This window comes from Carassius auratus, chromosome 21 (assembly GCF_003368295.1).
Source record: "Carassius auratus strain Wakin chromosome 21, ASM336829v1, whole genome shotgun sequence".
NCBI classification, from domain to species: domain Eukaryota; kingdom Metazoa; phylum Chordata; class Actinopteri; order Cypriniformes; family Cyprinidae; genus Carassius; species Carassius auratus.
Window position 1 is genome coordinate 21,618,661 of NC_039263.1, and position 51,838 is coordinate 21,670,498.

General features: G+C 36.0%; 1 protein-coding gene across 1 annotated transcript; it reads right to left on the reverse strand.

The window, feature by feature from the left end:
- Positions 1-14,011: 14,011 nt before the first annotated feature.
- Positions 14,012-48,211, reverse strand: LOC113038898 (lipoxygenase homology domain-containing protein 1-like). The gene is made up of 43 exons (XM_026196688.1): positions 46,520-48,211; positions 43,908-44,022; positions 41,561-41,572; positions 39,988-40,068; positions 39,417-39,601; positions 38,575-38,673; positions 38,105-38,256; positions 37,879-38,002; positions 37,537-37,787; positions 37,313-37,448; positions 35,742-35,902; positions 35,472-35,558; positions 34,569-34,704; positions 33,619-33,773; positions 33,244-33,404; positions 32,878-32,954; positions 32,535-32,731; positions 30,530-30,722; positions 30,287-30,447; positions 29,998-30,174; positions 29,681-29,822; positions 28,519-28,670; positions 28,316-28,449; positions 27,179-27,330; positions 26,992-27,096; positions 26,783-26,911; positions 25,650-25,814; positions 25,297-25,478; positions 24,188-24,304; positions 21,908-22,070; positions 21,561-21,712; positions 20,855-21,064; positions 20,610-20,730; positions 19,773-19,978; positions 19,481-19,666; positions 19,077-19,204; positions 18,440-18,557; positions 18,186-18,363; positions 17,891-18,076; positions 17,621-17,791; positions 16,988-17,126; positions 16,752-16,907; positions 14,012-16,491 (listed from the first exon to the last, which is right to left on the reverse strand). The coding sequence occupies exons 1-43, from the start codon at positions 47,172-47,174 to the stop codon at positions 16,011-16,013; spliced, it is 7,188 nt and encodes a 2,395-aa protein (XP_026052473.1). The 5' UTR covers positions 47,175-48,211; the 3' UTR covers positions 14,012-16,010.
- Between the last annotated feature and the right edge of the window lie 3,627 nt (positions 48,212-51,838).

The following is a 51,838-nucleotide window of genomic DNA, read 5'->3' on the forward strand; positions in this document are numbered from 1 at the left end:
ATGATATTAATATAATATAATAAAACGTATTATTATATAATAAATATAATAAAACTGTAAAGGGCTAGCTATTTTGAATGGTAAACAAAGCAACATTCGTTCAGGTAAAATAGATTTTTTTTGTGGCACCAAAAAACTAATTTCACAAAAAAAGTTTTTCAGAGCACAGTGATATTTGGATTGGATTGTATTGGATAAAATCAATTTATGTTCATTTACTCTAATTGTTTTAAAAAATGCAACATGAAAATGAACAGAATTAATCGGTATGCAATTTGCATAATAAAAAAGCATTTTCTGAATTTAACTAAATTGTAAAGGCAAGGGGTACATAATTTGTAACTTTTGGATAAAATTATACGAACTGTAATTAGAAAAAAAATAAGTGAACAAATAGATGGTGTCAATTTAAGTACATTTATTATGATTCTTTTTTTTTTAAATATACACTATAAACTATAAAATAAAAATCACTTGTTCATGTATTTGAACTTCACATTGTTGCAGATGATGCTAAAATTTACATAGATCATACTATCTGTTCTTCTACAAATAAAGTATAATAAATATTTCTTATTCTAAAAATTTAAATTTGTTTATATTTGAGTTAGGTTAAAGGCTATATGCTTAGCTTTATCTGAAACAATAAATGTGTTACTTTCTTATTTAGAAAAGTGAGGTATTTATGTATGTAAGTAGTTTGGACATGCTCAGGCTGACTTCCTCCATCACTCCTTATTTCCTCTACATCTCCCATCTCTCTCTCTGTCTCTGTTTTATGTCATTCTGCATGTTCTTATTCTATTCTGAATGTCAGACATTCCACGATTGTCTCTCGCTGTCTCCAGTGCTGTTTCTGCTGTGTGATTGTGGCTGCTGTAGTCTGTAAAAAGCAACAGCAAACCATTAGCTGTGCCTCAGAAATCTCTTAAGTACAGACTGAGATGAGCAGAGAGAGAGAGAATGAGCTGAGTGGGGGGTGAAGACAGAGAGAAAGTCGACCTCGTATACATTTAAGAGCCTGCACTCCTCCTTTGGCTGTTTGTCATAAAAAAGCAACGATTGTCATTCACACAGTGGAATGGGAATGAGGCAAACACACACACACACACACACACACAAACACACACATCACATAAAAGATAATGATGGAATCTGACCTTTAGCAGTACTAAACTAGTGCTGAACAAATTCTGATTTCTCACACACACACACACACACATGCTGAAATACTTTTAGAAAGTGCTTAAAATAATAATTCATCAAAAAAAAAAAAGAAAAAAAGAAAGAAAGAAAATCCCTAAAGGTCAACAAGTAAATAAATAAATACATAAACCACACAATTAAACCTGGTGTGTCACATAAACCATTGTTCATTAAATGTAACTAAATAACAAATAAGTACAATAAAATAACTTAAAAATAGAAATAATAAAGATTTTGGTAAATAATAAACATAAAAAAATTGATTCTGCACACTACTTAAATATAAATTAATAAATAAATAATGGCACCATTTTCATTTCTGGGTGATTTATTTCTTTTTAAGTACAATTAGGCTAAATGCAGACTAATGTGCATTTGTTTCCTTAAAATTGCACTAATAGGGCAGAATCTGTTTTGTGGTTGTATAGTTTTAAATGAATATGGTTTGGTTATGTAAGTGAACATGAGCTGTGATTGACAATGACACCTACATGAACTCTGTAATGAATAACATCGAGGCATGACTTCTGTGACTGATGCATGATGTTAATTGGTTACAGACATTTGATGCCATAAGAAACAATAGACAATCACACAAAAGCTCACTGCATTTTTTGTTTTTACTAAATCTGTGCACCAGATTCACTATTCTTCATCCTTCACTGCCGAGTGCCACTAACACCATTAAAGCTAATCATGAAAAGCTTTCTTTGCTAAATCTCTGCATTCCCAAACCCTACAGGTCATCATTTACTCACCTTCATTTCAGTTTAATCAACTCGCACACTATATTCAAAGACATTTAGTTATCATGAAGTGAAAATGTATAATCAAGTCTGAGACATCAATTTAGCAGACACTTTTATCCAAAGTGACCTACAAATAAGGAATGTCAAACACATGGCTACACTAAGGTCACAGTTTGCATGAAATTATAAAGATGTACACCTTCAGTGCAAAGTAAGTCATTTTAAATAAAGTCGTTTGAGAATATCAGTGAACTATCATGGTTAGAATGACTTTAAAGGGTTACTCCACCCCAAAATGAAAATGTTGTCATTAATCACTTAACCCCATGTCGTTCCAAACCTGTAAAAACTTTGTTCGTCTTCTGAACACAATTGATATTTTGGATGAAAACCGGGAGACTTGTGACTGTCCCTTAGACTGTCAAGTAACTTACACTGTGAAGGTGCAGAAAAGTATGAAAACCATCAGCAGACTAGTCCATCTGCCAACAGTGGTTGAGCCGTAATGTTATGAAGTGGTGAGAATACTGTTTGTAAGCGAAGAAAACAAAAATAACGACTTTATTCAACAATTCTTTTGTCAACAGTCTCCTGTCACTCCATATCACTCAAACTATGTATGCTCTTCTGTGTCAGCCATGCCACAAGGATATCTTAAACTGTGTTTAAAGACAAACTAAGCTTTTACAGTTTTGGAACGACATGGGGGGTAAGTGATTAATGACAACATTTTCATTTCGGGGTGGAGTAACCCTTTAATTGTGAACATTTTGTCCCGTTTCTCTCACAAAGGTATCATACAGGCTCAGAAGACTTGGGACAAAGCACACAAGCTGAATGGACTGCTTCTAAGGTGCATTTTTGGACCCTGGTCATTATATGCTTTTGTTGAATAAAGCAGCATAAATAGTCTTCAGAATTTAAAAGCCATTCTTCCAGGTTTAGGACAACATTAGAGTGTGTAAATTATTATTTTTGGCTTAGGTATATTAAATTATTGGTGAATGCACTTATAAAACTAGTCAAAACAGCAACTACATTATTCATACTGTAATGTAAATATATAAATTATATATGATAATTGCACATTTAAATGTGGCGTAAAAATTTTTTTATGTTGTTATCTCTTCATACCTGCATGTATCCACTTCTCTCTCCTCTGATATGTTCAGTTCAGTTTCTCTCTCTCTCTCTCTCTCTCTCTCTTTCTTTCTCTCAGGTGGATGAAGACTCTGTGGTTTGCCACAGTTTGTCCACAGATCCACAATCTCTGAAATCTTCTGGCGCAGAGAAAAAAATATGGGATGTGTTATGTCTGCGAGGATTCATTCAGCCTCAGTCAACACGATGACAGTCGATCTAACACACCTGGCTGCTGTTGCCCCCTCTGGCCAAAATGTGCCACTGCAGTCTGTGAGTGTTTTATATGAAGGTGAATGAGTTCAGTTCTGTTGAAATATGGCCAATGCCATTCACATAATAATAAGAAAACACAGTTTTAGCCTTGTCAAACCCCACATAAACACTCTTTCTTCATCACTCAAGTACTTTGGCAGTAACATGGTGCAGAGATATTAAAATATTAAATGGTACACATCCAAAAGCAATTTACCAAAGCAATTTACAAAAAGAGCACGAATATTACTATGATACATGTAATAATACATGGCCAATAAACTCTAAATATAATATTACTATGGAACATATACAAAAAAGAAAAATCATGGTATTACAAAAAAGAATGATTTACATTATATATATATATATATATATATATATATATATATATATATATATATATATATATATATATATATATATATATATATATATATATATATAAGTGAGTGAAGTGACATTCAGCCAAGTATGGTGACCCATACTCAGAATTTGTGCTCTGCATTTAACCCATCCGAAATGCACACACACAGAGCAGTGAACACACACACACACACTGTGAGCACACACCCGGAGCAGTGGGCAGCCATTTATGCTGCGGCGCCCGGGGAGCAGTTGGGGGTTCGATGCCTTGCTCAAGGGCACCTAAGTCGTGGTATTGAAGGTGGAGAGAGAGCTGTTCGTGCACTACCCCCACCCACAATTCCGTCCGGCCCGAGACTAGAACTCACAACCCTTCGATTGGGAGTCCAACCCTCTAACCATTAGGCCACGACTTCCCTGTGAAATAAACGGAACTTCCATCGGATTGACGTTACCCACCCCGGATTCGATCCCACGACCTCTCGGGTTTGGGACGAGTGCCTTAGCTAAGTGCGCCACATTAGTTGACACTAATATATATATATATATATGACATTTGATGGATGTAAAAAAATATTTATGCATTATATAGAAATTATCATAGTATAGCTTATTCTTACATTTTCAGCTTTCATTTTAATTATAGTTTACGTTTTAGTAATTTAGTAAAGTGCTTTTGTTTTATTTTGTTTTATTTTTTTGAATTTCTTATAATTATTTTGTATTATTTCTTTTTTTCAGTTTTAGTAATTTTAGTACTTCAACTTATTTTCATTTAGTTGCAACATTGTTAACGTTTTTTATTTTATTTAAGTTTTCAAGTGTGATATTTATGTTGGTTTAAAAAAAGCTTTAGTAACTGTAACAGTAACTGCATTACTGTATTTTTATCTGTGGTCTTTGGGCCGAACCGAATCAGGTGTTACGAAGAAAAATAATCTCCGCAAAATAAGCTAGTCCTCCCACAAATCCACAAATACTGGATCAGCTTTCACAAATTAAATCAAACCTCAAAAATATCCCTCCTGTTACGCTCTGGCAGCTGCACTGAGAGAGAAACAGAGGAGCAGAGCTGGAGAGGAGGAGGCAGGGAGGCGTAATTGTAGGCTGTGAGATGTATATTTTGCTGGGTGCGCATGTAGTAATTATGTGTATATATAACCATGTCTCCTCTGTACTCCTGCTATATTACTGACCACTCAGTCCCGCCTCCAGATGACCATCGCTACGGAAACAACCACACGCTTCCCTTTAAAACCCTAATGACAGACTACAGCCACAGAGAGTGAGAGAGAGAGAGAGAGAGAGAGAGAGAGAGAGAGAGAGAGAGAAAGAGAGAGAGAGAGAGAGACAGAGAGAGAGAGGAAGCAGCGCCCTAACGAAAGAAATCCCATGGCCAGGAGCAGATTAACGCACAGGCTTGCATAGGCTGTAGCCTAGGGTCCCCATGTGTGCAGGGGCCTCGAATTGGCCAGACTATTTATTTATTTTATTTTATTTTTTTTACTTCAGCCTCATTGGCCCGAAAGAAACATTAAAGGAGAATTTGTTGCAGCGTGTTAATATCTTGTGTTGTAGAATGCACGCTCAGCTCAGTTTGTGCAATCGTTAAATCGAAAACGAAAGTAAAATGCGCCCGTGCATTCAAAAGCAATTTTAATACCCCACGTTTTAAGAGCAATGCCTTACTCCCTAGTTGTATAGTAGTTGTATATAGCATTGTATAAAGCTTGAAAAAACTGTCTCTATTTGCACTTTGAATATTGAAAGAGTAGCATACTTTGATTATGGCTGCACTTATTGTTTGCACGTAAAGGTACAGGTTGTAGGACCTGCCACTAGAGGGCGCACTATCAAAACAATAACAATTGTGTGGTTTGATGACGCTAAGAAGAAGCATGGAATGATGGGATTTGTTGTCTTCAACCCAACCACTGACGGCCATCAAATCAGACGAAAACATAAATCATGGATTTAACGTGAGTACAATGATTTGCACGAGTAAATTACATACAAAGTCAATGCAAAGACGTGATCAGACGCATCCTCGCGCGGGTCTAGAGACGTGATACCCTGCATTTGGCGTGTATGCCCCATAATACTAATCTTGTTGATCGTTATAATAGCATACGTTTTCTGTAAAGATATGAATCAAAATAACTCACCTGTCGAGTGAAACACAAGTGAAATCGGCATCTCTTTCTAGTTTCTACATCAGTAAAGGTGGTAACAAAGGGTAACTAACGTCATTAGATTCATAGCCATGCTACATACTCCAATACAGAAGGTGGCGGTATGCACCTGATAAGCCATGGTTGCAATCTGCCATAAAACTAAGAAGAAGAAGAAGAACTAACGCCATTGACAGGTGACTTCACTGTTTAGAATGGGAATTTTCTCATGATTTACAAGGAGTTGAAAACATTAGAGATATTGTTAGTAATCAGCTGGACAAAATATATAACACTAGCCTAGTAATTTTTGGATATTGTACTGCAAATATCTTCAATTTTGTACCTTTAATAAGACTAAGAAAGAATTATTTCTATTTTTTATTTATACTGTCTTTATTTCTATTTTCAATCTGTGAAAAGGAGCTCAGTTAGGAGGTCGAACGTTCAGCTCATAATTCATGTAGAGTTCTAAGGTCTGAAGAGACTGAAATGATACAGGAGAGAAGCCAGTCAGTTGAGTTTGTGGCATAACCTTTTACAGCGCTTGACTGTTTTTGTCTTTTACTGCATATGATAATTCATACTCAGAAAGTAGAACTGAAATGACATTTTTTTTTACAAGATGATAAGTTAAAACAATTCGAAATGCGCTTGCAGACTATTTGTCCAGTCATGTATTTGATCATAACAATGTATAAAAATCTTGCAAAACCCAATCTCGTGTCTCGTCTCGTCTCTTGAGTTTAGTGGCAGCGTGAATGATAATCAAACAACAAAAGATGAGGAGAAAATCACACTTGACAGAATAGCATTTGTAGCTTTTAGAATAATTTATATAGTGAAAATTGTGCCCTATCGTCACATTCACATCAATGCAACGACTAAATAAATTACTATAAGAACACAAAATAGCCTACAAGAGGACATATTTCTATACTGATCTTGATTCTACTCTCATTTAATTTTAAAATGAACAACATTTTCTTGGGGCGAGGCCTCAGCCCCCTACAGGAACCGATGTGCACCCACCACAGTCTCATGTATGTCACTAAACACATTTCTCCAGTAAAACATAATGATTAGGGTCCCTGACCACCTCAATCCACCCCTGACCATGGCATTACTACAGCTTTTTGGATGTGGTACTATGGTAATACCATGTTTTTGGACACTACTTTGATACTAATACCATAGTATTTTTCTTCTACACGCAATTAAATGCCATGATATCACCATGTTTTTTGACAAGGTGCCATGGTAATTGCTCAGAATTATGGTATAGTCTATATCAAAGTACCATGGTATTACCAGAGTATTCTTTGAAGTAACTTACGGTGCCAATTAAGTGATTTAGATTTGTACTCCACAAAGTGCAACTGCAGTGCCTTATAATACAGTCTAAACACTACCAGATTAGGGTTCCTCCGCTTGTAGCAACAGCAGAACCTTTATGGATATAAAAAGAAGGTTCTATAAAGAATCATGATTCAGATGTGCTATATCGATTCATAATGGTCTTAATATTGAGAAGAAGAAAAATAAAAGTTATGGCATTTGGTAGATGATGTTACAATTTCAAAGTTAAAATGTATAGCCAATTTCTGAAGGATATCAAGAAATGTTTGTGAATGTGCAGATGGATGGTTGAGCTCCAGAAAATCAATAATGAGGTGATTTGAAAATATTTTTTATACAGTTACAGATTTAATAAAAAAAAAAAGCAGAAATAAATAATCCTAAGTGAACTAATTTAGTAAAAACAGTTCTTCAGGGTTATACGGTTCTAAATAGAACTGTTTCTGCAAAGAACCATCCTTTTTAAAGATAACATGGTATATAAATATGTAAATCAAACTGCACTATGGTATAAAAGGTCTTAAATACAGCCAGTTTCTAAAGCAGCATTGCATGTAGAGTTGCTCTTTTCAGTAAACTCATTGAATGAAGCTTTTCATGTGGATCTAAAGTGAGATCTATAGTCTTTCCTCTCTGTGACCCAACACACATGAAAAACTGAGTGTGTCCCTTATTCTTAACACTTGTTCACTTCATACATGTGTATGTGTGTGTGTGTGTGTGTGTGGTTTACCGACGGGAAACTCTGCTGCAGCTCTTCGCAGAGAAAAGTGCCACTGTGCTCCCTTACATAACACTGTGTGTGTGTGTGTGTGTGTGTGTGTGTGTGTGTGCGTTTGAAGACTCAATGTTTCTTCCCAAATGGAGACTACTGATGAATGCAAAATATTTTCCAAATTTGTAGTACTATGGATATATTTATTGGTGTATAAATTGTGTTTATTTGTACGGACATCTGCTCAGCTAGTCCAAAATGCAGCAGCAAGAGTTCTTACTAGAACCAGGAAGTATGACCATATTAGCCCGGTCCTGTCCACACTGCACTGACTCCCTATCAAACATCGTATAGATTTTAAAATATTGCTTATTACTTATAAAGCCCTGAATGGTTTGGCACCTCAGTATTTGAATGAGCTCCTTTTACATTATACTCCTCTACGTCCGCTACGTTCTCAAAACTCAGGCAATTTGATAATACCTAGAATATCAAAATCAACTGCGGGCGGCAGATCCTTTTCCTATTTGGCGCCTAAACTCTGGAATAACCTACCTAACATTGTTCGGGAGACAGACACACTCTTGCAGTTTAAATCTAGATTAAAGACCCATCTCTTTAACCTGGCATACACATAACATACTAATATGCTTTTAATATCCAAATCCGCTGCATTAATTAGGTAAACCGGAACCGGAAATAGAAGAATGGAAATAGAAGAATGGCAAATGGCATCATTAGAAGAATGGCATCTACGCTAATATTAGTCTGTTTCTCTCTTGTTCCGAGGTCACCGTAGCCACCAGATCCAGTCTATATCCAGATCAGAGGGTCACTGCAGTCGCCCGGATCCAGTACATATCCAGACCAGATGGTGGATCAGCACCTAGAAAGGACCTCTACATCCCTGAAAGACGAGACCACAGGAAACAGATGATTCTTCTGCACAATCTGACTTTGCTGGAGCCTGGAATTGAACTACTGGTTTCGTCTGGTCAGAGGAGAACTGGCCCCCCAACTGAGCCTGGTTTCTCCCAAGGTTTTTTCTCCATTCTGTCACCGATGGAGTTTCGGTTCCTTGCCGCTGTCGCCTCTGGCTTGCTTAGTTGGGGTCACTTCATCTACAGCGATATCGTTGACTTGATTGCAAATAAATGCACAGACACTATTTAAACTGAACAGAGATGACATAACTGAATTCAATGATGAACTGCCTTTAACTATCATTTTGCATTATTGACACACTGTTTTCCAAATGAATGTTGTTCAGTTGCTTTGACGCAATGGATTTTGTTTAAAGCGCTATATAAATAAAGGTGATTGATTGATTGATGTAACAAATGTTCAAAATGAACCAAAGAAATCATCCACAGTTTCTGACCTCACTACATTCACACAATTACATCAGAACACACGCGTGATGGTCTCAGTGTGTTTGCATGACGTCACGATAACAGATTGACTGTGATTTATATTGGAAACAAAACAGCAGAAAAGACAAATCTGTCTGTCACTGTCTCGATCATCCATCAAAATCTATTTTCTCATTTTCCAAAAAATCAGGTTCAAAGAATAGATTCACAGATTCATTGAGCCACTTGTTCATCATAATTAGTTATTTTCTTGTAGTGACAATACAGTATATCATACCTTGTATTGATCTACTTCACCTATATTGGTCTACTTATCTGAAAATGAAATCTGATTCATTTTAGTGAATTGGATTATTTCAAAAAACTGAATTACAGATTCACTATTGAGTCACGCAAAAGTGTTCACTATTCAAAAAAAGCACTTCAGCGTGAATGGCTTTTTCTTTTTGTAGTGAAAATAACTTGTATTGATCTACTTTATCGAAATTAAGGCATTTATTTGACTGAAACTTGAAATGAAATGATAACATGCTTCTCTCTATTTTTGCATTTTTATTCCTGCAAAAATAAAACACACCTCATATAGCATTTAAGCAGTTTGGGTTGGATATGCCCTGTAAGAGGTGTGTTTTGTGTTTTTGCAATACTCCTGTTTTTAGGAAAGTTTTTTTGGTGAGAAAAGAGGGGAGTGTTAGCATTTAATCATAGATGCATATATCATTTATGCACATAGACATTTTTAGAGGATGATTGACACACCTTGACATTATCCTTGCTAACTCATTTGTTTCATGCAAGAAATAACAACATGACGGTAAATAACTGATAACAGAATTGACATTTTGCATGAAAAATCCCTTAAATATTTTATTTCAGCTCATTTAAGTCTTCCCATCTCCTCATTTTTCCTCATTTTGTGTCTTTTGTTTGATCGGCTCACTCTGAAACTTACACAGTGAGCGCTTGATCAATCTAACTTCACAAACGAACATTCATGAAACTAATTTAGGATTGAAGAGTAATTGCCTTTTAAACCAAAAAAGCTCTTTTTCTCTTCGCCGTATAGCAGGAAACACAAATCAAGCTAACAGAACATGCCAAAACACAACACAAAAACACAGCCGGTCGAGCATCGACAAATAAAACTGACCAGTGAGAGAAACACAAATAAAAAGGGCCAATCGGAAAAGCGTAAATACAGATTCGAGGCAGTGACACAGTACGCCTCAGTCTGTGAGCCCAAAATAACTGCCGACCCAGAGCAAGAAATGAATCCACCCAGAAGAGACCGACACACACACACACACACACACACACACACACACACACACACAGGCTCTTAGAGGTTCACAACGACTGACTATGAGTCCACAGAGAGGAAAGGGAAGAGGGGAAACCGGTGGCCCCTAAAGATGCTTTAACATGTCAGGACATGCATGTGAAAGAAATGCCAAAAATTAAATCTCATTCATTGTTTCTTCTTGACAAGAATGAGACAAAAAGGATAAAAAATGGGGCTTAAAGTCTGCTGCTTTTCAGAAATATCTCCAATTCTTTCAGAACTGGTCTCAACTATGTCTAACTCTTTCTTAAACTCAGGTTTTGCCAAGAAACCAAAGTCACAGATCTCTATATAAACTCAAACATTTCTCAACAAATCCATAAATGTATAGCTCAGTAATAGATTGCCTCTTTTGTATCTGTTTACACTACCATTCAAAAGTTTAAAAGTGTTTGAAAGAAGTCTCTTGTGCACACTAAGGCTGTTTGATCAAAAATACAGTCAAAATAGTATTGTGAAACAATATTGCAGTTTAAAATGACTTTTCTATTTGAATATATTTTTTTATGTATTAACTGAGTTATTACTTTAGCCTTCAGTGTCACATGACCTTTCAGAAATCATTCTAATGTGCTGATTTGCTGCTCAAGGACAATTTCTGGTTATTATCAATGTTGAAAACAGCTTCATATTTTTGTGAAGACTGCCAGGAATGATCTGATGAAGCGAAAGTTCGAAACAACGCCATTTATTTGAAATAACATTATGTCTTTACCGTCACTTTTAAACAATTTAATGCACCCTTGCTGAAAAATGTTAACAAAATATAACGGACAATTCCATCATGTACGTGCTATAAAAGAGAAACTGCTGAGCAATTGTTATTGTCATAAAATGATACTATTACTATTTGGTTTGATTATTATTTTGACCTGTAGAAAACTTAGTGTGCGTTTATTGAAGCAGATCTGGAGACTGTTAGAACGAATCAGTGAATACCCTAATCGTTTCATTACAGTAATGACAGTATGAGTGCACCCAAAAAATTACACTACAGCTGTAATCCAAAAAGAAATGGGACGTGAACAACTCCAACTATTTTAGTTCTATTACCATAATGTGTGTGAAGGCACTGGGACTGTAATGCCTTTCAGAAAAAAGGGTGGGTCTTTGCCTTTTTATTTTTGCTCTTGGATTGAGGTTAAACTGGTGTGTATCTGTGTGTGTGTGTGTGTGTGTGTGTGTGTGTGTGTGTGTGTGTGTCTATGGTGGGGGGGTGATCTCAGTTTACCTCAGAGGAACAGGGAGGCTATTGATGACCTGCTCTGAAAAACAAAAAGACACACACACTCAGAAGCAAAGGTCTATTTAGGCAGAACTCTCTCTCTCTCAGTGTGTGTGTGTGTGTGTGTGTGTGTGTGTGTTTATATGGGTGTGTATGTGTACTTTCTTCTCTCTGTTCCTAAACAGATACTGCGACTTTGTCTCTGATAGTGAAATTTAGTTTACATTCCTTATTCCCATTACACACACTCACACCGTGGAACTGAAGGAGCTTAAAAGTGAACACAATAGCATTAAAAGAAAAAAATGATGCTATTCTACAAGAGTATATGAGGACAGAAAAAGACTGTTGATTGTGGACATACAGACGCTTTGTAAAGGCTGAGACGATGTTCATCAGTAAAGCCATTGAGTTCAGTCTCTTCCACAAACACGGTTGAGATGGTTTGATCCGCGTGTGGGCAAACAGGAGTATCCCACCCATAATTAAAGCCACAGTCAATGAAAGTCACATGTAGATGCACAAATATGCTTATATATAATACTAAATAAAAGTAGAAATGAATACTTCTATTCATCAAGGATGCATTAAATTGATCAAAAGTGACAGTAAAAATGTTTCTAATGTTACAAAACATGTTTCAAATAAATGCTGCTCTTTTGAACCCTCTGTTCTTTGATCAAGTAAATGCAGCCTTGGAGAGCATAAGAGACTGATAATTGTTTTTAGTTTGTTATATGTACAACCACACAGACAGACAGATAGATAGACAGATGTGGCATCCTAAGACATTTACGGATGGGCACTTGTGCGGATGGCATTAAATGTAGCTGCCCGTGTGGAATAATCCGGAATGATCCTGGCGTTATCCACTGGAACTTTGCCAACATTCCCACCGTCTAACAGGGATTACTGCTAAACACCCGGCAATAGGTCGGCACACACCACACACACTCACAGCGTCCACAAACACTGATGTGAAGAGACAGACACACACAAATACACACGTCTAAGGAGAAACACACACACGCATATTCACACACACTCCAGGTTTGATGATGTTCGACTAGATAAATCTTTACTACAGCCTTCACTACCAAAAGTACTGTGGTATTACTGTGATAGTACCAAATTATACAACTTTTCAACATGATTTATGGCAATGCCAGGGTTTTCTGGTATAAAAATATGGAAATCAATCATTGCGATGGTATATATGAAAGTAGCATAAGATGACGATATGATACAATCACAGTAAGGGAAACTTCCTTTACACAAATGTTAATTAACAGTGGCAAATAATGATTAATTAATGAAAATAAAGGAGAGACAAGCCCCAATGGCGTCATCTAGTGGACGGTTGATGGAAGTACAGACTCTCTCCTCACAATCAAATCCCTAATAAGTGCTGGAGATATCGGTGTTTATCTTAATTGTATCTAATTAAGATTTGGTTGATGTACGAACACAACTGTACAATAATAAATAAAGAGCGTTACCTGAACGCTCACCTGCAGCAAAATGGCGCTTGACTCCTCAAATACTTGTCAAAACTTAATTAATAATAAATAATAATAATAATGGCCTAATTATTATTATTATTGTTATATAAATTGATAACATCTGTATTTTATTTTTTTATGACAATGATAGTAAAATACAAGTTACCACAGTTTTATCAGTATTAACAATAACCATGTATTTTGGCGAACATTGTGGTTTTTATGATAATTTTTGTAACGATTTATCTCTTTTTGTTCAGTTTACCAGTTACCAAAGTTACGTAGTACTATTAAAATGTGAAATGCATAACGTTAAATAAATTCCGGTGATCATTAACACTGAATAATAATAATAATTGTTGTTGTTGTTGTTGATTATGATTACATTTGTGTTTTACTTGGCAAAATACAGGTTACCACAGTTTAACTGTATTAACAATAACTATATATTTTGGGTAACATTATGGTTATCATGGTAATTTTTGTAAGCATTTATTTATAATTTTTCATCACAGTTTTATAATTCTGCAAACAGTTATGCAAATTAGCACAATCACGTTTCCCGCCCCTCGGTCACGTGACGAAAACATTTGCGCATGATGGCGGCGCCCATAGAGAGTCTGCTGAAAAAAATCTGTGAATCCGAGGATTCGATCGAGGAGCTCAGGAGACTCCGGACGGCTTTTTAGCGACGCCCGTGAGCGGGTTGAGGCAGGCGGTGTCTGGAGCCCGACTGGAGATCATATTCGGCCTTTTAAACACAAATGACAAGGGAGTGTTGATACTCCTGAGTCAAGAGACAGTAAACACTACAGACTGCACACTGACGCATGAGAAGTTTGATTTACAATGCTACAATGTCCTTCCGCAACACGCAAGCAGTTCTGTTTATTAACCGCTAGAGCGTCAAAAGCTACCGACTGCAGCTTTAATTCTCTGTATTATGTATAGCATTATCTTAGAGAGAATCCCGTTCATATGTAAGCACAAGGGACATTAAAACTGAAATATTCCAAAATGGATCAAAATTGAATCAATAGACTTAGGAATTGTTCAATATATATTGTTTATATTTAAATAGCTGAAAGTGTTTTAATAATAATAATTAGAGAGAATTTCATTCATATGCAAGCGAAAGGGACACTAAAATCAAAATATTTCCAAATGAATCAGAATTTGATCAAACCATGTTAGAATCTGATTTGAATCAAATGAATAGCTTGTGAATTTAAATCTAACCTGAATGAATCAGTATTAAACCTACTTTAGTTTACTTCTCACTCAGCCACCGTCTGTTACAGAAGAGAAGTTCATGTCTGTGCTGAAGAGAATGAGTCGCTGATGGAGCCACTGAACACTGAACATCTGGGCAGATGTTTGGAGGCTCTGGCTCAGCTGCTCAGGTTACCTGTGAGTGTGTGGGTGTGTTTTTTCAGAGGAATTGTGAGCAGATAATGAGTTTTGCTTTGAGATGTGTGTTTGTGTAGGTGGAGCAGCAGACGGATGACCTGCTACTGTTGACCGAGTCGTGGTTTAACTGTCTGAGCTCTCACCCCATGCTGATGATCCGAAACATAAGCACACAACCCTTCCCAGAGCTTCACTGCAGCGCGCTACCAATCTTCACTTTAAGTGAGAGTGTGTGTGTTTAGATGTGTTCGACTTCATGCAGTACTGTTCAAACAGGTTACAAATTTTGTCTTGAAATGCCACCAACAAATATTGTGACCAAATAAAACTACATAACGTATTAAATGAAAAACATCCAACTTGACACCTCTGTTTTACTGCGATGTGGAAAAAAGACAGAATTGACATCAGCAGCTGATGATGGACACTCCTGGATTCGTGGAGTGGGTGATGGATCGCTCAGTGGGGACGGAAAAAGAAGCCAAGGATTGTAAGTTTGAGCTGGTGGAAGCACTCAAGAGATCTTTGGAGCACACAATGACTTAAAGCTGAAGACCTACCTGAATGTGGGACCCTGTTACATCAACGCTGTGTCTTTATATATACACACTACCATTCAAACATTTGGAGTCGGTAAGGTTTTTAAATACTATTATTCTTAAATACTTAAATATATTAAAAGACAGACAAACGTGAAGCAGTGGATTCAGAGTTGAGTTTTACTCCACGAACCTTGTTGCACACACATGCACTCCTCACAGAGGTAACAATATGTACGAAATAATAATGTTTAAAAATACAAATAAAACAACTTTCACACATCTGTCAAATCATACAAACTCTTTTAGAGGCACGCTGGTGAGGTGGCACTCTGGAAGATGGAGAAACACTGGACTCTTCCATTTCAACCATCAGCTTAGTCATGGTTTACTTATAGCTGTGGCTGGAAAACATCAAAGAGGTTACCTCATCTCTAAAATGGACAACCAAACCTGTATGGCTTTCTTTCTGTTGTTGAACACAAAAGAAGATCATGTTTGGAACCAAACAACATCGGATCCCATTGATTGTCAAACCGAGATCTTTGAAAGCCAAACAAGTTTGGTACAACATACAACAAGATCGTTGATATGAACATGTCATATAATGAATATTCATTAGTAATACTGACCGGACCATTGACTGGTTGAATAAATGTCAATACTTTGGATAGATCACGCGTTTTATCCTGCCGTCCGCTTTGTTTTTATCCAGCCATTTCCCACAAATGAAGACTGTGGTCACGGCGTTGGCCGTGTTTGTAATCTCGATCCTGCTCAGGAGCCATCCAGGACTGAGTCCGGAGTTATCGTGTTCCACGTGCATGCGGAGCAGATCACCCAGGTCCAGCAGTTCCAGAATAAACCGGTTGGTCTTGCCGCGCTCAAACAGGTTCTGGAACTTTTTGGTAAGCTGCCTCTGGCCGGAGTCACCGTTGGAGCCGAAGATGGTGATGAAGACGTTGGCGTCGGTGCCTGCGCCCTTCTCGTCACCAGTGATTACGATGAGCTCGTATTTTACAGGTACGAGGCTTTGGGCCTTGCTGGTGAAGCTCTCGATGAACTTGCTGCACTCGAAAGTCTGGAACTCATCCCGTTTTGAGGAGAGAGGGATGGCGGCCTCACAACGGAAGATATACCTGAGTGAAATAGGACAGATTATGGATAATACGGAGCATGCATTTACTAGCCTCAGAAGCCCAGATCGTGAGGTTAAACCATAATTTAAAGGCTGGTAGCCATTGACTTCCATTGTATTGGTCAATGGCTACCACACCAGTAACTGTGTAGTTACCAGCATTCTTAAAAATATATTTTGTGTTCAGTAGAAGAAAAAAAAAGCTCATACAGGTTTAGAAAAGTTTTCTAGTTTTCTAAGAGTCTCTCTAAGATCACTCACTTATTGCCCAGCTCCTTCTCGGTGACAACGACCTGCTCCACAAACCAGGAGGCTTCCACTTTGACTTTCTTGCCATCTTTAGGGATGTGTCCCAGACAGATGCTAGCGATGTCTCCCAGCTCCTTGGAGGAGAACTCAAAGCGGTCCGAAGCACCTCTGAAATCACACATGGAGCAGTTTAACACATGCTCACCAATAAGAAATGAACACCAGCTGAGAAACAAATGTACAGCTACCGTAAAAAACGCTTCTTTTTAGTCGAGTTCTCCATCACAAACTCTTTGGAACGTCCTTTCTTCCCTTCTAGAACGATCCAGGCATTCTCTTTGGTTTCAGCATCGTCCATATCTGCTGTCGTGACCAAGATTTCATATTCTGTATGAGGTGAAACACATGCTGTTATATTATCCCAAATCTAATTTACAAATGCAAATAATTAAGATTTGTTTCGTTTTGTTTGGCAAGACTTTCCAGTTCACCAAGGTTCTATTTAATTTGTTTAAAACAATAAAAAAAAAGTAATATTGTAAAATATCATTACTATTAAAAATAACAGTTTTCTATTGTAATATATTTTAAAATGTAATTAATTCCTGTGATGGCAAAGCTGAATTTTCAGCAGCAATTACTACAGTGTCATTAATTAATAATTAAGTAGTAATTCTAATTAATAATGGCTCTTTTTATTATCAAAGTTGAATACAGATTCTCAGTCTTATATTTATATCTTTACCAACACTGTTTCACTTGGAAATGTGTCACATTATGGAAGTAAAATGGGTTGCAAATGGGAAAGTTATGAACTCCAACTGAATTCTGTTTTTACTTCACTCCATTTGTGTGTGTGTGTGAACTCTTGTGTGTCTCACTGGTTTTTTCATCAAAATCCACTGCGTCATTGTTGGCACATGCCAGCTCTCTCATTATCTGTCCATCATCCTCGTTCTTGGCGAGCCAGCGGTCACACTGGAAACGAAACTTCTTCCCCAAGATGTCATCATGCACGTCTACATACTCCAGGTGCCAACCTGCAGCCAGGCCTGTCAACACAAACACACTTGTTTAGCGCAAACACACACATACAGGTTTGATGACAGATGACATCACAAGTGTTGTTCTGAGCGCTCTGATTGGCTCACCTGCGTTGTCGTGCCAAATGCGCACTTTCGAGAGCTCGCCCAAGCTGAGGATGTCAGGGAAACGGAACGTGTCCATCTGTTTGCGCTCAAACTTGTTGGTGTTGTTGCTTTCTTTCAGAGTCAGCGTTCCAGTGTCGCCGTTCTCCCCAAAAATAACCATCCACACATTAGCATCGGTTCCAGCCGCTAAAAAGCAACCAATCATAGGTTACAACCTGCTGTATCTGTGACCACAAACACAAGCAGTCAAAGAATTGTTTCTAAGCAGAAGTAGACACTACAAAGAAGTGTGCACCAGTTACATCGCTGGTCTTCACAGAAACGGTGTAGGTGGTGAGCTCCACCATCTCCTCCTCATCTATTACTGCAGGCATCTCGCACAGAAGCGTCCGCTTGGGCCCGTATGAGCGAGACAGCCACTCCTCGTACATAAATAACGCCACTTCATCCGTCTGCAGGTTATGAAGTTCAATCTACATACAATCACCTATTAATATTTTTGAAGGCTTGTGGAATTAAAGTAAACGTTTGTCACTTTCTCTTACAAACCTTATCCAGGAACCAGTCGGGTCTGCTTCCAGAACCATCTATACGCACTCTCATCTTTCTCAAAGGAGCGATATCCTCAATCTCCAGATTGAATGTGTCCGTCTGCCCCCGTTCAAACCTACACACATATTAAACACAAAAATGACATATTATTAATGCATAATCACTTTTGAGAGACTGTGGTCCACGGTAATCAGGTAACTAAAACCATATAAAAATTATTTACTTGAAATAAAATATTTACTGAAATAAATTTAAAATTAAAAAAAAATATTTATCTTATTTTATTTCAGCTATTTACTGAAAGTTTAGATGTACAAAAAAAAAGAATAAAAATAAGCAACAAAATTACTAAACCTAACTAAACTTTAAATGAAAACAGAAAATACAAATAAAGCCCAATTAGAAATATTAACAAAATCTATAGCAGTATATGATTGTCAATAAAAGAACACTGTAGGTAAACCTAGTTACATTCTAATTGTATTCTTTTTTCTTAGATTGTTATATTTTTCAACTCAAATTAATATTTTTGCAAAATAAACTGCATGAAAACATTACATTTATCTTGCAATAATCGCCAGCTGACTGTACATTATCCTTGTGTTTTTGTGTGTGTGTGTGTGTGTGTATGCACCTGTCCTCTAACTTTGGCAGCAGCATTTCCTCAGATGTGCCGTAGACTCCAAACACAGTCATGTAGATCTGTGTGTCTGTACCTGCGTGCTGGACATCTCCTGTTATCACCGTTACCTCATAGATCACCTAGAAGAAAAATATCTTTCATGAAGTACACTTACTGTAGTATACAGCAGCAAATCAGCATATCTGAATGATTTCTGAAGGATCATGTGACACTGAAGACTGGAGGAATTTTCAAATAAATGCAGCCTTGGTGAGCAGAAAAGGTTTATTTCAAAAACATTTAAAAAAAAAAAAATCATACAACCCTTAACTTTTGAATAGTACGGTATATACCGTAATAAAATATAATATAAAGCTATTTCTATTTGTAAGGCTGAATGAAAGGAAATGGTGTACCTTCTGTGGGATGTTGACAGGTTCTGCATCCTGTACATCAAAGAAACGGGCAGTGAGTCCGTCTCCTCTGTCTTTGGCCAACCAGCATTTACAGGGAAACACGTAGCGCACTGCTTTAGTCGGCACATCAACCGTCAGCTCCTCCACTAACCAGCAGCTCTCTGGAGTCGCCCCATCATGACCCAACTACACACGACACAAACCGACAATCTGACACCTGCAGTATCTGTACTTACTGCACACTGAGCTTACGAATACAAACTACTGAATCTGTGTGTGCGCTTTCACTCACTTCCACTTTCTTGATGTCGCCAACATCAGTTCCATAGCAGGTGAAGTAATCCAAGGATCCAGGCAGGAATCTGTTTTTCCCATCCGAGTCGAGCCAGAGGCGATCTGTCTTTTTGTTCTTCTTTCCTATGATGATGACATACACTCGGCTACTCGTCCCAGCATCCCGATCCCAACCCGTCGTCACCGAGAAGTGGTAGGGAATCACTATACACACACACATACACACCATTTCATTTTTTTCCTCATATTAAATTCAACTAGAGAATAGTGGTCTTTACTCATGAATAAACTTTAACTATGCAAGGACGTGGTGGGTGTTTTACATTAAATTAAATTAAATTAAATTAAATTACAAAATATTTTAATAATATTATAAGTTAATATGTTTAATGAGTAATATAAAAAAAATTAAATGTTGTGCGGAATTTCTTTTTAAAAATAAAATAAAATAATAAATAAATACATTTTTAACACTGATAATATATCTGGTAACACTTACAATAAGGTTTCATAACAGAAACCAACAATGAACATTATTCCTTAAGCATTTATTATAGTAAATGTAAACATTTACTAATACATTTTTAAAATCAAGTATCTGTTAACATTATTTAAAGGTCTGTAAACTAACATGAACAAGCAATAAATGGATACTATTTTCACAAAGATGAGTAGATTTGAGAAATGTGACCTTATTGTAAATTGTGTGTTCGTACCATTGAATTTTTTAATGAAAATATTATATATAAAAATCCAAACTTGAACAATTTATGGTCTCAGACCTTTGAAGCCCACTGTATGTTGTGGAGACAAGACTGTTTACACTTATACATACACGATCCTTCCTCGTCTTCTTCTTCTGAATGCCGTTTCTTGTTTTTCTTGTTCATGTTGCTGTCCAGATTTGTCACTTTTTTAATTGGACAGAAGGCAGTCTCTCGCTCTCCCTCATACCCCTACACACACACACACACACACACACAGTATGTACATCTGGATGTGCTCTGGACTAGTCTGTAACACTGTAACATTGTTAACGCATGCATGCACAGGTGCACACTTGCACGCATGCAGGCAGACCTTAACATAGAACACCCTGTCGATCCGTCTGTCCTCCTTCTTTCTCGAAAGCCATCGCTCACACAAAAACAGAAACACTTCCTCCGTATCTTGGTCTGCCACTTCCACCTGTTCCAGGTACCAATCAGCACTCAGCATGCTGTTGTCATGGCGAACGCGGATCTTGAACACCTGGCCCAGATCCACGGCCTCCAGGGTGAATGTGTCCACCTGACCAATCAGAAGCAGTCATTGTCAGCAGCCAATCAGAAGGCAGCTACACTACTACTGAAATGTTTGGTGTCAGTAAAAATGTTATTCCGCGAAGATGCATTAAAAAATGATGATCAGTAAAGACATTTATGGTGACAAAAAGAATAATAATTAGCATTAGCGCAACAAGAAATGTTTGTTGAGCAGCAAATCAACACTAGAATGAGTAATGAATCAAAAGAAATGATGCTGAATTTATAATATATATTAAAATAAAAAAACTTAATTTAAATTGTAATAATGTCTCATAATTTCTAGTGCGCCCAAACTGTTTTAAATGATGTCTTTCTAATGGTGAAAAATATCTGAAGACACAGGATATTCAAACCTGACAAGCCTTATTAGGACATTGCCACAAGATATTCATATTGGTTCAATTTCCACCTAAAATTTATCCAAAATTACGAAGCATAAGGATGATGTCCTCACAAAGACGTGTATTTGTGAGCCTCACCGATCCTCTCTCAAACTTGTTGCTGTTCTCAGACTTGCTGAGTTTACGTTCTCCAGTGTCGCCCATGTCTCCGTAAAGAGTGATGAACACATTGGCATCGGTTCCTGCTCCGTACACATCCCCCGTGGTCACCATCACTGTATATGTGTGTACTGCAACACACACAAATATGCAATTGCTCAAATAGTAGTGCATTGTACTTGCAACACCAAGGTCATGGGTTTGATTCCCTGGTAATGCATGAATCAAAAAATGTATAGTTTGAAAGCATAAAACTAGGAATCTCTCGAATGCATTAATATAGTACATCAAGGTACGTATATACGGAAAACTGTCCACACACGTACTCTCCAGTGCGTCGTCCACCTCTGTCTCTATGACTTTGAGGGTCCCGTCTCGTGAAAGTTTCTCCACGATGATGTCAGACGGCACCAGCTCTCGAATCGTCTCACCGTCCTCCTCCGAACGAGCCAACCATCCCTCACACGGGAATATTGTGGTCTCAGAGCCCTGCATGAACACACATTTTTGAGTCTCTTGGCATGCTGAATACTAGGCCTTTACATTTTATTAAAGGAAATTTGTTTAATAATACCATGAAATGTTCATTTAAAGATTAAAGGGAAAGTTCACCCAAAAATGAACATACTCACCCTCATGTCGTTCCAAACCCATAAGACCTTCTTCATTCATCTTCGGAACACAAATTAAGATATTCTGATGAAATCCGAGAGCTTTCTGACCCTCCATAGACAGCCAGGATCCTTACAAGATCAAGGCTCAGAAAATTAGTAAATAATCCATGTGACATCAGTGGGTCAGCCATGATTTTACGAAGCTATGAGAATACTTTTCGTGCACAAAGAATACAAAAATAACGACTTTATTCAGCAATTTGTCTCCTCCGTGTCACCCTATAGCCCCATTTTGGAGAGTATTACATACGTAAACATTGTATGTACGTTGTGTTTATGTTCAGATCAAGGGGTAAACAATGTAAACAACGTATGCATGTATGGTGCTGCTGACACAGAACAGTTTAGGTATGTTATACTCTCTAAGATGGCACTATAGGGTTGAGACAAGTTGTTGACTAAAGTCGTTATTTTTGTGCACAAAAAGTATTTTTGTAGCTTCGTAAAATTATGGTTGAACCACTGATGTCACATGGATTACTACCTTACTCTGGACCTTGATCATGATAGGTTTGGAACGACTTGAGAGTGAGTAATTAATGACAGAATTTTCATTTTTGGGTGAATATCCCTTTAAATGTGTCATTTATTCACTGTTGCAGTACTTTTTCCCTACAGGGCTACCTGTTTAGTGGTAAACTGGCCAGTTTGGGTAGAAACATGGGGTAGCAGAGGCTAGTTTTAATATTTAGTCAAATGATCATCTAATAATCAGCCAATTCATGAAATAATCCATCAAATATCAAAATCTGTCACACGGGCCGTGTCAAGGCTGAAAGTATGTAATATACTATACCATTCAGAAGTTTGAGATCGATACGATTTCACACCAAACAGTTTTGCTGAAAACAGTTTTCCTGCTTCGTATTTTTTTTCAAGATTCATTGATGAATTGAAATTTCGAAATAACATCTTTTTGAAATAGGAATCTTCTGTACCATTATAAATGTCTTTACTGTCACTATTGATCAATTGAATGCATCCTTAATGAGTTAAAGTATTAATTTGTTTTCAAAAAAGGGTAGTTTCTGCTGGTAAACGGTGGACGTGTATGTTGACACCCGAGTGTCACGCTGGTGTGATGTGCTTGACGGAGCTACAGCTGAGGCAGTGTTTCACTCCTCTACTGTACACAGATAGCACTGGAGTGAAGCGACAGGTCAGAGAAGATTAGTCACTGGAACTAATTATACAAACGGCAACAGAGAGAAGATGTGGGTCAATGAAATGGGTGTACGACAGACAGTGGAGAGGAAAAGAAGGTTTCCCACAGCCAGACGGGAACATTCTAGACCCAACCAAGTTTCACATTGCCAGAATTAAAGGGATAGTCCAGAAAATAAATACTGTGGAAGTCAGCGGGAACCACCAACTGTTTGATTACCAGCAATCTTTAAAATATCTTATTTTATGTTCAAAATAAGAAAGAAACTCTTACAGGTTTGGAACGATGAAGGGTGAGTAGATTATGACAGAACTTAAATTTTTGAGTGAACTATCCCTTAGACCAATATTTCTAGTCCAAAGCGTAGCTTAGTCTTGCCAAAACGGGCACTTATGCAGAAAAGTCAGTCTGACCAACACGTGAAAGGATCAGCCACAGTTTGCTGTTTTAAGTGACATTTTAGGGGCTATGAATTTCTGGACAACTTGAGAGTTTTCCAAAAATTATACAAACCCAACTGCATTGCAAGAAGTCTGTCATGTTTACCTGTACAGTGCATGCAGATTTGTACACAAGCAGTTGATCTCTTTCTAACAGAGATAAAGTTCAGTAATTTAAATTAAATGTATGCACTTTACAGACGCTTTTATCCAAAGCGACTTAAAGTGCATTCAGGCTAGCAATCTATCATGTGTTCCCGGAGAATCGAAATGCTCTACCACTTGAGCTACAGGAACAGAAAAGTACTGTAAGATAAAGCTCAATACCTTCCCTTTCCGGAGAAGTCGGCGAATTTCCACACGGTCTAAATGCCAGCCAGGATTCACCCCTCGATTATCGTGACCGATACGGATTTTCTCAATGATATCACCAATGTCCTCCAACTGCAGAAGCCCAAAATCAACATTAACATAAACCTATTAATAGAAATGCTAAATTCTATTAATTCAGGTTGGTTTTAGGGTTATTTTAGTTAACAAAAAAACAGAACTGAAAGTAAAATTAAAACCATTAAAAAATGTTACTTGAAATAAAATAAATATTAAATTAGAGCTGCACAATTAGTCAAATTTCTTATCACTATTACAGTTAAAGAAGGCACAATTACACAATCATTCAAAAGCGGCAATTAATCGTTCACAGTCCACTTATGTTATTCCATGTGCTTAAGATGTGTTTTTTTCTTTCTACATGTTTTCTTAAGGGTTTTCCCATTATTTACATTTTAGTTTTAGTATAACATTACAATACCATTCATATTTTTACTTTTTTATCATTTAAAGAAGAAACCAATCCGATGTATATTTGACATTTGAGGCTTAATACTATAGAAAAGCATTAAAAGTTTTTCAGTAAGAGTGTTTTCAGCTTGTTTATTTTTCAAATAAATATATGGCATGCAGTTGCATCAAACAATGGTATAAACATCACTTAATTTAAATTGTGATAATCGTAATTAATAATCACAACAACGATTTCAAGGGAATAATCGACAGTTATCATTTTTGTCATAATCGTGCAGCCCTACATTACATGAAATCAAACTTTATTTTAACTAGTTAGCAAGGCAACATTTCTCATTTTAGTTTCACTTGAAGTACTAAAAACTATATAAGCATTACTAGTACTACTACTACTAACAATGACAAAAACACACAACAAAATTACTCAAACTTGAAGTAAACCTAAAGTGAAAGCAGGTTTCTCAGTGATACTAAAATAACTCCGGCTGGTTTATGGTTTACTAGTCTGTTGTTGGTCCAGCAACAAAACTTCATCAGCAAAACTCAGCCCATAAAGCAGAACAAATGGCATCATTTTACAACCCTAGTTTTATCTTTATGTTGCGCAGCACAGAAACGATCAGCTCATTTACCTCCACAATGAACATGTCCTCCGCCCCTCGTTCAAAGTACATCCTCCTCTCTCTCTTATTGACGCAGAGAGACTTCTGAGACGTACTCACTCCGTTCTGCCCGTACAGGACGATGAAGACGTCTGCGTCCGTTCCCGCAGCAAATATATCACTGGTGAAGATTTTGATCTCATAGGGAACAACTGCAACACAAAAGAAGAAACCCCATGTATCACCAACAGCCTGTGTTGGTCTGTCTATGAGTGTTATGGCACAAATTTTCATCTGTTTGTATTTATTATGACACATGAAGTAAATAAGGTTTAGTAGTAGTCTGTAATCATTATAGTTAGCTACATAAACCTGTATCATACAGGGTGTGTATAGTACTGTCTGCAGTTCATTAGGGTACAGGTCTCTGACAATGGCACCATCGTCTTTTCCTTTATCCAGCCAGCGGCCACATGGAAAGCGCAGCAGCTGACCCAGAGACGGAGCATCGATCTCTACCCAGTCCAGAAACCAGCCTGGAGAAACACCTGAAAAAACAGGACAAACACACCCATACACACACAGAGACACGTGCAACATCCACATACACACATGTACACTGTAAGTAATTGTCTGTAGGATTTACACCAATGCTGGATTCAGAAAGCCAGTGAAATTAAATGATCACAAATTAAGTGACAAATTAATGCAAAAAAAGATGCAGACACAGATTCATATGGATATTAATAAACCTTCATTTTCGGTATGCATGCACATTGCTTAAATGTAAAATTTATACAACTTTTATGTTTTGTAGGAGAACATGTCTTACAATGAAAGTGAACTTTTTGTGTCGTGTTTTTGAGAGAAGTCATCAAAGACTGCATTTATCAGAAACCGGTCAAAAATACAGTAAAAAAATATTATTATAATGTAAAATGAATGTTTTCCATGTTCAAAATACTGTAAAATGTCATTTAGTCTCACGATCATTACTCCAGTCTTCAGAGTAACATGATCCTTCTTAGCATTTATTTGAAATAGACATCTTTTGTAACATTATAAATGTCTTTTCTGTCACTTTTGATCAATTTAAAGCATCCTTGCTAAATGAAAGTATTCATTTGTTTTCAACCAACCGCAAATGAACAATAGTGTTTTTTTTATGCATAACAGATGATTTTCACTTTATAATTAAGTGTTTTTAAAATAACCAAAAATAAGTAGGAGCAGAAACATCATTACGACTATGTTTTAGAGTAAAAATACGATTTATAACACGTCTTTATGCTATCTGTAAATAACAACACGGTATCATTAATAGGAACGGATGCACATTACTTTTGTTTTTTGCTGTAAAAAGAACAGCGATTCGTTACAGTGTAAACACACAGACGAGCACACACACACACGTCACTCATCAATGCAGAGATTTGAACTACAACTACAGAACGCAGATTCAGCATATTTGCATAAAGATTTGAAACATTACGATCTCTGGTGTGAATGTGTGTACCTGCGTTGTCGTGACCGATACACATTCTCTTGAGTTTTCCGATGTCCACTGCCTCTATGGTGAACTCGTCAATCAGTCCCAACTCATACTTGTTCCTATGGTTCTTAGACGCCTTTAGATTAATGATACCTGACACACACAAACACACTTTTCGGAAGCGGCTGGGTGAATAGTATTAACAGTACAGTCTGAATTCTTGTCACAGTTACCAGTGTCATCTTTGGTTCCATAGAGAATAGCATAAACGTTTGCATCTGTGCCGGCGTTCTTCTTCTCCCCTGTTTTTACTCTCATTGTGAACGTGGTTGACATGGCTACACAGACATAATCAATGCAATATCAATGCAATGAGAAAATGCCATTAGGTTAAAGCAGATCACGGGTAACATTTAAAACCTTTTTGCTCTAGTCCGAGTTGAGCAGGTGATGACTCCTCTTCTTCGTCTTCATCTCTTCTCATGAAAGCCTCATCTACAGGCACTAATTCACGGCCCAGCTGCCCGTCATCTTCATCAACCGCCAACCACCGCTGACAGGGGAAAAAATACCTGAACAATACACAAAAATACGGTCAACAGAGTCCATAGAAAAGAGAACTCACTTTAATATGTCACATGTCAGTTGCTTCTCTATAGACAGTGATTCGATTAAATTGGGCAAGTTGAGACTTTAGCCTCACATTTTTCATCTGAGGAACTAGAAACTGAAACTAAATTTACTATCAATATTTGAAATAGAATAAATATTAACTGTAATAGAAAAAAAAAAAAAAAAAAATATATATATATATATATATATATATATATATATATATATATATATATATATATATGTATATATATATATATATATATATATATATATATATATATATATATATTATTTTTATATTTCAAACTTAAACTAAATGAAAATAAGAAATGTTGCCCTTGCTGAAACAACATTTCTTATTTTCATTTAGTTTAAGTTTGAAATATAAAAATAATTGAAACATTCTAAACTAAAATCTAACATATTTGGGGGAGGGGGACTAATAAAATAAATTATTAAAATGAAATAAAATAAAAATGAAAATCTAAAAATATTAAGTATATATAAATAATAATAAAAAAAACAAATTCAAAATAAATAGATAAAAACTAAAATATATACATTGTAGTATATGTAATAATACATTAATAATACTAAAATAACGGCTCAGTAACCTTACATCTCCTCTTAAACATCTCAAATTCTTAGATTTGCTAGATATTTGTAAAAAAAAATGTTTTTATAAATTTCAATGTATTCATTAATTTATACACTGTAAATAAATTATTTATTTCCTTAAAATGTATTTATTTAAAACTAAGGTTTAAGCAATTTCTGCAATCAAAAGTCAGAGATATAGCGTTCCCATTATTAAAGATCTAAACGGCAAACCATATTTATTGTATGGCTCTCAACTCTTACTGTAAATCAACATTTTACACATTTGCATCTATTTTTATTTCTCCAGAGAATTGTTAAGGGAAACAAAGCTGGTAAGCTCACATGGTTTCATCTTTCGCATCAAAGATCTCGACGCGGTCCAGATACCAGGCAGCATTGGCCTGCTTGTTGTCATGACGTATCCTCAGTTTCTTCAAGGACCCCAGATCCATCCCAGTGATGGTGAACACATCCTCCTGGAAGTGATCCGCAGTCAGGTGCATTCTCTGTACAGTGTGAATGTGTGTGTGTTATGTTCCACTCACCTGTCCGCGCTCAAACTTGTTTAGGTGGTTTGACTTGCGTAGTTTTCTCTCGCCCGTGTCGCCCATTTCTCCGTAGATGTTGATGAAAACACTCGCATCGGTGCCGGCCCCCAGCATATCCCCAGTGAACACGTGAACCTCGTATGAATTCTCTAAAATACAGGAACACACACACACACACACACACACACGTCTTCTCAAAATTCACTTCTGTTGAAGGTATCAGGTTGTACATTGCTACCGTGATTTTTTTTTTTTTACTTCAGAAACATGTGGGATGTCTGAATCTCATTGTATTAGGTAACAAAACAGCAAACAATTTCTTTTCATTCATTATCAAATTTATTTTAAAGCAAATGAGCACAAGCACAATTGTGACCATGGAACACAAAACCATCATAAGGATCAATTTTTCAACATATATCATCTGAAAGCTCAATAAACAAGCTTTCCACTGATGTATGGTTAGGATAGGACAATATTTGGCTGAGAGAAAAACTGGAATCTGAGGGTCAGAAGAGAAAATCTCGAAATACTGAGAAAGTTGCCTTTATAAAGTTGTCCAAATTAATTCTTAGTTATGCATATTACTGATCAAAAATGTAGTTTTGATATATTTACGGTAGGGAATTTAATATCTTCATGGAACATGATGTTTACTTAATACCCTAATGATTTTTTATTTTCATGGTCTCAATTTATAATAACATTGTCATGAAAAGAACTTTGTTACACTACCTTTTTGTCTTTAATTAAATTAATAATTAAATAAAATATGTGTAGTATTTCAAATTAATTAAAACATTCAAAAATGTATTTATGAAAAATGTATAAAAAATTAATTAATGAATTCATTTAAAATGAATAAATGTATTAATTATATTACAAATATTAATTTACAACATACACATAATTTTTCATATACATATAATTTTTATCAGTACATATTTATTAATACATTTCTTTAAAAAATATTTTAGAAATAAATATATATATATATATATATATATATAAATTAATAATAAATAATAAAATAAATGTACATTTATTACTTTGTACATTTTAAATAAATTATTCAATTTCCTAAAAAAGTATTTATTTAAAATTCATAGTTTTTTTTTATATACTTTTTGGTTGTGAAGGATTGAATCTGGTTCTATACCCTCCAGATCTTCGTAATCTTCAGCACGCAGCTCCACGAGTATCTCTCCATCCTCTTCATCACGAGCGAGCCATCGGCCACATGGGAAGCTGAAAGTTCGAACAACCTCCTTTAGTTCACCTGGCGATTCTTCTTCTTCCTCCTAGAGATGATTAGATGGGTGTAAAAAAATAAATATTTAAATAGTGGTCAATCAATATTAGTTTTTCAATTGCTCATTCTGAAAATGTAACCCTAACCCTAACATTTAGTTCCTGGCTTAGAGTACATCAATTCTAAATTAAAGTTTAAATCAAGAAAACACCAAATGGTCAAACCTTTTTCTTCTTTTTCTTCTTTTTGTCTTTCTTGTCCTCCTCTTTCTTCTCTGGTTTCACCATCGCCATGACCAGCCGTTTAATGTCCACTTTCTCCAGGAACCATCCAGCTCCAATTCCTGAGCCGTCATGGCCGATTCGGATCTTATAGACCCGTCCCACATCTAGGCCCTCGATCTTAAATCAACCAATGAAAATGCATCTCTTCAGAAAAAAACAACATGATTCCAGAATCGTCACAGCTTTTAAAATATGGAGTAGGTTTTCATATACAACTCCATTAACTCACCCTAAAGATCTCAGTGGTTCCTCTCTCAAAGTTGTTGGATCGGCTCTTCAGCTGAATTAGTTCGGTTTTCCCCTCCTCACCGTAAATCTGCAGGAAGACGTTTGCATTCGTTCCTCCGGCCCACACGTCTCCTGTCACCACAGTAACTTCATAATTGATCACTGTCGAGAAGAAAAACAATGACTGATCATTTTTAGTTCACAGTAGCTGTATTTCAACATGAAGTAACTGTGAAACACATACATTTCTCTATCTCCAGCGTCTCACTTGGATAGATTTCCACCTCCACCTTCCCATCAGCCTCGTCCTTACAGAGCCAGCGGTGACTGGGGAACATGTACTGCACCCCGTGCACCGGCACCCAGATCTGAACGCTGTCCAGGAACCAACCGGCTCGCAGACCCTCGTTAGTGTGACCAATCAGCATCCGGTTTATCTACAGGACCCTCCCAGAGAGCGGAGGGGAGTCACAGTAAATACACACATTCGGCACATTTCTTTCATTTGAGATGAATGTGAGTATAAATTTTATGCGCAAATGTATGAATGATGTTTACAGTATATATGTATTATATAAATCATATTTTATCATGTGAGCATTAATAAAAATTATTTGACAGGATTTCTTGGGACATTTGATAGAAGTTGCATTTTTGACATTTGCCATTTCTAGTATGTAACTGTCCTGATGAAATAGAATAGAACAGAACAGAATGAATTTATCAGACGTTAATTTGAACAACGCAATACAAGAGAACAAATGTGAGCAACAAAACAAAACTTAACATTAGAATAGAATAGAATAGAATACAATGAATTGAACTAAACATAACAGAAATTCAAAAAAAACTAAATAGAACGAATTTAAACATTAGAAAGAATAGAATAGAACAGAACAAAACTAAACAGAATGGGTTTAACAAAATATTATGAACAACAGAACAGAACATAATAGTACAAACATTTAATAAACAAAAGAACAAAGTAGAAAAAAATAACAGTAGTGTAGAATACAATAGAATAGAACAGAATGAGTTTAACAGAATATAATGAATTTGAACAACAAAACACAAGAGAACATATCTACCAACATTACAATATATATATATATTTATTTATTTATTTATTTATTTATTTAACATTATAAAGAACAAAACAGAACAGAATGTGTTTAACATGATAGATTTAATTTCAACAACAGAATAGAATTAATTAGAACAAATGTAAACAATATACCAAATATACCATTACAAAGAATATAACAGAACACAAAAGAATAGAATTTGTTCAACAGAAGAGTGAATTTGAACAAACAGAACAAACACAATAGAACAAATGTAAACAACAAAATTTAAGAAGATGAATAGAACAGAACAAAATAAAATAGAACAGAATAGAATAGAATGAGTTTAACAGAAAACAGTGAATTTGAACAACATAACACAATAGGACAAATCTACCAACAGTACTAAACTGAACAAATTTTAACATGATAAAGAACAGAATAGAATTGAATGGAACTGGTTAAACAGAATAGAATGGAATGTAATAGAATGGGTTAAACAGAATAGAGTTAATTTGAACAACAGGATATAATTCAATAGAACATATTTAAACTACAGAAAACAGTATAATAAAATATACATTGGAAAGAATAGAACAGAACACAAGAGAATAGAATTGGTTCAACAGAATAGAGTGAATTTCAACAACAGATCAAACACAATAGAACAAATGTAAATAGAACAAATTTGATGAAAAAGAATAGAACAGAACAAAATAGAATAGAACAGAATAGAACAGAAAAAAATGAATAGAACAGAATATAATAGAATCAGTTTAACAGAAAACAGTGAATTTGAACAACAGTACTAAATTGAACAAATTTGAACATGATAAAGGATAGAATAGAATTGAATAGAACGGGTTAAACAGAATAGAATAGAATGGAATGGAATAGAATGGGTTAAACAGAATAGAGTTAATTTGAATAACAGAATATAATTCAATAGAACATATTTAAACTACAGAAAACAGAATAATAAAAATATACATTGGAAAGAATAGAACAGAACACAAGAGAATAGAATTAGTTCAACAGAATAGAGTGAATTTCAACAACAGATCAAACACAATAGAACAAATGTGAATAGAACAAATTTGATGAAAAAGAATAGAACAGAACAGAATAGAATAGAATTGTAACTTTAGACTGGGTAAATGTGCTGAACATGAACAGGTAGCATACCTTGCCAATGTCAAAGGTCTCTATGGTGAAGATGTCCGTCTGTGCCGTCTCGAAATAGTTGCCCAGGTCGTTATCGGAGACGACCAGCAGCATCTTGTTGGTGTCACCTTTCTCTCCGTACAGCTTTACGAACACCTTCGAATCGGAGCTGGCACCATTAATGCTGCCCGTCTTTATCGCAATGTGATAACCAACAGCTGGAACAAACACACACACGTCAAAGCATACTGCATCTAGCTTATATTTCTATATTACACAGAAATACAAAGTACGTTTTGTTTCATCACTGCATACAGTCTACTTGTTTCTAAGTGATAATGTTTGTATGTGTGTGTCCACTCACTGAACAAACGCTGACCATCATCAGTAGGGACTAACTCTCTTACAATCTGCCCGTCGTCTTCATTACGATCCAGCCACCTGAGAGGAGACAGAGAGAGATACACTGCAGGATGAGTGTGTGTATTTGTGTGTTATAGGCGTGTGTGTAGCTGAGCTCTCTCGTTGATGTAGTTAGGGTTTCCTCAGCACTCATTAGTGTCCACTAGTAACCAGAGTCAATTTTCTCAACTACATAACTGACTTAAACACCACTTTTGCATGTTCTTTACCCGGCCAGACAAGCGCACATATGCATATGTACTTATACTGACAAGTGAGTTTGAAACATGATGTAGACCACAAGCTAATGTTTGTTAGATTGTCTTGCCTGTAACATGGGAACTCGATGGATGACGCCTCAGGTTGTCCCTCCTCTCTGACCATAACTTTATCCAGGAACCAACCACATCCTCCGCCTCGTCCGTCATGACCAATCCGAACCCTCCTGATCTGTCCCAGTGTGACCGCCTCTACCAGGAACTCATCATGCTGAGAAAAGTGTTAACACATACTACCTCTGCAGTATAAAGTATGTATGCTATGCACATAAATTTATACAGGGTGCTGTATCCCACAATGCAATGTGTTCATCTTTAGATTTCATTTTCAGAATGAACTGGATATAATATCTCCAGCCAGTCGATATTTAATCGCATTACCAAAAGTTAAGACATTATATTAGAGATTTTATGTCATTACTCACGTTTCCTTTCTCAAACTTGTTGGCGTTGTTTTTGCTCATGAACATCAGACGCTCTCCGGTGTCTCCCAAGTCACCAATGATGTTTAAATACACACTGGCATCTGTCCCACTTCCGCTGATGTTTCCCGTGCAAATCGTCACACGATATTTAATAACTATTAAACAGTAATAAAAAACAGATATGGTGACCCTGGACCACGAAACCACTCATTAGTAGCACAGTTATATTTGTAGCAATAGCCAAAAATACATTGATTGGGTCAAGATTATCTTATTATTATGCCAAAAATCATTAGGATATCAGATCACGTTCCATGTTCCATGAAGACATTTTGTAAATTTCCTACTGTAAATATATCAAAACTTAAGTTTTGATTTGTAATGTGCATTGCTAAGAACTTCATTTGGACAACTTTGGATTTTCTCAATATTTTGATTTTTTTTGCACCCTCAGATTCGAGATTTTCGAATAGTTGTATCTCGGCCAAATATTTTCCAATCAAAAATTTACACTTAAGACTGGTTTTGTGGTCCAGGGTCACATATAAATAGTAATATTGAAAAAAATATGAAAAATGAATAAAATCTTTGTTTTTGTTTCTGAAATAGATTTTTTTCTTACTGTCAACTACTAATACAGTATAATGCATGACTGAGTTTGGGATTATATCTTAGTCCAAAGCACATAAATGTTCTTCAGTGGTTCTTTGAAGTCACTTATATTCAGCAAAGCACATTATTGCTATTATGAAATGTTATTCATTGCTTTGTGTTCTTAAGTTATGTTTTTAAAAAAAGCCTGTAATGTTTCTTCATTGGTTTTTCAGATCCATGTTTTGTTTCTGGGATCTTTAAAGCACTAGTACATGTTGATGTTTGTTTTAAATTTGTGACACTTAAAAAGGGTGAAAAGGGTTAAGAATGAATGTGTGTTTTGTAGATTTTCTCACGTGGTAATGGTTCTGGCACAAGTTTTCCGGTAGCTGGCAGCTCTCTAATGATCTCGTTGTCATCTTCATTGATGTCCAACCAACGGTTACAAACAAATGAGTATTTCTCCCTAGTTAGGGTCTTCATCAATGTCACCTTCACAGAGAAAAACACAGTAACCAAGAAGAAAATGTTATGGCACAGAGCTATGGACCACAAAACCAGTCACAATGGTCCATTTTTTTTAATTGATATGTATACATCATCTGAAAGCTGAATAAATACGCTAGGATGCCTGCTAGGATGCAACAATTTTGGCTGAGATATATTTGAAAATCTGGAATCTGAGGGTGCAAAAAAAATCAAAATATTGAGAAAATCACCTTTAAAGTTGTCAAAGTGAAGTTCTTAGCAATGCATATTACTAATCAAAAATGAAGTTTTAATATAGTAGGAAATGTATCAAATATTTGCATGGAACATTATCTTTATTTAATGTCCTAATGATTTTTGGCATAAAAGAAAAATTTATAATTTTGACCCATACAATGTACAGATATACCCCAGCGACTTAAGAGTGGTTTTGGGTCACATTTTGTTTAAATATCAACTCAGTTATTTCTCCTACAGCTGATTAGAAGAAATACTAATAGAAACAACATTTAAGGAAGAATATAACGCTACATTAAGATCAATGTGTGTAGCATAGATCATTTGGACTTTGATGAGAAATGTTTTGAGACTCACACTTGAAACTTTAATACATTTACTTTTAGCATCAAAGTGCGCGAGTCATTTTAAATTGTAGCAGTGCAAGTAGCTGAGAAAACATGAAGCCTGCTTGCTTACTTCATGATTACAGTGTGAAATGGACAAATTGTTTGGGTGTAATAGTGCACTAGTCTGTAGTGCAGGTCTCTCACCCTGCCAAGGTGCCAGCCAGAGAAAGGATTCCTCTTTTCGTGCCAGATTCTCACCTTGCGTATCTTTCCGATATCGGGCATCTCAATCTAGAGCGACAGCGAAAATGTAAAATACAAAAACTTATTTTGATAAGATTCAACATTTTTAAGTTCTGGACACTGCGTTAGAAATACTGACATATTCTTATCTACTGTAATGGCATAGATAAATTGACACTTTGTATAAATGTGTATATTTTTAGAATTAGGCACAAAGATGAAAAGACATACAATGAATTTGTCGCACTGTCCCTGCTCAAAACTGTCCGATTTACTCTCGAGTTTCATCTGGTCGCTCTTGCCTGTCTCCCCGTACACCTGTAGGAACACCTGGGCGTCTGTGCCAGCACCTTTAATCTCAGATGTCCAGATCCACAGAGACCAGGGCAATTCTGAGAAACACACACACACACACACACACACACATGCACAAAATATGAATCTTCTGAGTCTCCATGGTGTAAGAGTCAATTCAACAGTACTTTTAAATGTTCATGATCATTTTTTTTATCATTTATTCAACTTAATTTGATTATTGATGTTATTATTTTTTATTAAGATAAATGTATCATCAATGTCATTATTTCTATGAATATAATTTTATTTTAATACAGAATTGATCATTTTTTATTAATACAACTATTTGATTATTGATGTTATTATTTTTTATAAGATGTATCATTGATCTAAATATTTCTATGAATATAATTTTATTTTAATACAGATTTTATCATTTTTTTAAATAAATATAACTATTTGAATATTGATGTTATTATTTTTATTAATAATAAACTGTTTAATTTTTGTTATTGTTTTATAAATATAATTGTATTTTATTACTGATTTCATCAATTATTAATAGAATTGTGTTTCATAAATGATTTGATTAGTTGAATTATTTTTTTGTTATCATTGGTTTTTTTAGTTCTTATAATTTTATTATTGTAATTTTTATGAATAGTATTTTTATTTTATAACTGATTAAATTTTTTATGAATAATATTATAGACATTCTATTATTGATATTATTTTCATTTCAATATATTTTATTGTTGATTTTATAACTTTTTATGAACATATCTTTGTTGTTTATTGTTTTTAATATTGATGTTAACCTCCTTTACAATTAGTTACAAAATTATAAATTTTTATTATTGATTGTATTTTATTATTTTTTTATGAACATTATTTATCACTTCTTTTTTTCTATTTTTTTTCTATTTCTGTACCTTTATTGATTATTGTTTATTGTTTTTAATATTGATGTTAACCTCCTTTACAATTAGTTACAAAATTATACATTTTTATTATTGATTGTATTTTATTATTTTTTATGAACATTATTTATCACTGATTTTTTTCTTCTTTTTTTTCTTTTTTTTCTATTTCTGTGTCAACTAGAATAACAATAACCTTTAAATTTAGCTTGAAGGGTTAGTTCACCCAAACCCGAAAAACCTCCATTCATCCTCGGAATACAAATTAAGATATTTCTGATCAAATCCGAGAGCTTTCTGACCGACAGCATAGACAGCAACTGAAATGTTCTCAGGTCCAGAAACATAGCAAGCACATCAGTAAAACGCTCCATGTGACATCAGCGGATACATTTTGTGAAGCTACCAAGGTCTTATGGGTTTGGAAAGACATGAGGGCGAGTAATAATGACAGAATTTAAATTCTTGGGTGAACTATCCCTTTAAATACAACGCAGCACTATTTCTGCACATTTAGTGTGAGGTTACACTGGATTGTAGGTGATTAGCGAATAAGATGCAGGTCTAGTTTGATAATTTGCTCACTCTTTTGCTTTTTCTGTCTGAGTGAGACCATCTCATACAGCTCTCGCTCCACCAGTCCATCACCCTCATCTTCATCCAGCCACCTGCCGCAGGGAAACACCTGCTCTAAACCTGTGAAGGGGCAGTATACCGTCACCTGTGAGAGACAGAGAGAGACAGATCACACGCTGCATGTATGAATAAGTAATGCAAGCTTCAAAACACCTTACAGCCCCGACACACACCTTTTCACAATACCAGCCGCAGCTGATCCCAGCGTTGTCGTGTCCGATCGTGACTCTGCTGAGTGGGCTGAGCAGCTCCAGCAGCTCCACGTTAAAGATGTCGATCTGAGCGCGCTCAAACGTGCCGCCCTCCAGGAACAACTTACCGCTGTTCTTAATTCCCTTATGACCGTGCATGACGAAGTGGATCTTAGAGTTAGTTCCGGCTCCTCGAATATCTCCCGTCATCACCTGTACGTTATACACAATCGCTTCACGCACACACACACAACCAAACAAATCCATGTAAGTTTGAATCAAGTGCACTTATTCTAATAAACAAACACGCACCTTTGCTCTTACCCATTGGCTGCGTGGCTCCGGCAAGCACATCTCTTTGTATTTTGCCGTCTCCTTCTGAGATGTCAAACCAGGCATTGACCGGAAACTCATAAACCTCTTTATTCCCCATGTCATCTACTACAACCTAAAACACATCACCATAACACAAAGACACGATATTAATCACAGAGGACAGAGTCAAAGATATTCGTTATGAAGATTGTAGATGAAAAGTGCGTTTCTGTACTTTATCGCACGCCCAGCCAGCAGACGACCCCTTGTTGTTATGTCCGATGGTGATTTTTCGAAGTCTGCCCAGATTTGGTGCTTCGATGGTGAATTTGTCTTCATTACCGCGCTCAAAATTGTCCTTTCCATCGCTGGCCAGCTTCCGTTCTCCTGCGAACATCACACCAAAAAACTAACACATAGAAACACTGACTGTATTTAGTACTGAAAATTTTAATTAGTAATATTATTGTAATAAAATACTATATGTCTAATAAAAAAAAAAAAATGTTGTAGATTAATGGCACATTAAATTAAATTAAATTAAATTAAATTAAATTAAATTATGGTTTAACATACAAGCATGTTTTATAATTGTACAATATTTCTTATAATAATTAAAAATGTTCTAGGCAATTAAAGCTTGACCTTTGTGTGATTTTGTACGACATAAAATAAAACACAGAATCATTGATTGGTTTTACTGACCTGTATCCCCAAATTCTCCAAAAATATTGAGGTAGACATCAGCGTCTGTCCCACTGCCTTTAGCATCCATTGTGAAGACACTGGCTATGTATTTGTTTTCTGCAATATATGAACAGACACACATTAACACATTTTATGTGTTTTTTTTTTTTTGTTTTTTTTGCATGCACCGTGTATTTTTGAAAATTAGCTATCATTAAAACCACCAGTGAGCTCTTTCTCAGAAACAGCTTCCACATCTAGTCTTTCTCCTATCTGTGGGATGTAATGTTATATTGTCTGTGGTCTCTGGGAAATGTTGGACGGGTGTTATTGTGATCCCCATCTGAAACTCTACTCTACTACTGAATTTCTCCTAATCCTTTCTATGCAACCTGAGTCTGGTGATGCTTGTATGCATGCATCATATATGATCATGATCACATGACCTATGTGATGTTATCTATGGGTTATATGGAATAAGACATGAAGTATATCTGTTTGTTAAATATAGTTTTTTATTTATTTAAGAGTTGTAGTATCTTGTTTGAGGTTCTTTACTTATGCTATACAGATGCTATTATGGGATGTAAAATTGCAGTGTCATTAAATGCACATGTGTTATGTATGTAGTTTTAATGTGTGTATGACTGTTTAATAATTGTAAAACATTTGCCTAATTAAAATGTTTTACACTTGCAAGACATTTATCATTTATAACAACAACAAAAAATATCAAAAATTGTTCTAGCCGGTGAAAAGTTTGACTAGATTTTTGTCACACAGTTCACGTGATGAAATAAAATAAAATAAAATAATCATGTGGTTTGTTTATTTGCTCTCTATTTTGCAAGCATACATACGTTTTGGGATGTCCATGGGGTTCAGGCTGCCCAGCAGATATCGGACAGTAAGTCCGTCCCCCTCGTCTCTGCTCAGCCAATTGTTGCAGGCATAAAAGAATCGGAGGTGTGGCCTGTTCATGTCAGTCACGATGACCCGGTCCAGGAACCAGCTGGCACTCATGCCCGTGTTATCATGCTCGATTCTGCATTACAGGAAGTACATCACAAAATATATATTCTTGTAACATTTAAGACTTGCCTTTAAGGTATGTATAAGGATGTATACAGGCACCCTTACGAAAGGAAAATATATTTACCAATATATTTCTTAAAATATATTGTGATATATTGTAATATATTATTTTCCCTTTTTATTTTCTAATATTTTATATATTTGAATACATTTAATAATATATTGATGATGCATATATTATATAATATTTTGCAAAACATACAAATGATTGCCGCTTTCAATATATTGCAATATATTGGAAAAAATAAATATATATAAGAATATATGCCTAATATATTACATGATATTTTACAATATACTGCAATATATTTTTGTTTCATAAGGGCATATATTTACCTAATTTTCTTTATTGGCCCAACATTGTGTGTTTTGATCCGAAAGACGTCAGTCTTGTTCTTTTCAAAGGCTGTTCTGCTCCTGAAATGAATAGAAATCAATCTGTGAATAGTCTCAAACTAAACGATTTACTGTGACACTCAAACTTTCTAATGCACCGACATCTAAAAATGACAATGCAGGAGTGTGTGTTTATGAGAAGGACCATCTGTCATTATCAATGACCCATATATCGCTCTACGGTCTCTTGCGTTGGCTTCGCCAAAAGCATCTCTCTAATCAAAATGTGAAATGCATGAATTAAAAATCACCCAGTATGAATTACACATCCCACTCACACTGCCAAATTACTCACACACATACACACAGACTTACCGATGCGGAGAAACCAACACACATCTCACCTGAGATCAGCACACTGAAACCGCACCAGCAAACTTTGGAAATGATGACATTTAGACAGATTCAGAGATTCTGTTATATATCATCTCGATTCCAAAATGTTGCATTCTGACTGTCGGACAGAATTAAAGCACTTCTGTTCTATTCTGCTGAATCTTTTGAGTTACTGAAGAGTTCTACCTAATATATGAGTCTTTCTCTGACTGGATGTATCCCATGAAAACATGTCATGAAGATTATGTCACAATGCAACAAAAATCATAAGCTTCCACTTCTGCGAACCATGAAAATGTAAAAAAAAAAAGTGTCCAATGAGGTGACATTTAACCTAGACATGTTCTTGACAAGATTCGTGAGATGCACCCAACTACCCAAATATACAATATTTCTCAAATAGGTTGAAAAATCATTAATTTGGAGACTAAGCTTAAACTAAGCTTAAAAATGATTTATGAATACAGTTAGTCTACTGGAGTCTCGCTTATGAATTGTTCTTAAAATATTCTTCTAAACATTTCTGAGGCTACATCTGATTTCCATTTCTGACCTTGTTTTAGGAGTCATTATGCAACATTAACCATTCGGACATTCATCTGAGCAAGTAAAAACTCTCCCATTAGTAATTAATTTCTGAATCATATGAATCATTGGACGATTGATTACTGTAGGGAGAGTTTTGAGGGTCTCTCTTTGTACTCATAAAAAATCAACATGCATACATGGGACATTATGTATGTGTGGAGATTTCTATGAGTAGCCTACCTGTTTGCGGTCACCATATGTGTAAACTTGTTTTCTCGAAAGACCACAAAAGGAAGTGATGTCACATGACTGTAGCCTCTCACTGGTTCAATGAGAAAGTCACATGAATCTCTTCACCTTCAGATGAATGTCATGGTGATGCTGTACAGAGGAGAGCATATCCTTTGCTTCACCATGGCATTGTGTGTAATGGATGAGCCAAGCGTGATTAAAATTCATGCCATGAATAATTCATTTCATGAATAATCGTATAGCCCTACTAAGAAAACAATATCTATTTCCCAAAGATGTGATGGTGTGAATGTCATGGTCAAAGCACACAGGGATGTTCTCTTGTACAGCATTGTGCGCAAAAAAAGCAATGCACGGCCACACACGAGCAGATGAGGTGGCCATGTTAAAGTTATACCTCTTTTCTGTGCTGTAAATTAGAGAAGAATACATAATTATAGAATTAACATGACATATATGCACTGTCCTGTTAAAATCCACAGAAATTCCTGCATAATACTGAAATCAGTGTAGGGTTTCCTTTGAAACAATTTTCACTCAGAAATCACGCTTAAATTAACGAAGAAATGGCAAGTGACACACTGAATTAAAGTTTTGAAGTAAAAATAATCCTGTCAAACACACTAATAATAATCTTCAAAAATCACTGGATTCACTGTCGAGCAAGCGATGTAAAGCTAAATTTCTCCAAATCTTTTCTGATGAAGATCAAACTCTACATTTTTGATGGCCTGAGGGTGTGTAAACTTTCAACCAATTTTTAATTGTATAGTGAACTATTTCTTTAAAGTTTTACCACATTTTATCACTTGAGAAAGTTGAGAAAAAAAAAACTATTTTTTAGGGCTGTCAAATGTTTAAAAAAATTTAGCAAATTAATCAGAATTTTCAGTGGATTAATCAGGATCAATCACTATTTGCAATTACACCTGAATCCTGAAATGCGTACCAAAAGATAAATAACAGGACACAGATACATAATTTTCATGTATTGATTCATCAATATGTGGTTCTTTTTTTCTGAATTTCAAAAGTTTAACATTTACTTAGATCAAATTTACCTGAGCACTATATCAAACCATGCCATTTAACTACTGATAGTGTAAGAGTTTTAGGCGAACCAGTGGTTAAATATAGCCACATATCTATGAAATTATGAATAGAGAAACTCGAAAGAATGAACTCAAAAACACATACTTGCTCCACCATCACATAAGCAGCACTCTGGGCACTATTGTTTTTGGGAGGTGTTCATTTGCTCTGCTACAATACTTTAGGATCGATATTTTCACGTTCTGAAGGCTTCAAGTGCCAGTAAAACCAAGTAAAAATGCATATACTTTTCCAAACAGCTGTAATTTACGCTGCATTGCATGTAGGCGTTCTGTGCATGCACAGTGTGAAACACAGGACGCTATAACAGGAAGAAGCTCCAGCATATCAACTACCAAAGTCGTCTCTGTTTATTCGAGCTTGGCATGAATGTATTTGAGAGTAACTGGGGTAAAACCTTAAGCTTCTTCTGTGTTTTCGTCGCGGCGTTCGTCGCTGTTTTTACTATCTTGAGAATTCAGAGATCGACGAGACTTTCCTGACCTGAATAATTTGTCACACTGCGCATGCGTGAAATGCGTTAAAAAATTAACAACAAACAACTAATTAACGTCGTTAACGCGCTATTTTTGACAGCCCTACTATTTTTGCATGATATTATCGGATCTGTGTTGGAATCAGCCGATAATGATGTAATGTAAATATTGGCATTAGCCCAACATGAAAAATACCGATATGTCTTGCCGATACGATGAATATGTTAACTCACATGTGCTCAGGGTGTGCTGTCATAAAATCATGAGTGTGTTTTCATTTAAAGATCAGAAGCTATAGCTTACATGAATTCTAAACAAAAATCACGAACATGACACTTGTGAATTAAATAGTTTTATATACTGATTTATTAATTAATGTGTAATGTATCATATTTTTTAAACAAATTATGAGCTCTAAAGATTTTCTTGCTTTAGACAATCTACAAATCTTAAATCTTAAAATAAAATGTTAAGGTTACTACTGCATCTTTCTTGGGAGGGGGGGATGCAGTGATTGATATATAGTTTATTTATAGTTATTTTCGAAGCTTCAATGTACTGTTGTTATAAAATAACTTCATTGTTGTTTATTTAATTCTAACTAATAAGTTCTTGTTAAAACTAACCAAAATTAAAATATAATTTGCTTATAATTTTCACACAGGAGAGACTTGGTAATGTTTCCAAACAAAAGAAAATATATCGGTATCTGCATAAGCTATTGGCCAAAATCGGCATATCGAATATCAGCAAAAATCCAATATCGTGTATCCCTACAAAAAACAATTTGAAGTAGTTAGTAAACATATCTTGATATGCATTAAACCAAATTTATTAAGCTGCAATTATAAATAATGAAGATACTAGTACTGTCAAACAGTTAATCGCATTCAAAATAAAAGTTCAAAGTATGTGTGTACTGTATACATTTATTATGCATATACATACAGAATATATTTTGAACATTTTTACATGTATATATTTATATGCATATAATTTATATTATATATAAATATATTTAATATATAAAAAACATTTCTCTTATATATGTGTGTGTGTATTTATATATACATGTATATTTACAGTCGATGTGCATCTGGAAACTCTCAAGATTAACATTGTCATGTAGAGATGCAGGATTGAGGCATAACTTACTTGCTGGCCAGGTGAACTTTGGGAGTCACTCCAAACTCTCCAAACAAGGTGACGAACACATTAGCATCAGTCCCAGCTCCTTTAACATCACCTGTGACTGTCACCACCTCGTACACTGAGGAGAAACGAGAACATTCGGTAAACCAATTATACCTGACCCTCTGCAAAAGAAAGCATCTTGTTTTCATTTGCATAACATTAGAAGAGTGCTCAGGTATATCCCGTGTAACCCAACAACCTGCCTTTCTAAGCTCACCCACGTTCGTATATGCTGAATTGCTGTAAGCTATATCTCTGTAACTTAGCCATGTTAATTGAGTGAGAGTAAGACATGGCCCTGATGCTCACCGTGTGACCTCTACCTTTCTCTGAACCACTGCAAGACCCTGGAACAACAAAATACATGTCTGAACCTGAGGAGCAGCACATCTAGAAGTAACGTTCAAACAGGGTTCATTTTGAATGTTAAGTTTCTTTTAAACCAAGTGCACACTGGCCACCTGAATTGGGATTCAGAGACTTTACACCATCTGAGAGTAACTAATCAATATAGGTCAATTGTTGAGATATCCTTGTGCTCTTATTTCAGAAATTAACCCTGTACGAAGTTCCTTTATAACTCTTTAAAAATTAGAAGAGTTCTTAATGCATTTTGTAGGTTATTTAAACAAATGTTTCTATTATGTCCTCCCAGCTCTCCTCAAAACGTACAGCATGACTAGTGTACATCGATTCATTAACAAATTACTCTTATGAACTGGTTCACTTAAGGAATCGATAAAGAAAAAAACAACCAGGTGAATCGTTATCGTTAGTCGGAATCAGTTAAAGTGCCAACATACAGCACAACTGTGTTCACGCTGAACCGAGGTAGAATCACGGTTTCCGATCCCTCTCTGCTTTCCTGTCTATTTTCTAATAAAGGCATAAAAAAGCCCATAAATAAATCTACAAAAAAATTTAAAAGTAATATATACATGCATGTGTGTGAATTTATATATACATTAATATACACAGTACATACACATATATTACGTACTCAAAAAAACATTTATTTTGCAATCACGATTAAACTTTGCCACACACACACACACACGCTTTTATTTTATTTATTTATTTATTCATCTTTTGCATCAGCCAGGGTAAGGTACCCCTGGATCAGTGCTAAGCCATAACCTCGACCCGACGTGCTACGCCCGACTGAACCTGACAGCATGATGTCCATCTCGCTGAATGAGGTTTTGATGGCTCCATGAAAAGGCCGATTAGAGTGTAATGTTTCAGGCCATAGAGAGGTGCCCGTCTGATTCAAATCCACTACTGGCCCGGTGCCCGCTACCATTGTCTCACCATACCCTGCTGCCAGGACACCGTAATAATCAGTCAGGCCAGACACAACTCTGCTGTGCCAATCAGAGACCTCTAGAGCCACCTGCCAATGTGAAATCCGGAAGCTTCTCTGACTATATATAAAGGTTCCAAAAGAAAAATAAAGGTTCCAAAAGACTGGTTTCACAGTGATGCCATTTTTGGTTCCCAAAGAACCTTTCAGTGAAGAGTTCTTAAAAGAACACTATAAAGAACCATTTGTGCATTGGAAAGATTTTAGTGATGTTGAAGGATCTTCATGGAACCACTGATGCCAATAAAGAATCTTTATTTTAAGAGTGAATAGCAACTGCAATGAAGATTATTTATTTCTGTCTCCATTTCTGCTTTATCTATTTCAGCTTGCGTTATTCAACCTCCGACGTTCAAGTAATCTATTAAGAGATGTTCCAGGGTTAAAAGAAATCCAACCTGTGAGAAACCGAGAAGAGGGGCTGCCTGACTGAGAGTGAAAGCAGAGAAAGAGACGGACAGACGCAGAGAGAAAGAGAGAGGTCATCCCCAGAAGATAGTTTGAGTGCAGTGGCTTTACACAAACCAAGTTTCCAAATGAGATCTGCTCATTTCAAAGGATAGTTCATCAACAAATGACAATTCTGACACTTATCCACCCTCACAAAAAGGGTTTTTGCAGCAATGGCCAAAGAAATGTGAACAGTTCTTAAAATATCCTTTAGTGTGAAGAAAATTTTAATAATCTGAAGAAACGTTTGTGCATTCAAAGGGTTCTATATTAAAAGTTCTTCATAGAACCATCAGAGCCAATAAGGAACCACAAAACAGACATTTTGGAGGACAATTCATACTATAACTGTCAAAAAGGACAAGAAAAGTACAATAGTCCATATGACATCTGAACTGAAATCCTTCTCAAGGTGTGATAGTTTTGTGTGAGAAAGCTGATCATTGATAACCTTCTCCAAGTTCTGAATTTCAGATTTGGATACTTTTACGAATTTTTTTGACTTTCATGAAGCTCAGAAGTAATTGTTGCTGTGTTCTGCATGATGTTCTTTCACAGTAAACCAACAGCGTGTTTGGAGGAACAGATGATGCCAGACTTATCATTCTCGAGCAGACTATCCTTTCAAATAAATAAATGTATTAAATTCTTTAAACTTAATGTTTTGGGAAAACCACAGTTGATCTAGTTTTCTCTTTTAATGAAAAGCATGAAAAGAATAAAAAGAAGAAGAGAAGGGGAATCCTCCTCCAGAGTCTACCTTTCTTTTTGTTGAATTCATCTTCTTGATCATCTGATTCCTCCGTGTGATAGTTCACCAACTCTTCCTGGTAGACCTCAGCATAATCCACCTGTTTGACCTTTGACTTCTTCCCTTTCTTTGCTTTCTTTTCCTCGTCGCTGTCGGAGCCCTTCTTTTTCTTTTTATCCTTTTTTTTCTTCTTCTTATCCTCTTCTTCCTCAGCTTCCTCCTGCACAGCATCCTCATCCTCCTCTTCTTCTGCCGACTTCTTCTTTTTCTTGCCGTCTTTGCTCTTTTTCTCCTTGGACCCCATGTCTTCTTGTCCTTCTTTGCTTTCGGATGGTTTACTCTTCTTTTTCTTCTCTTTCCTTACCTCCCGTTTCTCGTTTGAGGTGTGTTTTTCTTTGCTGATGGGCTCATTGTTGTTCTGCTCATCCGTCCCGTTGTCATTCTCTGTCACCTCAACATCTTCCTTTTTCTTCTTTTTCTTTTTCTCTTTCACAGATTGGCTCTTTTTTCTCTTCTCTGTCGGTGTCTCAGTGCTTTCTGTCTTGTTCTCGGAGCTCTTCTGTCTCGAGTCCCTCTTACTCTTTCCTGTCACCGTTGGCTCCTTCTCCTCTCCTTCGTCATCACTTTCTTCGGTTTCTTTCGTTTTTTTCTCTTTTGTGGGCATCTTTTATTTATCTGGAGTGTGGCAGGGTGAAGGTGAGTGTTTCCTCGCCGTCTGCGGTGTAAGGTGTCACCGTCTGACCCGCGCCGGTCGATGGGCCCCTGGATGCAGCTGGAGCAGGGCCTCAGCTCGGAGCCGGAGGCTCTCTCGCGCAGGTCCCGCGGTGCAGCGCCGAGCTCATGAATAATTACTGTGCTCAGCGTGGTCACATGATCAGTGAGAGAAAGCAAATGAAAACGGAGAGGACAGCGACAGAGAGGGGGCTGGGCCTCACAGCGTTTATTATTCATAGTCTGGGGATCGCTTTACTAAAGCAAGGCATGCGTTTATATGCACACACAAACTTATATATGGCACATGTTTATAAAAATACATAAACATAACTACAAGGGAAATATATTCTCATTTATGCACATTGTACAATTCAAAGGCACATCAATAGAAAAAGGACATAGGGAGGAAAGGAAAAAGAGACTTTAACAAAGTAAGAGACAGACAGACCGACAGACAGACAGAGAGAGAGAAAGAAGATACACCAGTAGAGAGGGAGTCTTACAGAACAGATAATTAAAGACGCTTCACTAACACTTGTAAATTATTAACAGTGATTTCATTAACACAAATAAATAAGTTAGTGCCACTGGATTAACGTGGTCAAACTATTTAACATGCTTTACCCAACCTAGGCAATAAAGAAGATCGGGATCCTAATTTAGGCAAATTGCCGTCTGGCTGAAAACGTAAGTGGAAGAAGTCACTCTAAAACACTTGTATAAACACAAGAACAGCTCATAAAGACAGGTTTTTACATTCTCTTGACTGTTCAAAACCCACTTTTACAATGTGTAAGATTATGAGTAGTTGTCAAGTCCTAGTCCGCCCTTGAACATGGATAAACAATACATTTTTAATTTCTTTCTGCAGGCACTAGTGTATATATATAATTTCACCAAATTGTACTGAAAAGAAAAGTTTCCAACTGGAATATAACTTCAAGGCACATATAAATTCCTGAACATTTCTGATGGGAAATTATGGCATACATATATTCCAAAACATTACTGATAGATCTGTTATTTTCAGACATGTATTTATTGGTTTACCAATTAATATTAATATTACACCAAGAGAAATTATATATATACGCACACAAAGGGATATACAAAACAAATGCATAATTTAATTGTAATGACAGGATGCTGATGCTAATGCACATTTTTGTGGGAGTATGACTTACATGTGTATTGTTTTGTCTTTGTTGATTCTGAAGTGCGGTGTGTAAATAACGATTTGAAATTCTTGAGACGACATGCTAATTTCTCCAGCCATTAGCTATATTACTATGAACACCTGATCCTGCTATCATCTGATAAACACAGGATCACACACACACACACACACACCCTGCATGCACACGTTTTCATCTCTCCATTCCACAGATGCCAACATGGAAGGTGTGTTTGTTTCATGATTTATGAAAATGTCCAGTCCTGACCCTGTATCACAACAAATCATCATCCCTATTCATATGAAAGAATATAACTAAGGTTTTCTATTTATTTTATTTTTTTACAACTTATTTGGCACATATCTTGTTGTGGACACATACTGTAGTCTAACGATACCTAACATGACCAGCAGGCGGCGCAATAACAAAGCGCTGTCATAATACACATAGTGCGCATTAGGGTGAACACGCACATATATAGAGAGAACACACACCATATGTTAAATAGTTTACACTTCACTACATGGCCGCGGGAAGTGGGGGTGCTGGGGGTGCTGCAGCACCCCCTAGTGACGAGAGGGAGATAAAAAAAAATGTAGGCCTATTAAAATATTTGTAACGCGCTTGTAACATTTATTTTTTTTGGCAACAAGTGTGGGATCAGCTTTGACTAGCCAAGCAATTGTAAGTAGTACACTATAGTATTTTTTTAAGGTGGTGGGGATGGAGATGGAGAGTATTATTTCGTTTGTGTGTTCTTTGTGTAATGGTTGTGGAGAACTGTTAAATAACGTTTAAATAGTAGGGCTGGGTATCGATTCAGATGTTCCAGATCGATTCTCAAATCGATTCTATTTCGATCCTCGATTCGATTTCGATTTTCGATTCGATTTTATATTAGAGATGTAATCGGGCCTTAAAATATAAGCCCGACACGTCCCGAGCCGACACGTACATTTTGATTGACAGCTTTTTAAGAGCCCGAACCCATTTACAACCCGACAGTATTCAAATGTAAGCAGCACACAGCTCTTTTGCCTTTTGTCAGGAATGAGTCATTTATACATAATTTAACATAATTTATACATGACTAACATAATAGGCCACTTTGAAGTTTGAACAAAGAAATAAAATAAGTCCTCTGTAACATCGTAACATCTCAGCACTCTATAAATAGCCCTAAGGTATAGGCTCATTTAGCATATAAATAGGCCAACGCACCAATAAAAACAAGTATTTCTTAAAAAATTTAATTAAGATAAATTATAAATTAAGATGGGTATTTGGCAATAACGAAATGAATTAAGATAAAGGCTCTGCCGGATTTGCTTCGCCATAGCAGCTGACATAATAAAATAATAATGCCAATATTAGCTTATATAGCCTACTCTGTCTACATTATGCATTTAAGACTCAAGTAATATTTAGTTATTATTTGAAAAACATTTACTCACCAAGATTAGGTAAGGCCTAAGTGTTTATGTGGAGGAAAATCACTGAATCCACTGTAGATGTCTTCAGCGCGCTCCTGCGCTCACTGATGGTGCGTCATTATTCACTCATTATTCTCATTATAAACAAGGTCAAAACTTTTCCAAACCTCAGACTTTGCTTTAGTTGCTGGTGCTACCAAAACGTAATCGTCAGAAGCAAGCCTCCGTTTCAACTACTCAGCATACATTTTCGCATATTTCTCGCGCTAATCGAAACATTACATGACCGCTCATTTACCGCACAAGCCCGAGCCCGGCACGATTAGTTCGATTGGCAATAGGCTTCTTCACACTGCCTGAACATGTGCAATTGTGCTTTTGAAGACAACTGACCACGCGCACCTGTCCGCGCGGTTGTCTGCTCAGACTCGGTACACACTCTCCGATGGCGATGTTTACATCAAGCCTGCATAGCGTTCCATAGCGGACTCGAGGACGCAGAAAGTATAAGAGGCATAAAGATGCAGTCCGTAAGACGCGAACGGGAGCATGACCTGACGCACATTGCAGAAAATGGAACCACTGCTTTAAACTGAATGAATGAATGATAGGTTCGTTGGTAACATCGCACAAGGCACATAAGAGGGTGACATCTAGTGGAGGAGATTTGTAATTAGATTAACGCTAATCTTACATTCAATGTATGCGGAAATAAATACGAAAAAAAAATCGATTCATGGCCTTTGAGAATCGATTTTGAATCGACCACATTTTAAAAAACGATTAATCGAAAAATCTATTTTTTACCCAGCCCTATTAAATAGTCGGAGATGCCTTGTGGTTTGTGTAAAAAGGTTGGAGATGGAGACAGAAAGCTTTATACTGTGCGTGTGTTCTTTGCGTAATGGATGTGGAGAACTGTTCAATAAACAAATTGCTTAAATAGTCAGAGATTATTTCCTTGTGGTGTGCGTAAAAAGATTTTGGAGTTAATAGAGTTGCGTGTGACATAAACGTGCAGTGACTCAAGCCAGCTGACCAAATCGATTGCATTGTTTTAGCGTTATTGTGAAGTTTGATTAATATTATATTTTGTTGTAATATTATTTGTTGTATCTAAATGAGTTGCATGTATGTATAGGCTATCTGAAATTGTAATGAAAGTAATTATTTCTTTTTTTTTCGATTATTAAACTATTATTTAAACTATTATTTCTGATTCTGCTTCTGCTTCAGATTAATAGCGCATTGCGCATATCTGAGAACTGATGTCTGTGTGTTTCAGACCCTGGCTGGCTGTGCACTGAAGTGTATATGACAATAAAGTAGTAAATCTCAATGTATATATTTTTAAAATGTATTTTAAATAGGCCTATAGGCTCATAGGTTTTTTGTAAAAAAAAAAAAAAAAAAAATTAACAGCACCCCCTGTTCAAAATTACTTCCCGCGGCCCTGCTTCACTAAACAGTCTGTTGTAGAGACAACAAATGGGTCTATATACGCCTTAATCGCCTACGTCACTGTGACGTCACCGCTCTAGTGGAGGCAAAACCTAAGGCAGAACTTATAGCAGGTGCGCTAAAAGTTAAATGTCTTCTTGTTGTGTTTTTGGCTGCCAGAGAGGAAGGAACAGCACGTTTGTTTCAAAACTAAAGTTTATATATACTTACTGACCCTCTTGTTTGCGTCCAGTCCGATTTGTAAACCAAATCAATTGGTTTATTGAAAAGAACCGATTCAAATGAACGATTCATTATCTGATTCATATATCTGATTTCTCTGAGACTGAATATTGAATTTTAATTTAGGTGAATTGTCCTTGTTGAAATTCTTTATAAGGAAAATTATATATTTTGTAGATGCTGCAATGGTTAATAAATTATGTGTTTAGAATAAATCCACTCTCAAATGTCAAAATATTTTTTCTATAATAAAAAAAAGAAATCACTAAATTATTGAATGCTTGTAACATGTTCCCCCATTAAGTTACACCTACAAAACACTA

Bases quoted from the DNA above. Each gene is read 5' to 3' on its own strand.
- LOC113038898 (XM_026196688.1), bottom strand. From the start codon at position 47,174: ATGCCCACAAAAGAGAAAAAAACGAAAGAAACCGAAGAAAGTGATGAC. The intron at 30,723-32,534 runs GTATGCTACCTG...AGGGTCCTGTAG, and splicing joins AGACCTTTGACATTGGCAAG to ATAAACCGGATGCTGATTGG. The intron at 16,492-16,751 runs GTGAGTGATCTT...TATTTCACTCAG, and splicing joins GAGAAGGAGCTGGGCAATAA to GTATATCTTCCGTTGTGAGG.